Raw genomic sequence first — 61,767 nt, 5'->3', positions numbered from 1 at the left:
ATGGGACGTTCTGTATCGAGGCTTCGGAGCGTGTGTCGAGTAATGGAGGGGGCGTTTCCGCGAAGCGCGTATCGAGGCTTGCTTCATTTATGGGAGGAGCTGAAAATGATGACGTCCGAAGCCTCGCTGCCCGGCTGTACCACGTGACTGGTTCATGAAGTGGTTCGAACTTTGCCGCGAGATATGACAGCGATATAAACCCCTCAGACTTCATTCAAAAATGTGGGTGTTTGATGGAGAGTTGCGGTTAGAGAGAGTTTGGAGACCGTTTGGAGGTTTATGAGAGTGAGGAGAGAAAGTCAGGAGAGAATGGAGCCAGCTAAGAAGAGGAGGATGTCCTCCCCTGTGAGGGAACATTTTGATCTTATTCCTCCCAACAAGGTATGTAAATTTCTACAGAAGATGTATTGTCATGATACTGATGGTGCAATACAATTTATGTTGAGCTGTCTTGACTTTTGTACAAGGTGAAGTGTTTGCTATGTGCCAGGGAGCTGGGCTATAACAACAACACCTCATCCATGCTTAGGCACTACAGAGCTTTGCATGAGAATAAGGGGAACACCGATTGTGGAGCAAGACCAGGTGAGCCATCAAATGCAATGATAATATAGCATGCAGTAATGTTACTAAATGATATAACAATATTATACAACTGTTATAAGTTACGTATGTGATATTTATATTTGTGCTTTATCTTTATTGTCTTTCCTCAGGAGAACAATCTCAAATAGATGAAGACCTGGTCAGCATGGTGATTGAGGACTCCCAGCCATTTAGCATTGTGGAGGACAAAGGATTCAAAAGATTTGTTAAATCATTAAATCCCAGCTATGTTCTCCCCACTAAAAAGGTCATAAAAGCAGTGAAAATTTAGTTTTTACAGAATAAAATGTGAACAGGCAGGACTGAGGCTCAAAGCCTCAGTGTGTAGCTGTCCATACCTCAACGTTACAAAAGCACAACCACTGTCCACACCCCAACCACACCTCACCTCACAGTAAATGATCATTTCCATTTCAAGCATTTCCAAATAATCATTTCCCATACTGCCCCTATAAATATACACAGTATACTGCCATCACTACAATATACATGTTTTACACACTCCTTTTGTTGTTGACATTTACAGGCTGTGTGCAAAATGCCACACTCTTCAAATTCATGCCAGCTATTATTTTTACGTCCAGTAGGTGTCCTGCTAGAGCAAATGAAGCTTCATGAAGCTTCGCGTTGGGGTGAACCAATTGGATGAAAAGCTTCAGTGCTTCATGGGGCTTCATCTGCCCATCACTAATTTGCAGCACTTGAAAAGTAAAAAAAAAAAGTTGTATGTAAATAGAGACATAATTGAATGCGTCATAGCAGAAGCTCGTGAATGTATTAATCTTTGTATGTTGCATTTATTAGTGCAGTGCAGCAGAGAATTCCAATAGTTACACCTGTGCTTGACGATCCTCTTCTATTTGAATATTTAAGGAATGACTGACTGCAGTGCGGTTTTAACACATTTCAAAACGGTTTTGCATGTTTGCGAATTGACAAAAAAGCTCCACGAAATGTTATTACCAAGGCTTTTATTTTGATTTAAAAGGCCAACCGGAAGTTCCGACGATACTTGAAGCTAGAAGCTAAAGCTAGAAAGGTTGTCATCAAATCCAGACGCTTATTTGCCGTAACTCATTAGTTGACATTAATTTGACACTGTGTGAACACATGAACATGAACCCAAGGGAGACGTAGAAATATTTCCAGGTCGTCTCCATAAACTTCTGTCGAGCGACTACTTTTTTACCTGGGGGAAAAATCTATACAGAGGTTGGTCAAAATGTCTATTGTCTGTTGTTAAGTGTTAGCTAGCTGAGTTAGCGTCGTTTGCAGAGCTTAGGGGGAGTCTGCGCAAATCTATCACTTTTAACGTCGGAGCATGAGACGGTGGGACCTGTTATTAGTTGCTGAATATCGGTTGTAGCTTAAGGGGGCTGATAGCTACCTGCTAAGATGAGCATAGCTGGTAAACGTTAGTGGCTAGCTGTTTAATAACAGTAGATGGAGGCAGAGATGGTGGCTGACCAAAGCGCTGGTCACCGCCGCGTCACGACTCACAGGCATCATTCAGCCTGAGGTCAAACTGTCTGTACTACTGTGTGCGTCTGCTCCGGCTGAGATGGCTATTCATTGCCACGACTTATATACACCAACAGGTCAGTCAGTCAGGCTGCTGCTTAACTTAAGTCAACATTAATGTGACACTTCATGGATGAGACAGATTAGCCCCTCCGAGCTAATGCTACTGAGCTAGCCGAGACACTCAGTTGACACAGATCTATGAGTACAGCTTCCCCTACTGCAGACCACTTCAGAGCTTGCTGAATTATTTTATTTATTTATTTTTACACAGAATTCACAGTAATATAGGTCACTGAAGAGGCAGCTCAGATTTAAAGGCCCAGCCTGGTTCACCTCCTCTACAGAGCAGCATCTAAGCTGCCCAAGTGTCCTTGAGCAGGACGATGGAGGCAGTTTGCTCACTGTGACAAGAATGCCTTTATTACTCAGATCCATCTGTCGATGGATCTAAGCTTAAGCAGACTGCAACTAAATGAAGAGAACATCAGTCACTATGTGAGCCCCAGTGGGTTATTTGTGGCATTAAATGAATCAACCTAATGAGGTAATCACAGCTGGGTTAAATAAAAATCTGTGGCTCATTATGAAATGTAATAACATCAGAAACAACACTGTAATCATTTGAGATGCCCCACTTGTGAATTTATGTACCCATACTAGTTTTTAATACCAGTGTTTTTTTTCTTTAGCTGTTATTCCGTCTTTTGTGCCAGAGAAATTAATAAATCTTCATTTAAAAAAAACAAACAAACATCTTTCTGCTCTTCATCACACTGTCTTTGAACATTTAGCCACCACAAAATTGATGACACAACAGATAAACATCGGCTACTGCCAACAGTAAATCTCATCATCTGCCAATTGCAGTCAGCAAGAACACTGGCCAAGGCCGATGTCTGCCTGATATATTAATGCATTTGTAATACACATCTATTTTATTGCTGCCAGTATGTCATGCTTAATTCTGATAAACATTTAATCCTAATAAGAAGTACCTTGAATATGGTTTCTTCAAAGAAATATGTTTTCTGTGTGGTCTGTGCTTGTAACATTTGTAATCGTTATCACCCAAGTAAACAACTTATATACACACAATAATTTTTTTCCTTTTCTTCACAATGTGCTGATCCAAATCAGGAAATGAGAGAAAATTATATTTATGATAAATAAAACTACTCAGGAAGCCAAATCAGGGAATTATGTTTATATGTCCCTTTGTAGTGTAATGCTAAAATACTTGTTATGTTTTTGCTCTCATTATTTCAAATACACGTTTTAGACCTATAATATAGGGGCCAAAAGGAAAGAGTCTAAAACAAGTCTGATGCTTTTAGCCAACTGCAGACAGTAGTTTGGTGTGAACTATTACTTTGGTGTTTGTTTACTGACAGTTATTCACCTTTATCAGGCTGTATATTTGAGAGATGGGCTCTGAAAACCCAGAAGACTTTGGTTCAGTTGTGATCCTTACTGAAGATGATCAGCAAGAGATTGGAGGGCTGATCAACTCTGATGGTGAAGAAGTGGATTTCTCAGATCTGAGTGAGTAAAAAAAACAGCAAAAATTAACCACCGACAAGAAAAATAGAAACTAGTGATGTTTTAAATACTGTGTGAGTCGTAGGAGTTTTGATTCTTGTGGTTTGTGGTGATTTCCTGTGTGAGGCATGTACCTTCCTTTATTATTCAATGTAATTCAACACAGTAGCAGTATAACTGTGTGCTGAAAATTGGAAGTTCTCACATTAGGCGCATTTGTTAATCTAATTAACTGGACAGAGAGTGTCATCTGTGCATGTCCTCTCCTCATTAATGGCCTATCAGAAAAGGCATTTTTGGCTTTCTTTCTCTCAGATTTAGTTAGTTTCAAAGAAAGTACAGTTTTACACCTGCAGTGTTTATTCTGTTTAAAATCAGACTGTGGTTTGTTGCAGTTTGTTTGTGCAGATGTGAACATGGTGATCGCACGCTGGTGTGGATGAAAACAGCTGGACCGAGACCCTTGGTCTCAGTTCAATTCCAAACAAACTGTAAAGCGTTTCATTTATAGCATGAATGCAATCTGACCCAGCTACCAGATATATGTTGCAAGTTAGAGCTAAACACTTCCCTTTAGCCATGTATGCATTGCATTCTGGGATGCGGGCGGGTACCATAGTACATCAGTACGGCCTATTAAGTAGCTGTGATATGAGCATAAATTCTCCATGTTCTCCACTCATCCAGAACACAGCACCTTCTTCCTGTATTTACTTTCAGGAAATAAGTGGACTGGATATTGTCACGTGGTTTGTAGTGATACATTTGGTTCCTCTGTGTGAAAAGAAACCAAATCACAGGAAAAAGCTACAAGTTTACAAACTCATAAACTGATTTACACCAGAGTAAACAAACTATAGATGGATAAATGCTCTAATATACTTCTCAAGAAGAATTATTTCCAAAGGTCCTGCAGCTGCTCCGATCTGCCACTAGTTTGTCTTTTTGTTTTTTTGAAGAAGCATAGCCTGCTTCTGAAATTGTTAAATAAATTGGTAAGAGAAAAACTAAAATAAATGAATATAGCCACTTTTGGATTTTGGCAAAAACAGTAGTGATAATGTTTGATCTAAGATGGGGAAGAATCCATCACTTTTGACCATCTTCACAAAGTGTGTCTGAGTTTATTAGATAATTACTTTTTTTTTGGCAATCAGCTCAGTTGGTTCAGAATTTTAATGTTGGTCATGAATCATGTGACTGTGTATTTGGTGACGATCAGAGAGAACTATGCGATCCATGATTAGTTTGACTAGTGAGCAATCCTCTTGCTCTCATTTTGATTGCTCAGTGGCTGCTAATCAGCCGGCCCCGGCGCTTCCTGTCTCGTGTGTCCATGTCTGCAGGCTGGTTACGTTGCTGTTGATATCCTAAAGCTGTCTCTCCAGAGAGTCTCTTCCTCCACGGTAAGACAGATGCCAGCTTCACTGACAGAACTTATTGTACGGTCCAAATGAGGACCATCTTCAGCAGCCACATTCGAAGGACGTGGAGCTGGAATCTGTGTGCAGGATGAAAGCTCATTGGAGAGGCTACTGACTCTATTGTTTAATTTTTTAGTTATTTGGTAACTGTTTCAAAATTAAATATTGGCAGTTCCCTCGCCCAGTCAGCTTTATAGACAACATCTGGTAACCTGATTTCTGAAGTGCTTCTAAGCATGGTGTTAGTTGTTCACACAGATTCTTGGTTGCTGATCTGTTCTTTGTGTTTCCACAGGAGTGAGTGCCATCCCCGGTGCCATACCTGCAGATGCTCCCTCAAAGACATTTGGTCCAAGTGAGAATGAAAAACCGCCTTCTCTTCACACCTGCTCAGTATGTGGGAAAGACTTTCCTTATGCCTCTAAGCTTCAGCGTCACCTACGTACTCATTCGGGAGAGAGGCCTTTCCCGTGCTCCATGTGTGAGAAGAGATTTCCAGAAAAGGGGCTTCTCATGATCCATGAAAGGGTTCACACTGGGGAAAAGCCATTCCCTTGCACTTTCTGTGAGAAAAGATTTGCCAGTCAGGGGGAGCTCCGGCTACACCGGCGGACACACACTGGTGAGAGGCCTTACCATTGCTCCATCTGTCTAAAGAGCTTTTCTCGTCACTGGCACTTGAAAACGCACTTGGAGGCAATGCACTCTGAGGTTGTTGCAGGCTTTACGAGGAAGAAATTTCCCTGTTCAGACTGTGAGAAAAGCTGTAACTCAGCTGCTGAATTGAGGGATCATCAGAGGACTCACACTGGAGAAAGACCCTTCCAGTGCTCTTTCTGTGACAAACGCTTCGCCTTGTCAGGTACGCTTGTAAGACACGAGCGCCTCCATACTGGCATCACGCCTTACCACTGCTCTGACTGCGGAAAGACATTTGCACAGCAGTGGACCCTGACCACACACATGCGGACTCACACGGGAGAGAAACCTTACAGCTGCACGCAGTGCGATAAGTCTTTTGTTGCTCCTGGAGAGCTTCGGAGGCACACCAGGATTCACACTGGGGAAAAGCCATACACCTGCGCAGACTGTGGGAGGCACTTCTCATTGGCAGGAACTCTCAGAAACCATAAACGGTCATGCACACAGAGCAAGAAGGAGTCAGATACAGAGGTTGTATCAGACTTAGTTCGGGCTGCAGCTGAAGAATCTTCCCAGCGAGATCAGGCCAGCAGCATCAGCTCTGAGGTAGTGGCAGTACACAGATATTCAAAAGTAGTATCTCTGTGTTTTATTTACTTCCATTTCTTCTTCTGAAATTGTGTTTTTAGGTGTCTGTCAGTCAGACTGTGCCTTGTGCAACTGAGCCCACTTCCTCAGAGGGTTTTAAAAAAGCAGCTCAGTGTGAAAATACCCCAGAAGGACCCATCGGCCAGCCGGACGACACTGCTCCCACCCCACATATGAATGTAATCGTGAAAGAGGAGGAAGAAGAGGAACCATTGTGCGGTAAGTAAACATGACATTCCAGAGTGTCTTTTTACGCATTAAGAGGAGTGTAAACATGTTTGATCAGCAGTGCTGTTTTTGTGTTGTTGTTGTTTTTTCCCAGTGGAAGAAACTCCAGAGCAGGTGTCTGTTGGTGAGGACTGTACCATACCAGAAGAAACTGAAAAGCAGCGTCAGGAAAGCACCACAGAAATTAGTATTACAGTAAAGGAGGAAGAACAGCAACCTCTCAATAGTAAGAATACACAACAGCAAATCCTACTGCTGATGAGTAGTCACTAACTGGGATGTGGGTAACTAGGTTATCTAATATCCCTCTTCCACTAGTATCTACTTGACTGGGCTCGACTCGGTTTTTAAGGTTTCCCATTAGGAGGTAGTACCTGGTAATCAAATCCGTCATTTTTGAAACCTGGCAACAAGGGAAATGGCCACACAAAAAACAATACAGTGGTACCTGAATCTGAGAAAAAGCCACACACTGAGCAGCATCATTTTGTCATACTCCTTTGGTGTGGCCTTTGGCGGACCTTTGCTGGACCTTCGCTGGTGTTGCTATAATGACTCAGAGTATACTAGGTGGTTCTCGATTGTAGTGGAAAACAACCAAAACTGAATCAAGTCGAAGTTGAGCCACGTAGGCACAAGTGGAAAAGGTCTATGTGTTTTATAAAGTGGCTGGGCAAGAATGTGTTCTTTATCCCAGCTTTAGAGCAGCATTAAGTAACACTACATAGCAGTCGTTTAAAGAGGGGGGGGGGGGGGGGGGGTAATTATAGGTTATTGTTGCACATAATTCTTCTGGGCTTTGACTTTCAATGGTGAAAGCTGTTGGGTGACAGCCTTCACTTTTAAAGCAACAACAACATCTTAAACCAGTAATTTTACTTTACAATGTAACAGGAAACTTGTTAGGTGTAATTTAGCTAAATATGATGCTTTTCCATTTTAGAAATAACGAATGGCAGACACTGCATCAAACTTATATTCCAACATACAATATCTAGTAGCTTTAACTTTTTGTTTGTTCTTTTTGGTGGTTTCAAATGGCTTGTTTTAGCTCTTCATATTTACATTTCCACAGTGTCTGGAAAAGATCCCGAGCGTGTTGCAAACAGTGAAAAAGAATGCCCTCCATCACCGCCAGTGCGGGGAGAGTCAAATAACAACATACCAAAGAGCTCTTACTGCTGTGGCCTCTGCGGAAGAGACTGCCACAAGATGTCTGCGCTTCAGATCCACATGCGAATTCACTCTGGAGAGAAACCGTACCGCTGCACCTTGTGTGGGAAACAGTTCACCCAGAAAGGGCAACTCAAAGGTCACTATAAAGTTCACACAGGAGAGAAACCGTTTTCCTGTCCGGACTGTGGGAAGAGCTTCGCCCACTCGGGGGCCATGAACAGACATCGGCTCACGCACACAGGAGAGAGGCCCTACCACTGCTCTGTGTGCGACAGGAGCTTCAACCAGTCCGGCCGCTTGAGGGAACACGAGAAAATCCACTTAGGTGAGAAGTTTGACTGTCCTGAGTGTGAGAAGAGTTTCACACGAGCTTCAAGCCTAAAGAATCACTTCAGGCTCCACACAGGAGAGAGGCCGTACGGCTGTGACATCTGTGGGAGAGGCTTCAGCCGCTCACAAAGCCTGAGGCTCCACAGACGAAAACACGAGCAGATTCAGACCGAGGAGGAGTCTGCGTTCAATATGAGGAATGATGACTTATCACACAGCGATGATAACTCTCCAATTAATATGTGCATAACAGACAAGAAAGATGGATGATGTATTTAAAAGACATGTACCTCTAGTATTATTAAGACTTCAGACAGTAAAACAGGAACAAGGTGATGTGGAAATAAGGGACTACCTCTGTGATTAGAACTTTATTCATACTTTTGTGTGGTTTTTCACACTAGGGATGTGCAGCACTAGTCGGGCAGGCGACTACATGTTGCTTTCCTCACTAGTCATCGCAAGAAATGTTAGCGCTATAAGCAAAATATTCATATTTCTTAATGTATAATGCCAGTAAACTGTTCTAAGGTGTAGGTGTTATGTAGGAGTGTAGCCCCAGCAGCACGCCTCTCTTTCTTTCTGTGACAAGAACCTGAAAGCAAGCAATGTGGAAAAACAAGCAGACGACAGACGCACTAACCAGTGCGGTATGGAAATATTTTGATCTTTTAAAAAAGTGAACAGCTGCGTGTAGGCCATGGCAGAAACTGCTACTGGAGCGGTGCATGAACACAGTCTGCACAGACGTGTGGACGTTTACCTGCACGGACAGAAACATTAGCCACACTTGGTAAACTAACCTTGTACACTAACGTTGTGTGGGCAGTGCTAGACACAGCTCAGCACACATTTCAGCTGCATTATAATATGGATGAACATTTAAAGAATGTGATTAGCTGTTTTAAATGGGTCTCAAGTACACAAGCAGTATATGTGCGTCTACTAGACTGAAATTTTACTGTCACAAGTTTTTTTCTCAGATTGGTTGACTGGTCCGATTTTCTTTTCATTAGTTTTTTTCCCGAATTTACATGAAAATAATACTAACTTTAAAAAATTTAACTCCCTGAAGAGTGTAGACAGGCTTCTAAATAGATACACACCAAGTAATGTTCAGTAACACCAACCAAACATATTTCTACTAATTTATGTAACATCTTGGAAAGTGTTTAAAATTCTATATATTGGAGGTCACTTTTACCTAACTCTGTCACTGATTACCTGTCCTGGAGCCACTGGAATAGTCCACTCACACTTATTATTATGAGTGACTGATTTAAAAGTCTGTGATTACACTTGTTTTTCATGCAGTATTTGTTATCAGGCTAATAGTGTATGTGGAAATTTGGTTGAAATTTTTTGTACTAAGCGTTATAGTGGCCCATTAAGCAGTTTAAGAATCAGGTGAATCTGAACCTTCTTTCAGACATTTAGCCAGAAATGAAACTAAATGTCATGAAATAATCAACAATGAAGCCAGTCTTCTGTAAGTGGCGAATGCTTATTAAGTCTTGTTTTCGATTGTTACTTATTAGCCAGATAACAATTCGGGTTCACCTGATTTTGTCGTCTTTTAAAGGCCGAGTAACCGACATGATTAAAGGTACCATCCTCTAATTCTGTGATGCTAAAGGCAATAATTTGAAGCCATGTAGGTGGTTAATTATGCCATGTGCTGCCTCTGTCTAAATGTATGGGACATGTCATGTTGAACAATAAAAGTTCTAAATACTACTTTGTTTGGGATTTCAGGGCCTGAATATGCTAGGGCAGGTTTAATATTGTAGTTTTTGCAAAGACCAGAACGATGCAGTTTATGGCAAACTTAAAAGAACCTTGCAGTGACAACATGTGGAATAAAGTAACATAATTACCAGCTACAGTGAACAAATAATATAATGCATATGATTCGGAAAAGCAACGTTCTACAGTGAGTGAGTATGTTTATTCTGGAATATATTTTGATCATTTAATTTGAGCCCCATTAAGCTACTTAAGCAGGACTGTATTTTTTACTTTATTTATTATTTTTATACTTTGCAAAGCAATTATCCAACACAATATTCTGTTTACACTATTGTGCATCACAAGTTTCACAAATGAAAATCTGTAAATCATATTTCTCCACCTGAGACTAAAAATGTTTCAAATTGGGACAGCCATTTTTCTACTTTTTTTTTCTTCTTCTTCTTAACTGATTTTCCTTTTTTTTCTTTAAATTTTTTTGTTTGTTTGTCTGTCTGATTCCTTGAAATTGGGAACATAATTTGAAATTTTGGGATACCAAGCTGAAATTTTGCAGTAATAACTTGAAATTTTTACTCATGTTTTTTTCAGTCATGATAGATGTTGGTCATCTAATCGCCTTCACATATTGCCACCACTTTCACAGAAGTCCCAGCTGCTCCTAAAGGCAGCACCGCTGAGAGCAAGCGTTCTTCTGACCAGTGTTGGGAAACAAAAAATTACTAACATATGGTCGGTAATTTTTATTTTACCGACCATATATATATCTCAACACGAGATATTTGTTTGTGGAGCATAAAGGCTGTATGCTCAAAGTTTGTTGGAGGGGACTGCGTCAAACGGAAGTTGTTGGAATTACGAGGTATTTTGAAAGCGCCGTAGAGATAAATAAACGCACACCGCGCCGAGCAGGCTGTGGTGGCAGAGGTTATTAACACTACGAAAAATTTAGCTTCGTAACGCGTAATTTAAAGCTAACTTTGGGCTGTATATTGCACCTCTGCGCCTGCAGAGAATAAAGCATATCCGGTTGGACGTCGCTAAAGGTGACACTCCTGTCTGTAAACGTTTGCTAAACTTAAGACTGCTGCTAAAGTAAGCTAACGCTAACGTACGTAACCTTAATGAAAAACAATAGCGTACCACTGTAGCAGGCTAGGGTGAACAGCTGTTTTATCTATTGCTTAACACCTGTAAATAAATCTCGAATGAACTTAGAGGCCGTACGTCTCCTAGGTGAACTTTGACATTCACGTGTATATCTACGCAGTAGCTAGCTAAAGTTAGCCACAAGTTGTTCAGGACCTCTCATTCGTGTGACTGGGAATAACACCGCAGCTTGGATTACGATATTAAAATATAAATTTCATTAAGTTCATTTCTTTGTTTATATAAGCTAATATAACTGCAGTTAACGCGTTTTTTCCGCATGTGTGACCTTTACTTGAAGGCTAAACTTGCTGCAGTTCAAAATGCAGCATGCCCAGTATATTAGTCACGGAACAGCTGGTGTATGGTGGTATTAGGCACATTAATTGTGACATTTATTACAGTTGAGTAAATGCCTAAATCTTAACCCTAATGCTTAATAAACATTAGACATCGCAGACACTGTAGTTTGTTTGTATATTTTTTCCATTGTGCTCATTGCATTGAAATGGGAGAAACTAAGTTTCACTTCACTGTTTGTCATGCACGTCTTCCAGCAGCTTCACACAAAGGAAATGAATCGTGGCTGCATGTCTCGACTGACTTTGCTCTCCTCTGTCTCTCACTGTCATAGACTCTTATTGCCACAATGGTTTCCTACAAGAAGTTGAATCCTGAAGATGTCCAGTTTTCCAGCGCAGTTTTGTCAGAAGAGCCTGTTCAAGGCGAGGCTTCAGTGAGTTAGCTTGTGTTTATGAATCTGTTTGTCATTTTATAATCTGTAGAGGCTTACAATTTTACGTTTTAGTATATTATCTCTTTCATTAGGATGACTCACAAGAATTAGGATCTTTATGAGGAAAGTCTGTATTTTACTGTATCCAGTGCTGAAACTGGATTTTTACTTCATTCCTGTGTTTCAAGGCGCTGGAGCCAGAGGACGCCTCATTGCTTCAACGTGGACCTTCATGCTCCGTCACCACGGGCCTCCTGGTGATCGGCTGCCTCCTGCTGGTGCTCTGTGGAGCATGGCTACTGGGTGCTGTGTTATGGCTGCACACTCCCAACCAACAGGAGCATAAACCGCCACTGCCGGGCCCAGGACAAACACCGGGCCCCAAAGTGCAAACATCAGCGAACGATACTGCTGCCTCTTTCCGCACTGAGACATGCAGTCTGATACCAGAGGCGTGGAGGTTTGATTGCTACCCTGAAAGAGGGGTGGTTGTGACCCGAGAGCTGTGCGAGGCAAGGAACTGCTGCTTTATCCCTGCGTCCACCGCTTTCTCCTCTGCCAGTCGCCCGTCAGGGAAAAATGGAATCCCTTGGTGTTTCTATCCTTCAGAGTTCCCTTCGTACTCGCTCGTGTCACTAAATGACACGCTGCTGGGACAGAAAGCTACGCTCGTGAAGGAGGTGAAGACGTATTACCCTGGAGACATCCTCACCATAGAAGTGGAGATGCGTTATGAGACGGACAAGCGGCTGCGTGTCAGGGTGAGTAGAGGTTTCACATTTAGTCATGGAAAACATAGAAGGGCAAAATTTTGGAAACTTACAAGTTGATGAATACATTTTGCTCATGTTCATGTATTAAAGAGCCTTTAAAACTTATAATTCATGCTGCGTTTTTGCACTGATCTTCTGTTTCTGTGTTCATTTTCTTAATTGGAGGAAGCGACAGACCAATAAAAGAATTAGTATTTGGTTTAAATAAAAGGGTATTATATAAAGGCTGTAATTTGGAAATTGGCACGGGCTAAACTGCCTTATAGTCTTAAATAAACATGATTGTTGGACAGCGATAGTTAAGAAACTTTATATGAAATGACTGAGTCACACTGTAAGAAACCTAAATGTGGAAAAAAGATGGGCAGATGGACTTCCAGTGCACACATCTGTTGATTCTTGCTTTGCATATAAAACAAACATGTTGACCTTTGCACTGTGATAATTTTATTGATTAATATTCATGACAATAAAGATAAGAGAAACTACACCTGTCTATTACAGATGTAAGAAAAATTTGCTCTCCTTTGCATTGCATTTTTCATTTCATCAGGTTCAAATCTAATCCTGTAAATTTGCTTGATTAATTAAGTTGTTTTTTTTTTTAAATTCTGATAAAATGTTTGTAACAATTACTGTCAGTTAACCACAAATTTTTCTCCATCAAGATCACCGACCCTTCAAGCTCACGCTTTGAAGTTCCCATCTCCGTCCCCACTGTCACCAACAAGACAGAAAGCCCAGATTATATCATCGAGCTCTCAAAGCAACCATTTGGTCTTGTGGTGAAGAGGCGCTCAACAGGAGCAGTACTGTAAGTCTGAGCTGAATGGGACATTCTGAAATGTGAGGAATAAAATATCTGATTCAGAGGGATTTTTTTCCACTTGCGGCTCTGTGTTGTAGGTCTCATTTGGCTTACGTTGAAGAAAAGGGCTATAGTTAGATTTCCTCATTCATATACATATTGGATACTCTTAACTGTATATATGTATTCAGTTATGAAATAACAGTCTCATTAATGCTTGTCCAAATGTTTCCTGTTAGTCTGAACACCACTGTGGCGCCTCTCTTCTACGCGGATCAGTTCCTCCAGTTCTCCACTTCCCTACCTACGCAGTTCATTTATGGCCTGGGCGAGCATCGCTCCACCTTCCTGCACGATGTCCACTGGAACACGCTCACCATGTGGGCTAGAGATGTGCCTCCAACGGTAACCATCAGTCACAGACACAGCTGCTGTGTGATCCCTCAGATGTTCACGTTAATATAGTTTTTGTCAGTAAAATGATCAGTTAGTTATTCTGTCTGATCATCTTTGATACTTGGCTGCCATGCTCTCACGTTTGCAGTCAGTTCACAAAGCTGTTGCAGGCTGTCTTTGGAGGATGACAGGAGGCTGAATTAATTTTGTTAACTGGCTGGATAAAACTGCAGATTACATGAAATGTATTGTAATATCTTTGCATTCTTCTTCCGTACTGTAGGAGCAGACAAACCTGTATGGGGCTCATCCATTTTACCTGGCAATGGAAGATGGAGGGAACGCACACGGCTTCTTCCTGCTGAACAGCAATGCAATGGGTAAGTCTGTTAGTCACCCTAATACCTTCTGGTTTCACAATGTGCAATAGGTCACATACACAAACACTCAGGAACAGCAGAATAAAATGCTTAAGCTTACAAGTCAAGTTCACATGACAGCAGCTGACTAAGTTAAGCAATTTCATAAAAGCAGAAGTTACAAATGGACTTTCCAGTGTGTGACAATAAACTTCATATCATACTCAGATGTCATATTGATTATTCAGAGCTTTGCCAACACAAACTGTAAAACGATTTGCAATGTACTGAAGTTTTAATAAGATTTGTTTCATTTTGCCATTGAACTAAGTTATGTTGAAAATCACCTTTAGATTATTATACAGACCTCTGTTCTTTTCTGCGTTTGTTTTCTGTGTTGTTCTTTCACAAACTGAAGATGTAGTTTGGAAATGAGAATGATCAGCCTAATATCTTACTCTATTTTCTTCTAAAGTGCACGTTTCTTTTGATGAAAAATGTCTCATCAGTTTCTTATCTGTTTTGTCAGACGTGGCCCTCCAGCCTACCCCGGCCCTTACCTGGCGTACTATTGGTGGGATCCTTGACTTTTACATTTTCCTTGGTCCTGATCCTGGTTCAGTGGTTCAGCAATATGTGGATGTTGTAGGTCAGTAGTAGCACTGTGATGAGATGCACATATATGTAGGCATGTGTACTGCACCCTGATCCATGTTTTCATGGGAGAAAACCTCAAAAATCAGACAACCACCCTTTGAGCAAACACTTGGCAAAAGTGGGAAGGAAAAACTCCCTTTTAAGTGCTCTACTGGGGTGATGCAGTACTATAGTACTATGTCAAGATAAGATGGAGCCTGATTATTCAAGACCTTGTATAGACTTATCACCTCGTGTGATAAGTAGGATTTTAAATTTGAGTTAGGATTTAACAGGGAGCCAATGAAGAGGAGCCAGTATAGGAGAAATATTCTCTCTTTCTGGTCCCTGTCAGGACTCTTGCTGCAGCATTTTTTGGAACAACTGAAGGCTTTTCAGGGAGCTTTTAGAACAGTCATATGAATGACAGTAGTCCAGCCTAGAAGTAATAAATGCATGAACTAATTTCAGCATCACCCTGAGACAGGATAATTTTAGAGATGTTGCACAAATGGAAGAAAGCAGTCCAACATATTTGTTTAATATGTGCATTGAAGGACATGTCTTGGTCAAAAATGACTCCAAGGTTCCTCACAGTGTTACTGGAGGCCAAAGTAATGCCATCTAGACTAAGAATCTGGTAAGACAGATGATTACTCTGGAAATATCTCACATTATAAGCAGGAAATCGGAGGTCATCCAGGTTTTTATGTCCTCATGACATTACTGTAGTTTAATCAATTGCCGTGTGTTATCTAACTTCATGGATAGATGAAGCTGGTTATGATCTGTATAGCAATGAAAATGTATTCTAGGCCTGAGAGAAGCATGTGAAATGTAAACAAACTGGTCCCAGCATAGAACCCTGTGGAACTCCATTATATAAATAACTCCAGCCTTTTGCCTCTGTCACCTTGAGTTTGTCCTGTTTTTGTTTTGAGAATCGCCGCTTTCTTTTCATCCATCTTTGTTGACACAGGATACCCAGCGATGCCAGTCTACTGGGCCTTAGGGTACCATCTCTGCCGATGGGGCTACGACACGAGTAATTCTACGTGGGAGGTTGTCAAGAGCATGAGGAATTATGGGATACCTCAGGTAATTTCTTTTGTAGTACGTGTCAGTGTTTTTAGTTTTTGTTCTTTTGTAATTAACCCTAAACATATGCATTTCTCTTAAGTAGCTTTAGGATGAGTGAATTCATTTTATTATTAATAATAATGAGTCTGTTTAATCGCAGGATGTCCAATGGAATGACATTGACTACATGGACAAATTTATGGACTTTACATATGAATCAAAAAAGTTTGACACACTACCTGAACTGGTCAGGGACCTACATGCTCATAACCAACGCTACGTCATGATCCTGGTATGCAAACACACGTGTACTTGGTCTCATGTGTTTTGTGTCTGCTTTGGCATGTGAGTGTTTAAGTGAGTCGTTTATTAATCCTTCAGGACCCGGGTATCAGCAGCACACAACCCGAGGGCTCATACTGGCCCTTCGATGAAGGTGTAAAGAGAGGAGTTTTTATTAAAGATGCTGAAGGGAAAACGCTTATTGGGAAGGTGAGACATGAAGCCACACAACCACATTAACTGAGCCATGTTCTGTGACGCAGGATTAATGAGTTAGGGAAACATGTTGAGCCTAGAGCCTGTATATGATGGTGCTGGGCTTTCTTGTTCCAGAGTAGATTTAAGTATTTGTGAGCCCCACTTTTTCATTGATTCTTTTGCTGATGAAATAATCAAAGTGCACAGTAGATACTTAGCAGAGATGTTCGTTGTTGTGCGTCTTGTTTCACAGGAATTTTAAGCATAAATATGCCTGGGCCTAATCTGCTGCTAAGTCAGTATTGCTGCTATTAAGATGTTTTTATTGGTATTTATCACAGAGAATATTCATTCCTTCATTATGGAGGCCATGTCAGACCTGAATACACTTATCTAATGTTAATATTGAGAGTGCACCCAGGGGTAAAATAAATACTTTCACTGATGAATTTACAGGATTAACAGTTTTCTGCAACATTCCCCTCTTCTCTACTTTGATGTACCTGTGTTGTGTTTTGCTGTAATAAGTCTTTACATCCTTTATCTCTCCTGCTGTTTCTCTTGACTGATTGGGCAGAACTTAATTGGTTCATTTTGTGCAGAAGATGCAAATAATGCATCAGAAGCCTGCTTTTATTTTAGCATGCGCAGAGACCCCGGGCTTTCTTTGAAAGCTGCTAACTATCATTGTGATACCTGCTGTCTCAAATCAAATCCCCAATCAAAGAAAGCAGAGTTACACTGAACCAGCTTCTTACTCCACCAGTTCTTCGATCACTTAAACCCATGTAGACGTCACTGATTCAGAGGTTTTAATAGAAGTGTTCAGTGTCCTGACACAGAATGTGAGAATCCATAAACGTTCTGTCTTGAGCATGGAAAGCGACCTACTCCTGACCAGGTTATGTTAAACATAAGTTACCATGGCGATTTAGCAAGACAAAAAGAGAGCCCCGTTCATGTACCAGAAAACTCTGACTTTAGGCTCATCACAGCTCACTCACTCATTAATCTGGGCGGTACTACAGTAGCTACAGTATAGCTGAAAGCTTTTGAAAGTTCTCCAGCTTCATTAGCTCTACGTAATTCAGCTGGACTGGTTCTTAAGTGCAGCCTGGCGAGCCCAATAATAAATGAACATGGTTTTGAATGTTAAGCATGAATTTAAACTAAAATTCTTTCTTCCCGTTTCCAGGTGTGGCCTGGTCTCACGGCATATCCAGATTTCTCTGATGAAGTGACACATGAATGGTGGTATGACAACCTACAGATGTTCCACGATAAGGTGGCGTTTGATGGATTATGGATTGTAAGTATGAGAACAGTGCAGGCTGTTAAATAAGTAATCACTGACTCCTGCCTAGATGTCTCCTTATGATTATTTAAAGATCTGACAACACTTCACTTGGTTTTAGGACATGAATGAGCCATCAAACTTCCTGGATGGATCGACCAGTGGCTGCCCAACAAACAATCTTGAAAACCCTCCTTACACTCCAGGTAGGAGATTGGATCTACAACAGAGATCACACTACAAACATACAATACATTTGGGTTTCATGGGGTCTTCTGCTTTCAGGTGTACTGGGAGGTTTGCTGAGAGCCAAAACCTTGTGTGCCACCGCGCAGCAGAAGCAGTCCATACATTACAACATGCACAGTCTGTATGGACTGATGGAAGCTAAAGCCTCTGCAAGGTTTGATGCTCTCAATACTCGGATGTACACACGCAACGGAAATAAAACATTACAATACTTCTTCATTACACACTTTGTCTTGTTGTTTTCACTTCCTCTCTGTCCCCGTGTTCAGCGCTCTGAAGCGAATTGTGGCAAAGAGACCTTTCGTGATCTCTCGCTCCACCTTCCCCAGTCAGGGCATGTACTCTGGTCACTGGCTTGGAGACAACAGGAGTCAGTGGAAAGACCTTTACACTTCTATAGCAGGTCAGAAGTTCAGCAGATACAGATCATACACACTGATGCATAAATCAGAATCAGAATCAGAATACTTTATTGATCCCTGGGGGAAATTATTTTTTGTTACAGTGCTCCATTTTAAACCAACATTAAGACAAGACAGACAATACGCTAACTAAGAATAGTACAATATATACATATATATACATACATACATACATACATAAGTCACTTATAAATAAATATTTGGAAAAGAAACATGTGTAGTTGTAGCAGCAAACAGTGTGTTAAGTGGATGCGTTGTACAGGGAGATGGCCACAGGCAGGAATGATTTCCTGTGTCGTTCAGTGGTGCTTTTCGGTAATCTCAGTCTCTCACTGAACGAGCTCCTGTGACTGACCAACATGTCATGGAGTGGGTGGGAGGTGTTATCCAACATTGTCTTTATCTTGGACAGCATCCGCCTCTCCGACACCACCTTGAGGGAGTCCAGCTCCATCCCCACAACATTGCTGGCCTTACGGATCAGTTTATTAAGTCTGTTGGCATCTGCGACCCTCAGCCTGCTCCCCCAGCATGCAACAGCATAGAGGATCGCACTGGCCACAACAGACTCATAGAAAATCCTCAGCATTTTCTGGCAGATGTTGAAGGACCTCAGTCGCCTCAAAAAATAGAGACGACTCTGGCCCTTCCTGTAAAGTGCTGTGGTGTTTTTAGCCCAGTCCAGTTTATTGTCAATGTGTACTCCAAGGTATTTATAGTCCTCCACAATGTCAACACTGACAACGACACTGTGGCTGATCTGTTGTCGTAAAACTGCTTATTTGAATTCTTGGATAATCTCTTCTATTATTTATCATTTTGGATTTGAGGATGTTTCGTGTGAAATTGTCCGTCTCATCGTTGGATATTTAACTCCCATTTCCTTCTGTGCAGGTATGCTGACCTTTAACCTTTTGGGCATCCCGCTGGTGGGAGCAGATGTCTGCGGCTTCAGCGAGGAGACGCAGGAGGAATTGTGCGTCCGCTGGACTCAGCTGGGAGCTTTCTATCCGTTCACACGAAACCACAACGCCATCAGCATGAAGGTAAGAGTGTCCTCTTCAGTTTATCACTTACAGGTTTAGCTGTGCTTCTGAAAATTGTACTTATTTGTTTATTTATAGTTTCGTGATGACACCTGAAACTTTTACATCAGTGTTTGTTTTGTAGCTTGAGACGTCATTTGGAGAATCTAAACATGTAACTGCATGTCTACTAATGGATTCATTTTTCTATTTTGCATCTCCTACTGTGTGTGGGGCTTATTTTTGTGGTTTTACAGCCTCAAGACCCGACAGCTTTCAGCCCGCTTGCTCGCACAGCCACGAAGGAGGCTCTGCTGCTGCGCTACTCTCTCTTCCCTGTTCTCTACACTCTCTTCCATCACGCGCATGTGCACGGACACACAGTGGCTCGACCAATAATGTTCGAGTGAGTAGGAATCCTAAAAGCACAGATTTTCATGTATTCCGTGTGTTTCCGGGGTGCATAACTTTACGTACTCAAAAGGTTTCCCAAAGACGTGAAAGCCTACGGCATCGACAAGCAGTTCATGTGGGGGAAGAGTTTGTTGGTGACACCAGTGTTGGATCCTGGAGTGGACTACGTGGATGGTTACTTCCCTGAGGGACTGTGGTACGACTATTACACGGTGAGACTCTGTGAGCGATAGTGTGAGGACAGAGCGTATGGTGACTTGATCAGAGTGCTTATATCATGTGTGTTCCTTTACTTCCCAGGGCAACTGTGTGACCAGTAAGGGCGAAGAGCTTCAACTCAGTGCGCCTCTAGATAAGATCAACCTGCATTTGCGTGAGGGCTCCATTATACCAACACAGGTAAAAGGTTTTTCAGCTAAAACGGTCCTGTTACAATGCTGGATGCTCAAATTAACCATGGGCAGACTTTTAAATAGTACAGTCAGAATATGTGGCTGTAATCCCTGTAAACCTAAGGGCATCTTACACTGCAGTTTGTTTACTCGAACCAAAATCTGTCATAAAAAAAAAAAACGTGAGAATGTTCAGTCTGCTGATTGGCCAAGTGCGTCTGAGGCGGGAGCAACAACAGTAAACAAAGGAAGTGTTCTGTGTTCTGGATGAGTAGAGAACATGGAGAATTTATGCTCATTTTACAGCTACTTGATTGGCCGTACTGACCTTCACATATGTATGGTACTCTCCCAGATCCCAGAATGCAAAGCATGACAGAGTGGGTACAGGAGCTGCTGTAGCCTAAACTTGCAGCGTGCACCTGCTAGTTCGTTCGGATAGAAGTTGGATCCTGTTCACACCATAAACAATCCACTCTGCAGTAGCACTCAGCAGTAAAAGTGGCAAAGTGTAAGAGAACAAGGTGAAAGCTTTGCCTTTAACTCCAATATTATTATTTTTGCAATGAAATTTAGAACAAGTTTACCAAAGTTTGAAGGAAATTTAGGCTAAAATGGGACTTTTCACGCTGAAGCACTCAACTTTGCTTCACATTACCTTGGCCGAGGTGAGAATGCAAATGTCTGACTCAGACTGAACATCAAACAGTCTTTAACCTGCCAGCCGGTCAGTAAACCTTGTGTAGCAAGCAGCACAGACCATACTGCACTGTGTAAGGGGGAGGCAGCCCTACCTCGTCAGCTTTCTCGTCGAAACCCCACAGAGCGTTTCCAGAAGTGTCAGCGTGTCTGAAACAGACAATCTCCCGTTGTGTGCTAGATATGAAGGGAAAGCACATGCATATCTACACTTGTCGCCGATATCTATCAGTGCATATCTGGCAGGGGTGTCCAACTCCAGGCCTCGAGGGCCGGTGTCCTGCAGGTTTTAGATGTGTCCTTGATCCAACACAGCTGATTTAAATGGCTAAATTAGCTCCTCAACATGTCCTGAAGTTCTCCAGAGGCCTGGTAACGAACTAATCATTTGATTCAGGTGTGTTGACTCAGGGTGAGATCTAAAACCTGCAGGAAACCGGCTCTCGAGGCCTGGAGTTGGACAGCCCTGATACATGGTTTATTGGATTTTATTATTTGAACCTTTTGAAACCTCTGCATCTCAAACATAAAAATATAACATTTAATCCAAACACATTCAGATGTAATTCACACAAATTACGCCAAAAAATTTTGTTAAATTTTTTTTGTGCTATAAACGATGATATCTGTGGCTCCATATGCTACCTCCTTGTGTTGGACTTTTGCCTTTTAAAATAACAAACAAACTCTAAGTCTGTGCTGAAAACTGAAGAATGCTGAAAACCGTGTGTGTGTGTGTGTGTGTCTGAATTTGTGATTCTACTGGTCAGACGTGTGTGTGTGTCTTCCACTTGATTCACATTCATGTTTTCTCTCTTTGCATGTTTGAACAGGCGCCCAACCTGACCCTGTGGGTAAGCACCGGTCAGCCTCTCCACCTCGTCTCAGCTCTCTCTCAAGATGGTTCAGCCAGTGGAGATCTGTTCTGGGATGATGGAGAGACCATCGACACCTACGAGACCAACCAGTACGCCTACATCATCTTCAGCATTGCTCAGGTGCTCACCTTCATCTATTTTGTAGAGTACAGTAATCTACCCTGCGTGTTTGCTCCAGCCTACTTTATCTGACTTCACACATCATGCCGCTGCTCGTGTAGATGAACTGTGTCTGGACCTGTCTAATTTAGCTGTTTTCAGAGAATCTCACCCGTGTTGTTGAAAAATGGTTTGAGCTTTTTTTATTACCTTATTTTGTAGAACACAATGACATCCCAGGTGCTCTCTAACCACATCGAGGCGTCATACATCACTGTGGAGTCGGCCTCCTTCTATGGTGTGAAGGAGAAGCCGAGCAGAGTGTTGGTGAACTCCCAAGATGCACCGTTTACCTACAGAAACAACCAGGTGAGGTTCTGAGTTATGTGGGGTCTTTTTTGTTTTTAGGTTTGGAAAAAGAAAACGGTGACACATCATAAAAAAAACTTAAAAAGACTGACAGGGCAAACAGAGAAGTGCACATGGTGAATCAAGCCTGCAGAGCATCACAATTATGTCAACAGAGAGAAGAAGCGAGTCTGAAATCAGTTTCTCATGACAGCGACCTTTCTCAGTTTAACAGACTCCACAGCTGGAGACAACCACATCAGCAGCACAACAGAGAACTCAAGTATCTACTGGGTTTTCCCACCTTTGCAAAAGAGACACCCCCCCCCCCCCCCCCCCCCCCCAAAAAAACAAAAAAAACAAAAACCTGGTACCTTTGGTTTTTACCGAAAGATGCTTCCTTGTTAAAGCTGCTAGGTTTCATAAATCAGCCTTGTTTCAGTTTCTAACACAGGATGAAACTGTACCCAGTATTTCCATCTTTTTCCTCTTCCTTTATTTTCAATTAAAAATATTTTTAAATTAATTTGATTGTTACTTTACACGTTTGTCACACAGTGTGTACTGTGAAAGCTGTCATTTTTTTTTTGCATTTGGGCATTAAATAATTAATTTGATCAGTTATTTCGAGAAATGCAAAACTTTATGATATTAGTCCAGCACAGAAAAACTGGCAGCAACATGTATTTAAGGTATGAAATGTAAATGTGGTTATCTTAGTTTTATATTATAGAATTTTCTGATGGCATTGTTATAGATGGACAAAAAGCAGTGATTTAAAAAAAAAAAAAAGATCAATAATATTATTGAATAAGTCTTGAATAAAATATCAAATTAGTAGATTTTAGATTTAAAACCCTGTATTACTTGTGCTCATGAAGCCATGTGTTATTGCCATGGTGTTCTGTAGCTTTAATGCAGACAGCAGATAGTGTTGGCTTTGGTTTCACATGAAGATATTCTCCAAACAGTAATGATGCTTTCCTTCCTCTCTGCAGGTGTTAACAGTCGCTGATCTGGGTCTCAGCCTGAGTCAGAACTTCACCATCAGCTGGATGTAAGCAGCTGTGAAGCCACAAGCTTGCACAGCGCACCATCTCCAAGAATAAGAACAGCCATTTCTTTCAAATTATTTTGGCTCTTGACTCAAAGACACTCGATGCGAAATAGGGATGTCGGGTAATTTACTTCATTGATGGTCGTCGCCCTTTAAAGAGCAGTATTTCACTTAACTCTTCAAACCTTTCCTTGGGATATGCCTGTATAGCTCTGCAGCAAGCGTAGAAATGAAATCACTGGGGCTCAACATTTTCACCATTCAGATGTCCTTGTCAGTGTTTCCACATCTGCATTGGGTGTCTTGCTCGTAGGCTTCGTAAGGGAGGGATTCACTTAAAAAAGATCACAGCTGCTGACGTCAATGCAAACGCGCTTGAATACAAAGGTTGCGTGAATGTTAAGAGTTTATACCCGATGATTAGGAATAAAGAGCCAAAGCAAAGTGTCCGTCAGTTAGGAGTGAAATTTAAGGTACTCAGGAGCGAGGGGGTCATATTGTAGTGTTAATATCATCCTAATGCAGGCTTTGCACAATTAGTCAAAATCGCCTTCCTGTGCTCGGCATGCTTTGAAAAGCTTGTCATCACTGACCAATAGCAGTTTAGACGCAGCTTTAATGTCTTTGGAAGACCACTCTCTTTGTGTGTATCTGATTTATATTATAGTTTGGTCTGGGTAGTCTATACTAAGTTAATGTAATCAACACTGCATTTTTAATTTTACTTTTGTTCCCTTTTTTAAGTCCTCGTGAGCAGAAAAATGACGTGCAATAAATGAGTGAGATAAAATTAGCTTCCTTAAAATGTGACAGCATAGTTCATCATGTAGTTTGTTCCATGTGCTTGAAAGTTGTTTACAGTCTGTTTTGCACTAATTAGTACTGCAATATAGGACAGGTGGGTGTGCCTTATGATTCCTTTTCTTCTTTTTCTTTGTTTTTAAGCATCTCTGCTTTATAACGTCAGCCCCTTTTCAACGCTGAAGACCATATTACTGTTAAACACAAGAAGGACTTTGCTGATTACAAGTGTTGTACAATCATTTTACTGTGACTCGTCACTCTGACAGAGCAGAATACAAATGAAAGCTAAAACTTGTTTTCCTTGTTTTTAGATCAGCACTGTTCATTTCTGCCTAAATTTGAAATTGATTTAGTACATTTGCCGTGAATTAGTATTTCTCACGGATTCTTGTAGACAACACTGGAAAAGAATATGCTGACAACGACATGAATGCGTGTTCGTGTGATGTACTCATACTTCAAGTGTCACCGACAGTTTGCAGTATTTTATTTTGAAGGTATTATAAATTTTATGTGCTCAAATTGAATTTCAGTTTGACTTTTATTTGAGTGTAACATCAGACAATAAAACATTTCAAAATAAAGAGACTTCCTGTTTTATTTGTTTGTGTTTTAACTTGATGTACAGTTTTGAGGCCTTCTCTTATAAAGTAGTGAACAGATGTTTTTTGTATTGCTTCTTGAAGTGCTGAAGTAAACTCGCCAGCAGAGGGCACGGTCTCCCAATGACCAGGACAGGACTAAGCAAAGTACATCCTATGTTCAGTAGGTTGTAGAATCACATTCAACAGCAAGAACTTGAAGTAATCAGTTTCTCTGTAACTTTATCAGTCTCGCGTCATGTTGGAGGAATGCTGTCCCACTCGTTGCAGTGTTACTTCATTTCTTTGAGATATGTGGACATTGGTTTATGCACAACTCTCACAGCATTGGAGTCAGCTGAGGTATTTGGCTGAATCATTGAAACACCTTCATCCTTCTGTTTCTCACCTGTCCTGTTGCAGATTTGCTGCTGTCATCAGGATCATTATCCTGTTGCATGACCTAATTTTGGCCAAGCTTCGATTGTCAGATAGACGACCTCACATTTGACTCTAAAGTCCTTTGGTATACAGAGGAGTTCAAGGTCAACTCAATGACTGTTAGCTGCCCAGGTCCTGTGTCTGCAGAAGAAGCCCAAATCATCACCCCTCCACCACCATGCATCACACTTGTTCTAAAGTTTTGTTTTTCAGCAACTCTGTTGCTGTACACTAAAGCCAAAAATCTCTACTTTGGTCTTGCATGTCCAAAGAAATTTGCTCCAGAGGTTTTTCTGTTTGTTCAGACACAATTTGGCAAACCTAAGCTGTGCTGCCATCTTCTGACTTCTAAATAAGTCACACTTGTTCAAACCTTTTCCTGATTTAACTATCATGAAGTTTAACATTTAGCATGTTAACTGAGGCCTGTAGATTCTGATATAACAGAGTAGCTCTTGGGTGTTTTGCAGCTTCACTGAAGGTTGCACAATTGTGCATCTGCCAGAGAATCTGCTTTTATAAAGGTACTCACACTTGCTGATGATCACCTTATCAAGTGCATTTGATCAGCACCACCTGGCTGCTACTTACCACCTTAATTATTATGGAAGCAGTAAAGGTGTGCTTATAAGGGACTACAGAGTCCTGTGGAGTCCTTTTCTTCCACATGACTGTAACTGTGTAATTGCCACTCTGGCAACAGAGGATGTTTCTGACACACTTTGTAACATGAGAAGAAAATAATACATTCTCACCCCTCAAAACCTCACCGGGAGTAGCACTTTATCACTAGCAAATGTTCAGTAAGAGTCATTGCACATTGAAATATTTCTTATCAGGAAATGACAATTGTTCTTAACTGAAACTGTGAGCTGTACGGTTAATGTTTACCTTATACTTATTCATAGTTTGAGTGTAGCTATAAACAAGGTTGAGATCTGTGTATGTGTGTTTGTTCAAATTATAAGGCCACTCTCCTGTTCCTCCTCTTATTTTCTCATCCTGCTGCTCTGCTTTTTCCATCTCTTTCTCTGTAATGCTGTTTCCCTTTAAAACCCTCATTGCATCTACAGACTAGACTAGACTCTCCACTCTATGAAAGTCAGAAGTTATTTAGATAACAGTCTCAGGATGTCCGTCATTAAGATACCGGGGTCATCTGAGGACTCTTATAAATCATTTTGACTCTTAAGAGTTGCATGTTCTAGTACGTGTTTCTCACCATAACAAACTAACTGGAAAACATCATGGAAAAGGAGCCCTGACGCTACGCCAGACCTTTGACCGGATCTCTGAGTCATGACAGTAAACTATTGCTTCGTTGTACCAACAAAAGCTCCAGAAAGTGAAAGTAACAATTGCATGCTGAAATTGTCCTCCATTGCTGATAAACTAGGCTTGCAATAGATGTGTTTTTATTGGCTGTGTGGAAATGTTCACAGGCTAACTGTTTCCAGATGGGACTTTGAGGAGAGCACATATATCATTCAGCAAAAGGGGGAGGAGAGAGAGCTCAGAGAAAGAGCAGCAGGGGTCTGTCAAAAGCATTCAGCTCTACTGACGAGGGCATTTCCTGTCTGGATTTGGGAGGATTAGGCATTCATGCGTAGGGGGGTGTTTGTATGCTTTGCATGTGGAGAGTGGGACCAACACACAAGACTTTTTGTGGGATTCTTGTCCGTGTTTGATGTGTGCAACTTTGCTTGTAGGGCAAACAGTGATTTAGTGTCAGTTGTCTGAGGAAGAAACTTGGAGCTGCTAGATTGTGTTCCAGTCGGGCTTTTCTGAATTTCTGCTTTGTCACATTAAAGTTTTGCTGTATGCTACATAAAGCAGAAACTGAATTTAAAATAAACTAGCAGTGTTACTGAGAAGGCCTTGTTGCGTATAAAAAAAAAAGGAAGAAAAATCTGGAAAGTCATAAAAAGAAGTTAAATGCAGCTTCATTGTTCACTTCGAACGTTCCTTTGCAGCTTGCAGGAGATATTTTTAACAGTAAGAGTTGCTGACATGGGACAGAGACAACACCAAGCTCTTTTTTTTTTTACTGCACTTGCATTTGTTTCCAAGACACTTGACCCGTTGCCTACTGGTGGTGGTCAGAGGGTGGCTGTGGCTGCAATGTAGCTTGCCATCACCAGTGTGTGAATGGGTGGATGACTGAATGTGTAAAGCGCTTTGGGGTCCTTAGGGACTAGTAAAGCGCTATACAAATACAGGCCATTTACCATTTTTACCATATTTCTGTTCACTCTACAATGCTGGCTATTATGTGAAGTCTTGTTTTTTGACCTGACTCTAAAGATTGTACAGGTTTCTGTGCAGTTTGTTTTCAGCAATGAAAAATCAGAAAAAAGAGGAAAGAAAGTCACACATGGACGAGCCTCTGTGCTGTTTAGTATGTCAAAAATGTTGCATGTTAATGCTTCACTCACCTGACTTTCCTGAAAAGGAAAGTAGATTAAATTAGTAGATTTTGACTGATGGTAGACGTGTATTGAGCTAAATCTGACCTGGTGGTGCTATGAAGGCACCGTGTTTCACACACAGACACATTAAAGTTGGATGTGTAGTATGGTAGGTCTGAAAAGTGAAGCCTTAAACTTGCATTCTTTTGGTTTGCCAGCATATGGTTGCAAAAATTCTTTGGGTTGTACTGAGGTTTTGCAAAAACATGGCATTTTGTGGTGGTATGGATCAAGCCAGTACAGCCTCAGACACACCGGCCTAGAGACTGGTCTGCAACCACTGCTTGTGAGGGAAAATGAGTATTCCCTGACTGTTTGCTGGAGGTTGATAGCAGTCACTAGAGAAATGACTGATAAACTTCCAGTTACACAGGTCTACAGACCAGTAATGGATCACCCCCTGACAACTACCTGTTGATAAGAAAAATGTGTTTGCTAAATAGTCAGCATAAATTTCCCTATTTTTGCTGTCGGTTGAAGTGTGTATGGAAGTGACGAACACTACAACTACTCCATGAGTTGTAGTGTAAAATACTACGCACAACAGAAATGGGCACCTTTTGGCTTTACAGTAAAATTTGAACTTTTTGAAAGATCCCTGCTGTAGCCCTGAGGTGCAGCGTTTACTTTGAAGGCTACCATTCTACATTTCTGTCTTGCTCCGAAACTTTTCAAGATTTACTTCTGCTCAGCTAGTAGTTAACAAGCCTTTGTAGACAAACATGGAAACTGCATTCAGCCGTGTCAGTCAGCTTGCAGCCAAAGCTATCGCAGTGAGGTTTTTGGTGCAGCACCTCCTTCACAACTGGTTTCACACAGCCAGAGCCAGCAACTTGCCAACCTTTCCAGTCTTGGAAAATACGCTTTTCCCAAGGAACCAGTGGTTTGGTATCATGTCCAACATGGCTAACAACTCTTGTAGTCTTCAGGAGAAGTTTAAGGAAAAAGGGAATTGGCTTTCTTGCTCTTTGTCCATGGTAAACACTTTCCATGGGCTCAGTCACTAGTTTGCTTGTGGATGCATTCATGGTATCGCGTGAGAATCCCTCTGATGCACTGCAAGATATTTCAATCAAAACCAGGAATGTGAATCTTGTGCTGGCAGCAGATAAAAGTTTATTCTCCAAAATATCACCTGGCATCAGAAACGTATGTGAAAGTTAGGGCTGCTCCAAGTATTCTGCAGGTTGTTGTTGTTACTCAGGGGCTGTCAGTTTATTTTGGTAAGACTTTGAAATCTGGTCTTGCTCAAAGGTGTGTTGAAAACTGCTCGGTGACAGTTAGCCCAACATCAAGCCAAGTGTTTACTTCATTATCAGATTTTGTCTCCTTACTTTTGCTTTCTGTTTGCCCTCTGCTATGTGATTCATGCTCACATTGTATCACATCATCTGCTCTCTGCACAAGCCAACTTTAGCCTGAAAGTCCAGTAAATTCCACCTATCAAGCTGAAAGATTTCCTTGATGGTCTGAAGCTTGGATTCATTATTCGTGATCTGAATGGCATCCATTTAACTGTTCCCGTGAAAAACTCGTATGCTGCAGGCAAGCAGCATCTAACTGTGAAATTCAGGAGAAAAAAAAACCTATTTGACCTCAAACAGAGAGAGGAAAAAGATGATTCAACACACATGGAGTACATACAGCTGACTTCCCAGAAAATCCTCTTCATGGGAAATAGTAAGCCAAACTAGGGGTGGCTGTAGCTCAGGAGGTAGAGCAGGTCATGTGCTGATCGGAAGGTTGGTGGTTTGATCCCCGGCTCCCCCAGTCTGCATACCAAATATCCTCAGGCAAGATGCTGACTTCCCAAGTTGCTCTCTGATGCATCCAGCACTGAAAACCATAGAAAACAGTGCTTACGTGAATGTGGCATGTTGTATAAAGTGCTTTGAGTGCTCCAGGAGAGTGGAAAGACGCTATATAAGAATCAGTCCATTTACCAATTAACCAAAGCAGTAGTCAAGAAAATGAAAGTTTGGTTCAACACAAATTGTAAGTGTAAGAATATAACCCTTTTTTAAATGTTAAGTTATGCCAATGAATGTCTGAGACATGTTCAGAGGTGCATTATGCTTTACAACTAAAAACCACAGTTTCACTATCCTTTTCTGGTTGGAGGGTGAAAGCTAGACATGTCATCTCCAAGAGATGTGCTTCTACATCACTGCTAGAGGGTGGAAAAAACCCCACATTCACAGCTTAGAGTCATCAAAGTAAGGCGTTAATCATTACCTTTTTTTTTTTACCTCTATTTTTGGTTTCCACCAGTTGTTCAAGACAAAAACCAGCTCGTAAAAGCTCCTCTGCCACTGAAAATAATGCTCATATAAAAACCGTGACCTGAATCATGAACGAAACACAATGAACCAAATCAGAGAGAGCTCGGAGGAACTACCGCGTTCAGCAATAACTATGTTTGAGAGTTAAGGTTCAAATGTGAATGTATACAGCAACGCCTATGAGAATCTGAACACCAGCGACTGGAAAATGAGACAGAGGTGAGATTTTTTTTAATCTTGTGCACACAAGTTAGGAGCTCTGCATCTGTAGATTGAACAAACTCAGATTTTAAGGGTTTGTTAAAATGCTCCAAATACAGACAAAACCAAGGTTATTTTACTCTGCTTGAAAATCTCAGTGACAGTTTAATATGTGGTGTCTAACCATGCTTACTCTGGATGTCATTACTTTGTGCCCCTGTAACATTGCAGGGAACCTGGCAGTGATTTGGAGTAAACATGCTCATTAAAGAAGTGTGTAGGTGTGCCTTCTTTCATCTTCAACATTGCTAAAATTAGAAACATCCTGTGTCAGAGTGATGCTGAAAATCTAGTTCATGCATTTGTTACTTCTAGGCCGGACTGTTGTAATGATTTATTATCCGGATGTTCCAAAAACTCCTTGGATTCATGAGACAGACACCCTGTCTATTATTAAAATTAGTCTTGAAAGTTCTATTTTGGCATGTAGAGCTGGATCAGCTGATCCTGAGCCATCCCTTAGTTATGCTGCTGGTGCGCTTCCCTTGATGGACTCAGCATTTCTTGGCCACACCCACATTTTCCACACATCACGTGGCTACATGCCATTACTGCATGCCATACACTTTATTTTAGACTCTGCTTTTGTTTCTTTGTTCTCTTCTCTGCCCCCTCCCGGAGCCTGGTTCTGCTGGAGGTTTCTTCCTGTTAAAAGGGAGTTTTTCCTTCCCACTCTCAACTATTGTGAACTGATGCAATGAAAAAAAGAATTGAAATGCAGATCAAATTTGGGTAAAACAGAACAGAGACAGTGGGAAACTGTTCTTTTAAAACTCTCTCTCTCACACACAATATAGGAAATCATGTCAGCAGAAAAAAGATAATCATATTTGCCTTGGATGCATAAGCCAGAGAAGACACAAAGGAGCTCCTGACCTCAGGAAGTCACAGACTTACTCTGAGTGCTGGGCACCAGCCAAGATACACGAGAGGATTGTAGCAGGAAGGGCATTCAGTGTAAAATCTATGCCAAATCCAAACATGTGGATCCATCCATCCACAGTGGTGACCCTTTAGACAGCAGTGGAAAGTACCTTTATTACCAGCAGATACAGGTTATACTGTTTTTGTTTTTAACAGAAACTTGTATCTTATGATCAGGTATTGCTGCCTCTATCATTTCTTCTCTGCATCTAATTTAACTGAATTCTTTTAAGAAGCCTGGCAGAAAGGTGGGTGAAAATGGATCCTTGCACGTTTGAATGAGTAAACCCGGCCCTCTGTTCTTTTGTCTTACCCTGCTGGATTTTGCAGGTGTCAGGTAACTCAGTGAAGAGACTACACCCCTCTCCTTCAACACACCCAGCAGACAGAACAAGACCGGGCAAGCTGACTTACACAAGAATAAGCCACACCTAGCTTTCACTCTTTATCCCCTTATAACTAAAATAGCTCATTACAGACATTAGGTACATACTGGGGCATGTGTTCCTGTTGTTAGGTGGGATGTGGGTACTTATAGATTTTTGTTTGTTAAGCTCAGGGTGGAAATCCTTCAAATAGCTGCAAGTCCCCAGTAATGTTTCTGGGTATCTGTGGGAGTCTAATGACCTGAGGTCACATTTATATTACATACTTAACACACGCAAAATTACACATGATGGTTTTCTCTTTGTGGTTTCTACGTCTTCTCTGGAACAGCACTTAGGGAAGTAAGTAGAGGGCTACTTTTCTCTTTGTATAAATTTGGATTTATGACTTGGCTTTATAGCAGACAGGCAAACACAGACAGATGCAATAGATGTGGGTGAATTAAACTAAATGTTGATATCGGATCGATACTTTACGGTCAGTATGTAGCCTACTGAATTGTAATAAAATATTGTTTTTAAACTCACAAAATATACCTCAAATATGCACTATGAAAAATGTCTGAATATAATAACCTTTTATTGTTGACTGTCACATCTGTTTTATTCATAGCCTACAACACATTTAAAATACAGAACCCGACCAAGTGCTTTAAAATTTACATTCCAGCTCTCCAAAAAAACAAATTTCAAAATATATGAAAAGCTGAAAGGTGTGTTTTGTTGTGTTAACTAATTATTGTGGAAAATAAAAATGCCAGTGGTCATTAAAATCTGTTCAAAATTTGCAAATTGATGATTCATCTCATGTTTGTAGGTTACAATTATCGGTATTGGTATCGGTACACTGGCCCTGTATTTGCTTGGTATCGGATCCCAGAATCTGCGGTGTCACTTGGCAGATGAACACAAAGAGTTAAAGGACAAACTCCACCCACACCATCGCGTCATCGTCGACCTCTCGCAGGTGTCACGTCCAGGTTCTTTCCACTTAACTCAGAGTCAGTGAGGTGATTCACACAAACGCAAAAAGACTTGCCTTCCCAGCTTCCCGGATAAGGCGTCAGTCTGGGCTTCTGTGGAAAGTTTCTAAAGTTTTACTTGTTGGACGCTGAGGAGCGAAGAAAGGAGGGAGCTCTGTGAGCGCTTCCAGAGGCACTGCTGCGCTCTTCACACGGATCAGTCCGGCTCCGAGCTCTGGGATGGCGGCCGTGAAGGCTCTGCAGCAGTGGTGCCGGATCCAGTGTGAGGGCTACCGGGATGTCTCCATCACCAACATGACCACGTCCTTCAGGGACGGACTGGCTTTCTGCGCCCTCATCCACAAACACAGACCCGATCTCATGTGAGTACACCTGGAACAGGACCGGAGAACGAAAGCAGGAAATAAGTGAAACTTATTGGCTGCACTCCTGACTTGTCTGTTGACAACACAAAACTATTTTCATGGAAGATTGAAGTCAGTGATTTTGCTTCCGAGTTTAATGGCAGAGTTTCGCTTTTTCTCCTTCTCTTTGTGTTATTTTGTCAGACACAAATCTGAACATTTGCTGATCTGTAGGAAGCAGGAGACGAAGCTGAGCTGTGACCCAAAGAGCGTTGCAGAGACGGTCACTTATGGTTTTCTGGGGGGTGATTTCAAGATAGCACTATTACATATCTGCACTCGATTTCAATGCTCAGCATGTCTGCGTAATGGAATTGGGCATTTTACAAATCCCTGTGACTGCTGCTGGCCACATGTGTCGTGTCCAACTTTGTGATGATCTGTCCTCGGAAACGGTCCCATTTTAAACTATGTGCCCTTGATAAGTTCAATTCGAGTCGCAACAGAAACTAAGTTTTGTAATGTCATCATCACAATTGGACAATGAGCTACATTATTATGTCTACGTTTAGAGTTAGTTGTACTTTTCCAGTACCTACTATAAAAATCTGAGGACTTGCACTCTTCACTGCATAAGATTTGCAAGATTGATGCCCAAGCCTCTAAGCAGTATTTTCTCATCATCTTTAACTGACTCCTGGCCAGTCACTCTCGCAGAGATGCCTGCTTTTGTTTCAGCAAGGCCATTTGACAGAAAAGACACAGCTGCTGTAATCGCCTCATTCCAGTATTTATGGCGAGCCAAAGCAGAGCGAAGGCGCTTGCCATGTTTACATGAGCCGCAGCAGTAAACAGTGGCTGAAGGCTCAGTTTCAGCGTGCTCAGTCGTGACCGTGTGATTAATGCAGGATGAACCTCATGTTAGTTTCAGATCTTCAGCGTGGGATCAATGAGGCAGGTGTCACGCTGCTGTTGTGATGTATGCAGAAGTGAGTCAGCAATGCATGACTGCATAACACATGTTAGTCTGCGCTGCTTCAAAACTGAAGACTGCAGGAGGGAAGTTGATTTATGTGTTTTGTAACTTCTGGGTTTTTCCTGCTCTGTTGCAGCAAATTTGATTCGCTGAAGAAGGACGATGTCTATGAGAACAACAAGCTGGTAAGACACGTTTCCATTCTGGATGCTCACACTTATCTTTTTTTTTTTTTTTTTTTTTTACAAACTGATTTCCTGAATCCAACAAAGGCTCCCTTAACCCTCCCCCTTTTTTAAATTTTGTTCTTGAATATGACAATGCCAGCTTAAGACTGAAGCATGTCAGCAGCTATTTGATGGATTGAAATGAACTTTTAATATGAACATTCCTGTTTTGGAAATAATGAATCCCTCAGCCATGGCTACTTTGTAACTGACCACACAAGCTTGCATTGTCCTCAGTTTCTCAATCAGACCCAGCCCTCATTCGTCACATCTAGTTTTATAAAAACCCAAGATGGTGAAGGTCAGAATATCCCCACCAACTGGTGACTGCATGCACTGTTTATACAGAGTCTATGGTTCTGCATTGCCATCCTGTAGACTCTTAGTATTGTTAGCAAAAAATTATAGAGTTTATTGATTTATTTAAATAATTAAAGTAAAGCTGATGGACAAAAATCACCACCTTAGTTATCATTTATGATGCGAGTTAATAAATCAGTCTGTTTTTTGAAAACCAGTTTGCTCTGAATGTAACCTGTTCCAGTCCCAGCCCAGAAAACTATAAATACGTCCTCAGTTACAGGAGCAGGACGCAGAAGGGCTATTTTCCAACCACTGTCAAGTCACTAAATAAATCATGACTTGTTCCTTTATTTACTTTTGTTTTTATTCCATTGCCAGACAGATGCTCTTATTTTTGCCTTTGCACATATCTAAAATATGGTGATGCCATGTGACAATAAATCTGAATCTAAGTCTCAATCATAGACTGTATATAAAAGATGACATCATCCAAGGCAGCCATGTCATCATTTAAAAAAATAAATCCTTAGCTGTATCCACAAACTGTAAATAAAAGATGGACACAGCCACTTTGGCTAATGAGTTTAAGCTAGTTTTTGTTGAAGCTGTTTTCGTGGTGTGTGGTGCTGTTTGCTCACCTGATGTTAACTTGTACATCCCATTTATGAGTGAATTCAGTCAACGTAACTATTGATTTCTTTTTTACCTGCGTGTTAGTTTTCCAAATACTTTCAGTGACATCTGCTGATCCTTATCAGTGGATGGGGTTTTTGGCAAATATCAGGTGGTGATGATGGTGAAAACAAACAGAATGCCAGCGGTGGCTGGTGATTAGTCCTCTTGTTTGTTGTGAAACAAAATAAAAGTAACTCTGCCATCTGTGTCATTAGAAAGCACAGGTATATTTGTTATTTAGAAAGGATAGCATGACTCTCTCTTTTGTGAGAATGTCCTGGCCAAGACAGACAGCAGAAAACCAAAACAAAACCAGTCTCTGTGGGATGAAGAGTAAAATATAAAAACAGACACAATTTATAACCTCAAACATCAGTGGAAATTGTCTCGGGCCAAAACACAGGGCCCAGCGCCATCAGACTTAGTTGATTTTCATCCTTCCTCCCTCCAGGAGGAGGAAGCTGCAAATATGAGCGTTCTTTGTCCAAATTCAGTGTGAACATTCAGGAAAGACTGAATGAATAACACTTGGAAATGTAGACAATAACATCCCACGCTCCTTTCTTTTTTGATGAATGTAGGTCAGTAAGAATGAGTGAAGCAAAGCGAGAATAGCTTTTATAATCACACTGATAAGCTAGACCATCTGACCTGAGTATACAACCTCGAATCGTGGGGGAAAGCTTTAAGGTTTGTAATCGGTCTCAGTGTTTTATGACCCAGCATACATGCAGTATACAGCATACGTGATGCGTGCATATAAATAACATCCAGCACTGGTGTAAAAGTTGAAGCAGCCAGTGTCTGTCTGGGCTCAAAAGACAGATCAGGCTGGACTCTGAAGTAAAAATACAGTTTCATTTTCAGTTCTTTCACCAGTTGTTGAACTGTGATGACTCTCCTCTATAAAAGGAGTCATGAGTTAACTCCACTTCATAGCCCTGGACTTTAACTCTTTTGCCCTGTGACGCCTGCTAGGGAAAACCCTTGTCTCTCTTTTCTGTCATATTTCAGGCCATGTCCAGAACAAAGGTTTGGATCAGAAGTTAGTGAGGATGATCGGCTTACTAGGACTACCCTTGTAAAACCCTGGTACCTATGCAATGGTCTTCAAACCACAGCTTTATTGACGGTGTCAAAGCTCGACATTAAGGGTGCGGGGGGGATAGTTAATGATACATGAAAAGTTCAGTGTTGCTTATCTGACATTGAAGAACATCATCATATTTATATAACCAGCGAGGAAGCAGGTAATCTTCGTGGGGTAAATGAACCATGACCATAGGAGCCACACCTGTGCCCCTGATAGTGTTTGAGATTTACAGCTGAGTGTGCAGCTCCTCTACACAGATGAAGCTCAATACTCCAAGAAAACAGACTTTAAGTTAGTCAGCTTGAGTTTAAGACACAACTTCGGTTTACATCAGCACCGTGGGATCTTGGGTAATTGTGGAAATAACGTTCAGCATGGGCGAGCAGAGAAGTGGTGGCAAAAAGCAGACTGCTTCAATGCGGGCACTTTGCATTCTTCACTTACTTTTTCTTCACAGATTCTTCATTGTTAGACTGAACTCGGGGAGTGCCAAGAGCTCGACATGTCAAAACGCCTGCTCTTTGGGCCAGCAGAGAATAAAGCTAAAGTGCGGGAACTGTTTGACGCTGCTCTGGGTTTCAGCTCAAAGCTGAAACAACATGTTGGGCAATCGAATAAGAAAACACTGTAAGAGATTAACAGGGCACAGCAAAGTAAACAGCATCTGAGTGGCTCTCTTCATTATCTGATTACCGATTAGACAACGACGCTGGTGCTCGTTGGCCTGCCACTGCTTGTTTCTTCCGTGGAATTGCTGGATGTTAGTGTAGTGTGCAAATTCTTGATTTATTTCTCACTAGTGACTCACATAAAGGGTAGAGGGAATAGAATTCAACAAAATCCGGGTTGGTGATTTGTATTTGACGTAGATAGGAACAGTAGAACAATGAAAATGGTTTGTTCACACTATGCAAACATCTCTTCCTCTTTCAAATTAAACTTGTGTTGTCTGCAAACCTCAGAGAATGCATGCATTTTTGAAACAAATGCCCACCTTTATCATCTTTTGCTTTTCTTTGGGACATCTAAAGAACACAATCATGTTTGGTGTCCTTAAAGATCTAGAAAGTCTTTCATAGACATCACACAACGTAAGCTTTTATGATTTATAAGTGCATTGCATTCGTCTAGATTTAAAACCCAAAGTCTTGTTTCTTTTCTCACTGGATAAAACTGGTTTTATCTGCAGGCGTTCAGTGTTGCAGAAGAACAACTGGGAATTCCAGCGCTGCTGGATGCAGAAGACATGGTGGCACTTAAGATTCCTGACCGCCTCAGCATCCTGACTTATGTCTCCCAATACTACAACTACTTCCACGGACGCTCCCCGAGTGAGTATTAAATAAAGTCTTACTGTATCCCTCTCTGTCCATCTGCACACATCTCATCTGTTCATCTGTCTTTGCATACAGTCGGTGGAATGGCGGGTATAAAGCGTCCAGCCGACGGCCCCAGCGATGAGCCGTCAGGGAAGAAGAACCAGGCTGTGACGTCTAAGGTGTTTCCCTCTTCTAAGCCTGCCAGAGAGAACAGCCCTCCCCCATCCTCCAACATCACAAAGCCACTTCCTTCCCCAAATCAAAACAAAACTTCAACACAGGTAAAATTGAATAGTTACTATTACATTTCTAAATTGGGGCGGAAGTCTAAAAGTAATTCATTTACGAAATACTGACCAAGGTTGTGTACGTTCATCCACGTCAACGATGACCAAATAACTACAGACAGGTCACTTGGTCTGTGTCAGCAGATGATTACCATGACGTCAATGTAGTTACTTAAAAAAAAAAAAAAAAGGCCCACATTGCGTGACATCAGTTAGTTGTAACGGCTGAAGTCCCCTCTTGTCCACACTCTTTTCTCTCTTTCTTTCTTCTAGGAGGTTGTGGTTGGAAAATCTCAGGCAGGCACCCTGAGTAGCACATGTGCATCCTGTCATAAGCACGTTCACCTGGTGCAGCGACATCTAGTGGATGGGAAGCTTTATCACAGGAACTGTGCAAAGTAAGATGATAGGAATGCTAATGTTGGTGCCATTTAGGTCCATTATGTTTATTCCAAGTCTGCCATTAGAACAGGGAAAGACTGATTTGTGTAAGAATGCTAGAGAATTATTATACTTATTTTAGTTTTTCTTATTAATTATTGTATTTGTAATGCCTCTATATAACTCAGTTTTTATTTTTTAATCGCTTGTATTAAGAAAAACGGTTAAAACAACTAAAAAATATTCTAGTTTTCCTTTCTCATACAGTTTAACTAGTTTAATAATTGAAAAACACATTTAAATATTTCAGAAGTCTCTTAATCAGATAAATCCATGGATTTTGTTAGCTATTGACTGCTAGCTCTGCCGCTACCTAGTTAAACTTAGCTAGTTTCTTCTTAGCAAAGACTATTTTACTTTTCTCATTAAATAAAAAGCTTAAATTGTTTTATTGTTTGTTCATTTTTTGATATATTGTTTTTTGTTTGTTTTTTTACATAGGACCTTAATTTGTCCTGCTTTTTCTATCATGAGGAAAAGAAAAATGAGTAGCTTTAGCAAACTAGCCAGAACACTGTTATTGCTAAATGTAGATTTTTTTTTTTTTTTTGTAAATTGCAAATGTTACACATTTCTATGAATTCAGAATGTTCATTTATTAACATAAAATGTTGAATAGAGTCAAATTGAGCTTAATTTACGTTTTGAACCAATACAGTCTTCCTGTAGCTTGGGTTTGCAGGTTAGCATCATTATAAACGAGGTGTATTGAGGCTAAAATGGCACCAACCACAGGTTTATGTTCCTAGTTTGTGACTATGTTCCCTGTTGTAACCTGTGTGTGTGTTGTACTTTCTCTCTCACAGGTTGCTGTCATCTGCAAACACAAGCACACCTCTTCAAGATTTGACCCCAAACTCCTATGTTTCCAAATTCACTCCTCTTAAAGACTCGAGTAAACACAGTACACCTGCTCCTACTTACACATCCTCCAGTCTGAGTCCTTCACAGGTGTCGGAGAAACCCACCACTCCCAAGTCCACTTCTGCGTCCCCAGCCCCCTGGGCTACATCATCTAACTCTTCGGCCAGACCCACAGCTTCACGTGACACTACTACCACTGTGACCCCATCTATCAACACCAGGCCGGCTGAAACTCCTCGACCCTCGGCAACCGCTGCCAAGACACTCCAGTCCAAGCTCAAGTTCTTCCAGGAAGATAACACGGCAAAGGTGGAGGAGAAAAAGACTTCAACCTTCAATGTGGACATAAACAAAGGCCAGAGTATTGGTGGTAAGGCACAACAGGCCACGGCAGGGAAAGCTGTTACTGTGGTCATAAATGTGGGTGGTACTGGAAAAAAAGAGGTAAATGAAAGTTTGGACAAAGGTGGGAATACAGCTAAAACAACTGGCACTGGCTGGAAGGTGAAACAGGAAGACGAGAGTAATAAGTCAAAAGCATCAGCAGCAGCCTTCATCTCCAAAAAACTGTCTGAGGAAAACAACAATAACAACAAAAAGCAATCGTGGGCGACTACAGTACTAAATAAAACTGAGAAGTAAGTAATCTAACTTGAGACTCACAGAAACATGTGATTACACTTTGTATCCTGCTCTACCCTGACCTCTACTGGTGAAGAGAGGCATTTAAGTTGCATTCTTCACCTCTATTTAGATCTCAACCTAAAGTCGAGACACCAAAGAAGGAGAAAGAGGGAGTTGGAGGGAAGGTGAAGCTGAAAGTGAACCCATCGATCCTGTCTGACCTGCAGTTTGAAGACACCACGAACTCTTCTGAGAGCCCGGGCAGTCAGAGCGGGCTCAAGGCCAAGACTGCAGACAGGGCACCCTCGAAGACGGGCAGTACATTACCCAACACATCAGGTTAAACTTACACACTTTACAAGCAGAGAGTTGATACACAAGGTCTCACACACACTTTTGACACACATTTGACCTCTGACCTTTACATTTCACATCTGCCTTTCTTCCAAGTTGACCCTGAAATGTGTTCTGTCTTTAAAGAAAGTATTGTTGAGAGAATGAGAACAAGCTGCCTAGTTAGAAATCTACTATAGTATAATTTTATATACAATAATCTCAAGTTATTTACAAATCAATACATATTATCCATCACCTACTCCTACATTATGTTTGTGTATAAAATATGATTTCCTTATATATAAATGCTGCCCAGAGAGTGAGCTGCCTTGGTTTGTACTCCCACAGTGCTTCTTATTAATAATTTTATTAATACTGTGTCTCTAATCTGCTGCTTATATGCTTATTTGGGAGCTACTTTGGGTGTAATATCATCCTTGGCTTTTGTGCATTTGCTGTCATTGTTGTAAAAATGCCATTTAACAAATAGCATTTACAACCAAACAACAGAACTAGGAACTGACATTGACTAGTGGATGTCTAATGAGGGAACTGAACTGGTTTCAATTGTTTTTTTTTTTGTTTTTTTTTTTTTGTTGTTGTGTTTTTTTCCCCGCAGCAGTGAAGGAGACTGAGACTCCTGCAGACTGGAGGTCGAAGCTCAAGCCCGTCTCCAAAGAAACCAAGTAAGACTTGTTTGATTGATTTAATTGATTCTTACTTCTTATGCTTCTCGTTGAGTCCTTTTCCTTATTGACTCGTGCTCCTGATAACAGCAGGGAGTGTATGTACGTAGGTGGCCTCTCAGCATATCGACATCGTGAGGCATTAACTGTATGAGCCCCCCCCCCCCCCCCCTCCTCCTGATGTCCTGTCCATCCATCCATCGTGTGATCCAGTCTTTCATCCGTCTCACCAAACATTCCTCCCACAGGAAGCCTGTACCTGCTGCTCCTCCAAATGTCTCGGCCATCATTTGTAGTCAGAGCTTTCAGTCTCTCCTCTTCCGCCACATGCATGCGAGCCCCAAATGGTGTCGGGACTGAGTCGAGTCCTCCGTGGTGCAACATATGCTCAGTGCTTGGAGTTCCTTTTCCACGAATGACCTTTCCTCTCGCTCTCATGAATCAAAACTGTAGCAAGACGGGGAAAGAGTCTAGTCGTAGGTTAATCGAATCCTCTCCATTTGTCCCTCTTCCCGCCCACAGGCCTGCTGGCCCTTCCACTAAACCAGGGTCTAATGAGGCTCCGAAGACCTCAGAGATTTCTGCGAGGCCTTCCTCTCAGTTTCCCAGCCTGAGTATTTCTGTCACTCCACCGAGATCAAAGGGTAAGAGCGTGGTCATAACCAAACATTTACAGGAAGAAGCCTTCCTAACAGTTTACTGTGAGTCGTGCCTTTCTAATTTTTATCCGTTCTTAGCTTTGTTGGTTGATTTATTCTCTGCTTTTTATCTCCACCTTTTTTTTTTAGGATTACAGGAGGGTCTGAAAGGGCAAACAAAGAATGGCACCAAGTCAGAGACAAAGAAGGTAGTGGGTCTCTGAAAATAAGTTTGCCGTAGCTTTTTTTTTTTTTTTTTTTTTTTTTTTTTAAATGAGCATGTCATTCATGCACTTTTCTCTGCATCTGTTTGCGTCTGTAGATGAAGCCAGACTACATTCCCAAAGAGGACATCACGAAGGAGCTTGAGGAGATTGAACAGAATTTAAACGAGCTGGAAAAGAGGGGAGTCGATCTGGAGGTGAAGCTGCGCAAATGCGAAGAAGGTGGGATGCACGCGCCAGCTGTGTGTTTTGTGAAGGCTTTTCAGTCAGGACGTGCTGTGAATGTAAGAGAAATCTTAATGTATGTGTCTGGGATTAACTGTGTGCTCTGTGTTCCTCGTCAGAGGGTGACGATGACACTCTCACGGACGAGCTCATGGTTGAGTGGTTTGGTCTGATCAGGAACAAACAGTTGGCCATGCGTCGGGAGTCTGAACTGGTCTACATGTGAGTAGACACACACACACACACACACACACACACACACACACACACACTCTCACTCAGGAAGGGGGCATGCCACTATTTAGCGATTAGTGAAACAGACTTGTGGCCAGAAGGTTGACAGTGTGAATTCCCAGTGTCCTCCCTCCTCCGAGTCACTGCAGGGTGTCCAGCTAACCTGCCTCACCCCTTCCACCCCCACCAACCCCCGACTGTCTGCAGTGTCCACACAAGTGTGAAGCACGACGCTGCTGAACACAACAGCGACAATTCCACTGAAAATACTAATTTGATAAATAAATGGTAAAGACGGATATAACACTGACTTGTAGCTATAAAGCATTTCCAGACATTTTATTAGGTACACCTTGTCCGTAATGGGTTGGACCACTTAATCCACTGTACTGAATTAAGATCCTGTGACTGCGGAGGCCGTTTGAGTATAGTGAACTCGTCATGTTCAAGAAACAAGTTTTAGGTGGTTTGAATTCTGTGACATGGTGTGTTATCCTGCTGACACTGGTTATAAAGGGATTGACATGGTCAGTAACAATCAGTAAGATGGGCTGTGGTGTCTACACAGTGCTCAATTGGTACTACTTCCACCATCAGCCTGAACTGTTGAGACAAGGAAGGATGGATATGAGGTGCCGTAAGGGACATTATTACTGAAACGCTCTCACACACACAACTGAAACGCTCTCACACACACAACTGAAACGCTCTCACACACACAACTGAAACGCTCTCACACACACTACTGAAACTTTAGCTCTCACACACACAACTGAAACTTTAGCTCTCACACACACAACTGAAACTTTAGCTCTCACACACACAACTGAAACTTTAGCTCTCACACACACAACTGAAATTTTAGCTCTCACACACACCACTGAAATTTTAGCTCTCACACACACCACTGAAACGCTCTCACACACACCACTGAAACGCTCTCACACACACAACTGAAACTTTAGCTCTCACACACACAACTGAAATTTTAGCTCTCACACACACAACTGAAATTTTAGCTCTCACACACACCACTGAAACGCTCTCACACACACCACTGAAACGCTCTCACACACACCACTGAAACGCTCTCACACACACTACTGAAATTTTAGCTCTCACGCACACTACTGAAACGCTCTCACGCACACTACTGAAACGCTCTCACACACACCACTGAAACCAGAGGCATTTCTGCTGAACAGGAAGTTGTTTCCTGACAAGGAAACTGATGGAAAAAGTGGTATATTTCAAAACACTACAAGGATTTCTACTCAGCAACCTGCTAGTACAGCAGTCCCCAACCTTTTTTGCGCCACGTAAACAATATAAAAAATAAAAAACGATAAATACCATGAAAACCATAAATAGAAATGTGTTCGAATTTTTGTGGAGGAATTAAAACCCATTACATAGAAAGATCTCAGCTTGTGAAGGGATACAACAAAGGTGGTATCAAAACTCCAGAATTGGAATTTATGGTTGGCACCCTTAGAATTAAATGGTTAAAATCTTGTCTGTCACAGCCAGACTCTACTTAGCTCCACATCCCATGATTCTTGTTTAATAAAATAGTATACAGGATTAGAATTTATTCGAAATGTGATTTTGCGGCAAATAAAATCCCCATAAAGATATCAAACTTTATAAAACAGACGTTGCATTTTTGGGAAAATGAGATTTACCCACAACTTCTCCCCATAATTCAACCTTATGGAATAATAGGGTAATAACACTTAATCAAAAATCAATTTTCAAGAGTGACTGGTTTGAACAAAAATATTATATTCATAACAGATTTGTTGGATGATAACGGTGTCATTCTAAGTTACACAGACTTTTCAGAAAAATATTGTCTAAACTGTTCTCAAAGAGAATATAACAAATTTTGTGAACTGGTCCCACTGCCTCTGCTTCATTTGATTAAAATTTTTATGATATACAATAATTTCTCATCAGTGCTCCCAAATTTATTGCTAGGGCAATGTCAGCTGTTTGATAAAAATGCAATAAGAAATTTGTTAGTAGTTTCTTCAAAGACAAAATATTTCATAGTTACAACAGAATGGTTACATGGCATGGTTCTAATTTAGTTATTTCATATACACTGGATAAAGCATACTAAAAATTTATGAAATAGCCTATTCTACCTAAAGTTAAAGAAACACACTTTAAACAAAACTAATACTGTGGCAGAATTTCTAAAAAAAGAGATTTGGCTTTGAGGTGGATCAGTGTTCTTTTTGTACTGATGAAAATGAAACCCTAGAACATCTTTTTTTTCCCTATGCCCTATCACACAATGTATTTGGTGCAACTTAAAAAATTGGATTTCCCTAAATATTAATGATGTGCCACTGTTTGAATTACATCATAATTTTTTTTATATGGATTGGATAGCATTGGATGTCTCAGACATTATTAACATCATCATACTTGTTGAGTATTGCAGCATCGACAGCGATCAACTCGAAGGAAAATGACGACGGAGGCAAAAATGTCCTTAATATTTTTGGGAACTTTATTCCTGATCAACATGCGGCAAAACTTTTCTCATGGGTGCCATTTTCGTTGTGGTATACTTTTTTTTTTTTTTTTTTCTTAGGGGCGTGATGACGCAGCATCCGTGCTCTTACAATGAAACAGTGCCTCCTTGTGGTGGCAACTAAAATACTGTCTCTGTTAAACCACAGTAACCATAATGCAGTTAAACACTGTACAACATGAGTACACACAATGAATATCTTAACAATACTTTTGAGTAAATATCATATCCATTGTGCTAAATGGAGGAACGCTAAGCCTTCTCTCCCTGGTTTTATTGATGATTTTAAGATATTTTTCTTTGCTAAAAAAAAGACAAAAAAGCACATATGCCAAAAAAATAACCAGGATAATGCACGTCTCCCGCTATTCTAAATTTTGACTTATGCTGAGGCTAATATATTGTTAAGTAATGCAGCTGTCTCACTAAGGTCCAGAATCGATTTGTTCCACGATTCGATTCAATTCAATTCGATTTGATTATGGGGAATTTTGACAGTCAGAAATATTATAATTCAGATCAGTACATTTACATATTTTTGTATTTAAAAAAAGGAAGCTGACACACGCAAGACTTTATCAAAGGTGTGAGCATCACAGCAGATGCCTTTGTGTCAAAGTAGCTGAAGATAAAGCACATAAAAACATGAAGGTGGTTTTCCTGGCCTGGGATTTTATAAAAAATATTCTGCAGTACATCAAAAACGAAAGAAAACCATTAACATATGAACGTTACCTCTGACGTTACAGCGGTTTTATTAGAGACACGGCTAACGTTTTGCATTTTGCATAATTTTAAAAAGTTTAAATTTATTCAGTATTGAACGGCAGAAATTAGGTTTTCTTTTCGGAAGTATGTAAAATGAAAAAAAAAAAAAAACAGCGGCCGACTGCGCTGTAAACAACAGTAGACTTGTGCCTAACAAGCAAGCGAATAATACAGAAAACAGATTTTTAGACGGGAAACTGTTCTTGAAGTACAGAGAGAGAGAAAGAGAGAGAGAGGGCTGTGCATGACGTGCGATTTTATCGTGGTGGAAGCAAAACAGTGAGGGAATTCATGACGATGTTTATGTGAAGCGCAGTTTGGATCTTCTTTTGCTGCTGGTTCAGTCAATATTGTTTGGAGAGAGATAAAACTAACAGCTTTAGAATTGGCGCAAAAACGGCGTGAAAACAAAGCGCGGACCTGCCGACAGATCAGAGTCAGCGAGCTGTCGGCTTTCAGCCCCGACCGTGTCCGTGCTGTCGGGTGAGAAAGGCGACATCTCACTGATTCTGATCCGCGGGTCCGCGCTGTGTGTTTACGTCTTTGTGCAGAAGCCGTGCCTGCTCTCATTTACTGTCTTAGCTGTTTGGTGGTTGTTGAAATTTTGTGAGGTTTCACCAGAGATTCTGGCATTTCGGGTAAAATAAATTTATATTAAAAAATCGATTCAGGATTTTAATGAATCGATTTCACGTTATCCAAGCCAGAATCGATTTTAATCAATAAATCGATTATAAAAACCCACCCCTAACTAACAGGTTGCTGAGTAGACATCTGTGTAGTGGTTTGTTTGAAATCTAACACTTTTTCCTTCAGTTTCCTTGTCAAGAATTAACTTCCTGTTTAACTGAAATGCCTTCCTGTTCAACTGAAATGCCTTCCTGTTTAACTGAAACGCCTTCCTGTTCAACTGAAATGCCTTGGTTTTTCAGTAGTGTGTGTGAGAGCGTTTCAGTAGTGTGTGTGAGAGCGTTTCAGTAGTGTGTGTGAGAGCGTTTCAGTTGTGTGTGTGTGTGAGAGCGTTTCAGTAGTGTGTGTGTGTGAGAGCGTTTCAGTAGTGTGTGTGTGAGAGCGTTTCAGTAGTGTGTGTGTGTGTGTGTGTGTGAGAGCGTTTCAGTTGTGTGTGTGTGTGTGTGTGTGTGAGAGCGTTTCAGTTGTGTGTGTGTGTGTGTGTGTGTGTGTGAGAGCGTTTCAGTAGTGTGTGTGTGTGAGAGCGTTTCAGTAGTGTGTGTGTGTGAGAGCGTTTCAGTAGTGTGTGTGTGAGAGCGTTTCAGTAGTGTGTGTGTGTGAGAGCGTTTCAGTAGTGTGTGTGTGTGAGAGCGTTTCAGTTGTGTGTGTGTGTGAGAGCGTTTCAGTTGTGTGTGTGTGTGTGAGAGCGTTTCAGTTGTGTGTGTGTGTGTGAGAGCGTTTCAGTTGTGTGTGTGTGTGTGAGAGCGTTTCAGTTGTGTGTGTGTGTGTGTGTGAGAGCGTTTCAGTTGTGTGTGTGTGTGTGTGTGAGAGCGTTTCAGTTGTGTGTGTGTGTGAGAGCTAAAATTTCAGTTGTGTGTGTGTGTGAGAGCTAAAATTTCAGTTGTGTGTGTGTGTGAGAGCTAAAATTTCAGTAGTGTGTGTGTGTGAGAGCGTTTCAGTAATAATGTCCCTTACGGCACCTCATAGATGGATCCATGCTTTCATGTCGTGTACCCCAAATTCTGACCCTACTCAGGGCTCGCAAAATCACTAGCCCGACGTCCCGGAGCTAGCAATATCTCCGGTCGGGTGACCAAAATCTATCTCAGCCCTGCCCGTTGGGTTATTATATAGCCCGACGGGCGGGGCTGAGATAGATTTTGGTCGCCCGACCGGAGATATTGCTAGCTCCGGGTCGTCGGGCTAGCGATTTTGCGAGCCCTGCTACTGTCTGTCTCAGCAGAAAGTGAGACTCAAGCCAGGCGACATCTTCTATTGTCCAGTTTTGGTGAGCCTGAGTGAACCGTAGCCTCAGTTTTCTGATCTTAGGTCACATGATCGGCACCCAGTATGGTCTTCTGTAGCCCATCAGTGTCAAGGTTCTCTGTGTTGTGCATTCAACGATCATCATACCTCGGTATGTAACAAGTGGTTATTTGTTGCCTTCCTAATGGCACGAAGCAGTCTGGCCCTTCTCCTCTGACCTCTTCTCCCAGAGAACTGCCGCTCACTGGATATGTTCTCCTTCTCTCTCATTCTCGTGAACTTGAACTTCAGCAGGTAGTTTTTTCCATACCTAACTCCATTCAGTTGCTATCACGTGATTGACTATTTGCATTAGCGACCAGATGAACAGGTGTACCTAATGAATATGTACATAGTACAGTATACCCTTGTCAGCCACTTCATTGGGTACACCTATATTTTTAACAGAGTGGAAACTTATTCTTAAAGCTTTTGTGTCAATATGTCAACAGCTAAGGAAACAAGAACTGAGAATCTCAGGGGGAGGTGGAGGCCAAAACAGAGCTGTTGGGAGTCTGAATGTCAGATTTACATTTGTCAGGTGGCGCGAGAAGACTTACACACCTGCTGGATGCGTAAACATGCATCTGTTGCCAAATGATGTTTGAAAAATTCTGACTAAGATACAGAATTATCCCAAGAACTACCAAATATGGAGAGGATGACACAGTGTTTTTCTAAAAACGTTGAAAGTTTCAGATGTGTCGACAATAACACGCGAGGTCTCTGTGAATGTGTTTAAGGTGGACCATCTTAACCTGCTCTCTAAAGGATATACTCTTTAATAAAGCCGTGAATTAGGTGTCATCTCTATTTTCAAACATGTGCAGTGGAAGAACCCAGGAGCTGGAGGAAGAGCAGCCCACTGTTGAGCAAGAGCTCAGGAGGCTGATGGAAAAACCAGGTGAGGTTTAGGGATGAAACTGAGCAGAGTGCACAACAGGGGGAAAAGGAAAACCGACCGCTGATCTGAGCATGAAATGTGTGTGTGTGTGTGTGTGTGCAGAACATCTGAAAACATCCTGGGACAGGAAGAAAGAACAGGAGCTGATGAAGAAACTGGTGGCGATTGTCAACGATAGAAACGCTATCGTGGATGGTCTGGATGAGGACAGACTCAGGTGTGTGCAGAGTGAGTGTGTGTGTGTGTGTGTGTGTGTGTGTGTGTGTGTGTGTAAAAAGTTTGGATTTGATAATGTTTAACTCCAAACAGAGTTAACTGCTTAAAACTCAAAGATATTAAAAGCATCGCACGAGATGACTGACTATACTTCTTATCCTGTGTCACTTCTGTGACTGTAATCTATCAGCAAATCAACCATGTAGCAAATGCATTACAAATATAACAGTTTTAGTTGTGTATTGAGGAAAATGTCTTGTATTTATTATTTACTTTGTCTTAAATGTAGCAAATCGGCTTAAGCTTGTTCATCAGTACTTTTGAAACAGCTTAACTAGAGAAAAAAAACAACTTGAACGTCGGCCCTCTGGGACACTTTTTGGCTTATTTTGACATTTTGTGGACTAAGTACGACGTAATGAAACTGATTATTTAAATTGCTCTAAGTGTAGCGTTCAGTTGCTGACTAACCTGTCTGTCTTCTGTGTGTTTCTGCTTCATCTTCTCAGGGAGGAAGAGGAGGACGAGCAGCTAAACAAGATGATGCTGGATTTCAGTGAGTGCCCGCACCACCTCCACAGCCCCCCCACCCTGTTCATTAGTTATCATAACCTCAGTGTCACTGCAACTTAGTTGGCTTATAAATTATCCAATTGAGGATTTCCATCATGGACACCTCTAATTGAAGTAGATAGAATTCTGTGTGTGTGGGGACTCGTGGTGCATTTTTCTTTTTTTTTTTTTTTTTTTTTTTAAGGGTGCGCCTGGGCAATGTTTTCATCTCGTTTGATCTACTGACTGCTAATGGAAAATGCATCAAACAAAATGCTCCCCCCTCTCTTTTTGTCAGCAGCGTCCCTATTAGACAAATGGATAATGCAGCTGCTTAATTTGACCCTCTGATAGAACAGCGTTGGATCCGGCTTCATTTGCAATTCATGACCGGCAAAGCAAGGCTGAAAATTGAGGAGATTTATTGAACTTCAGTGAAAGGTCATTACATTGCAGCGAGCGAACGCCGACCGTGGGCTAAAGACTAGCCATTTCAGTTTTAATGTATTCATAAAGTTAATGCCAAAGTTTCACAATTCGTTCTCACTCAGAGTGCAGTTGTGTGTCCGTTTACACACACGTGCCGTGTCCCATGCGGTGGAGATGTGGAAAATCACCTGCTTTCCACTGGATGGCAGGCGTCAGGACATCCGTAGTGGTGACTAAGTCAGACTTTTGTGTCTGCAAGATGGCTGCAAATGTGGGGCTTTCTGAATCACGGTGCAATATTAAAGACCCTTAAATGGGCTCATGAAAGGAGCTGTTTAATTATGTATACAAAATAAAGCCCACTTAATAATACAGTGACATTTTAACATTTTTATCTGTCCCCCAATACTTAGTCACTCACAAACAGCTCCTACATGCTGTTTCATCCTTTAAAATCATTTTAGCCAAACTACATTGGACTTTCTAAATAAATGCTCAGAAGGATTAAAGTTGCTTTTCGGGGATATTAAACGATTTCCTTTTTTCAAAAACACATTTACAATTCGCCATCTTGTGGGTGGCTCAGTCGCCTGAATCATGACTACTACTGTGTGAACAGGATGTCTGTCGATGCTGATGATGCTCAGACTCTAAATCTCTTCAAGAATCAGGTCATAGTGCAGCTCTGTGCCTTTAGCCTATCGGGATATTTTACTTATATTAATTATTGGCAACAACCCTCTTAGTTTACCCGCCATTTTGAACAAGTTGTTTTAACTCTTCTTCCTATTGAGGCAACTTTCTGCTGATTGACTGTCCCTTGCAAACAGAAGGTCTGGACAGAAAGTGGGTGGGGCTCCTGCACCTACATTGAGAGCAAATAAAGCCAGTGACACTGAAACATGAACACAGTTTGTCTCACAGGATTGTTTGAAAACATGAAAATTCACCATCATGACAGTGTGTTCTTAATGCAATGTAATAACTGTTTTGTTTTGTTTTTTTTTCTTTATAAAGTAAGAATTTGAATGATGTCTCTCTCTCGCTCTCGCTTTGATCACACAGACATTAAGAAGGAAAAGGAAAAACCAAAGAAGGAAAAGTCAAAGTCTCCGATGTCCAAACTGTTCGGCTGGGGAAACAAGAAGGAAGCGTGATACTCTGCAAAGCCCTGCTGTTGTTGCTGTTTTCTTTCAGTCTTCCTTTGATGTTTGCGCTGCTTAACGTCAGTGTGCTCAGCCTGTGATTTACGGGATAACACGGATGCTGCGTGCGTTTGAGTGTACAGCATGTGCGAGCATGTGCAATCTGTCGTTCTCGGCACTTGTTGAAAGATGCCCTTCCCTCTGTCAGCTGTGTCACTCAAGATCTGACGCTTCTCCTGCCTTACTCCACTGTACACACACACACACACACACACACACACACACACACACACACACACACACACACACACACACACACACACACACACACTTACAGCATCGAGGGGTTAATGACTCACTAGTCGTGATGTGATTGGGTTCAATGTTCCAGTTGTTAGTTTTAATCCCCTTCTAGTCTTAATCTGTCTCCTTAATGCTGAGACACACACACACACACACACACACACACTTGCTGTCTGCTTACATCTCGCTGTTTGTGCATCTCATTGAAATGTTGCTTGTATACAATAACACTGATACAAGTGGGAGTCAAAGTCCTTCAAACCCATCGTGAAACAAGCCACATCAGCAACGTCGGGGTCGCTGTCTGAGTCTGTTTACTGCATTTGGACAGTGACCACTGTGCTTCTTTAGCTATGTCTTAATGATATCTAATGGCGTTTTCTAGATGAGTGGTTCCCAAAGGGAGGTCATGGGAGTAGGATGTCTGAGTCAGAAAAGACACAGTCACTACAGATAAATATGAAAGCTGTAACGAGGGCTGCTTTTATGGCTCAGTAGAGGGAAAGGATGCGTGTGGTTTGCGTCATGTGACCTGAACGTCTCATAAATACTCAGTCGTTTGCCCGTTTTTATTTGTTTTTGTTTTTATTGAGCGCATGAAATGCATGAAGTGGTCCACATTGGACCTTGATTTGTACATGTTTTAATAGTTCTGAGCCAAACTGACTGTGTACTGTCTGAGTGCCATAAATTGATGTAATTCTGAAGCAACTTTTTAATTGTTTTGTGTGTTATGACCAGATGTTGTGTGTATGTTTATGCTCTCATCCCCTTGGTGGCTGTCTGACTATTAAAAGGAGAAACTTGCCTGGGTTTTAAATTAATTGCTGTTTTAAATATTCTTACTTTAATAAAAAGATGGTAAAAATGAACGGGCCGTGTTGATGTAGTTGGTGAATGCGGTGCACAGTGAAACTCAAGTATTAGTAATAAGCATGCCTGGGTCACCACTATGGCTCACCTGGTTTAGCTGGAAACCCATCCTATACTGAAGGCTGGACCCCTCGCTGTAGGGGCCTGGGTTTGAGTCCACCTCAGACCATTTCCTGCGTGTTGTTCTGCCTCACTTTCATGTCTCCTCTCTGCAGGATCCTATTGAATTGGGGGGGGGTAATTTATTTAACCAAATAATTTGACTTTATTTTTATTTTTTATAATGTACTGAATCATTTTCATTACCAAAACTAAACAAAGCAAAGTGAAGTGCAGTGTCTCTGTAAAACCACCAGGAGGCAGCATGGGCCTTGTCATGTCACCCTCGCTCTCAGTATGACATCCGTTTCATATCAGTACAGGCACCGATTAAACAGGTTTAAAAGCACATCACAAACACGAGGTTGCAGGTTTATCATTTGTAATAATAATAACAAAAGGCTGTCAGTTTTCTTTAGTTATCTTCATTTTTCTATTTATTTTTAAGAATTCTTAGAAAATTGCAAAGCCAAACAAGTTAATGGAACCAGTTTCACGTCAACGGGTCAGATATTTCTCGCCTCTTTCTAAATTAACTTTTACTGCTTGAACACAACAGAAGCTGCTTAATTTCTGTTGTTCAAATCATACACTTAAAAAGAAAGAAATGCAGATTTCCTGACCATGCATTCTAAGCTGCTGCGGGGTTTATTTTACTCTTTTATATCGCAACAAATAAGACACATATTTCTTGCAGAGGACAAACAAAATGTCCTTTTCATTACCAAGCGGAAGCTAGCGTGACTGCAACTCTTTGTGTAGCTGTAGCTATCTAAGGGTTTTGGGGCCTCAGTTTAACCTCCTAGGACCCGAACTCTTCCACAGCATGCATTTTTAATTTCTCTTTGATATTTGGGCATATTGGGGCCCGATGAATGTAAAAACAAAGAATTACCAGATTATTGTTTTCTTTTACCTTATTTTTGTTTTTAAGAAAAATAAGAGCCACATATGAGGATATTCGTTTAAATTTTTGATAGAACAGTAGCAGTATAATGTCCTCGTAAGTGGATATCAGGCTCTTGTAGAGTAAAATTGAATATTTTGGTCTAAATAACCCAAAATGTGATGTCCACATATGTGGACGCCAGGTCCTAGGAGGTTAAATAATAAAAGAAATAGCCATAACTGCCTCCACATCAGCTACAGTATTCAGAATGTGCAGAATCCTCACAAACTTACAGCTTTCCAAAGAGGCCATTGTAGATCCAAAGTACACTGGTGAACACAATGCACAGCATTTGATTTATTTTCCATTTTTCAGATTTTAAGACACACACACACAAATCTTCTGGTCTCAAACTCGTTTTGTATACAAAACAAAGCTCTGAAACACAAGAACAATTTCTCTGCCACAGTTAAAATATCCATTTAAAGGAGTGAAGAGGAGAAGGAAAAAAATACAATAACAGCAGAAAAGAGCAGGGAAATTGACTTCGAGCTTTCTTGTTTTTTTTTTTTGGCTTTTTTAAAAGTCTGTTAGTGTGAAAATACAAAACTGTGTAATCTTCCTCTCTCTAAAAGCAGCATCTGTTCCTGTTGTTATGTGTGAAAATGTTTGTTGATTCCTCCCTCAAACCGTGATAAAATGTTCCATCACTACGCCGCTGTGTGTCTGAATCAATCATGTCTCTGCTTAACTTTGGAACATGTTTATCTTTCGTGATGTGTGGAGGGGAGGGGGGAAAATTTGCCTTTAAGTCGACTCGGCGAGGTTACAGCTGTAACACGGGAGACTTTGAGGTGGCTCATTTACATAACACAGTGGGCCCTCGCGTACTTATTCACGCAGACTTTTTACACAGTTTAGTGAATTTTGGCGAGGCTTGACTCTGCTCTGACATAATGTGACTGAACCATTCACGGCCCCTATCTCTTTAATCCATGTTAAAGTCACATAAAGTCGACGTTAGCGTACATTCAGCCTGTTGGTACTGTTGTGTCACACTCTTTTGTACATTTTTCCTCACTTTTTTGTTAAGATTAAAGAGAAGCTGTGTTTATAATTTGACACACTGTGGACATGCTACTATTTCTCTTAAGTGCTCTGTGACTTAACTCGCTATTGCTCGTGGTGAAGATGTGATTCTGCTTTCAGCTCGACTCAACTTGTCAACATTTTCTTCTACCATGTGTGCATTGTCTTATTTAAAACCCAAGAAGCCTCAGTTTTGGGAGTTGAACTCTCTTAAGTATTATTTGACGCAGCCCTAAAGGACAACTTTCAGCACTGAAAATCCAAACAAATTTAGAAGGAGCTAAAGCTACAAAAGGGAGCCAGTCTCCATTGACTCCAGTGTGAAATTGCTCACCTTTATAGCGTTAAAAAGCATATCTACAACTTGGTACAAAATCGTCTTGGCCTGTGTTAACATATTGCTGACACCTAATCGCTAAACATGCAACGTGAAATTTTCCACCATTTTGAATATGTGAAGGCCCAATTACAAAAACCTGGAGACTTGTCTGCGACCATCGACCAACAACCGGATGCTAGAGGAAAATGTGTATTCCTTGACCATTAAGTGAAAATTTTGTTACGATTACTTTGGTTGCAAGCAGGTTGCTGTGGTCACAGCAATTAGCCCTGAGCATGCCATCTACTCCTTGAGTGGCATTGTGTGAAAAGTGGAACGAAAACTGGAAAAAGATTTTTTTGCCTTCAAAGTAAATGTTGCACCTTTTGCTGTGGCAGTGAGGCACAACTTTTACTTTAAAGTTGAATGTTCTCCATTTCTAGTATGTTGCAGTGTTTTTTTTAAAAGTTTTAATACCACTTTGTGGTTAATTAACAAATGTTTGCAGATACTTGCTAATTAAGTATCAATGTCTTCCATGCAAACTACATGTGACCACATCAATCTGATACTGCAATCATGAGGAATTTTTTTGGTTCAAGAAGACTCATTGCAACTGATTTTACGTAAAGACAGCTAGCTTGCTAACAAGCTAGTTAGCATTAGCTAACAAATTGACACTTAACATTCTTCTGCATAAATTAACTTCTGGCTCCTAAAATGCAACATGGTGGGGGCCAAAACATTACCACTGAAGCTTTGATGTATGGAGTTTAAAACCAGTGGATAACGTCCTGGTTACTATGTCTCTTTTATTGATTACTGTCTATCATAGCACAGCTAAGATGTATCTTCATGATAACCTAACCAATTGTGAGTTAAAACACAATACGCCATTATTTTTTTTTCTTTGATAAACTCTAACACATGATCTATGTATATACAATATATATAAAAATATATGATTTCTTTTGCTCTCCAAAAACCAATATGGCGTAGGCCCCCACAGCTGTATTGTTCAGATCTTACTCTGCTAACGAATCTGCCTTTCTTTCAGCGGGTGTGAATCGATCTGCCCTACAATTGCTTTTGTGAGATCTTAAGATGTGTAATTTCCTCTGTGTATTTATTTTGGTGAACTTCACAAGATTTTTTTTTTTAAAAAGCGGGAGGTCATAAAGCAGACCACACGAGGAACTTAGGGGTGCTCGACCTCACCCTGCTTGCAGTGAAAAAAAAATGCTGTAGATATTTAGATGCTTGGATACGTTTCTTTGTTTTCACACACAGCAGCGCAATATGTTCCGCTCTGGCAAAACGGTGAGAATAAGGTGTAAAAGTGACGACAGATTTAAGAGCGAGACAGATTCTAGCATGTAGGAAGAAGCTGATGTGAATGGAATCTGTAGCAAAATGATTTTTTAGAACTGGTGTGAGGCGTATAAATATAAAGCAGAGCCAAGCGGTTGTGAGTGAACCGTTGCTTCTGATTTGTTTTTGTCATTTCCTTTGTTTTTGTCTGATTCGCCGTCTTCATGTTTCGACAAAGAGCTTATTCTTAGTATAATTGTGTCTTTGTGACAACACTGCTGGAAAAGTGATCATAACCTAGGGACCCCCCCCCCCCCCCCCCCCCCCCCCCCCCAAGAACCTCTGGATGTCGCCCGTGGAAACCCTTTGCATGTGGTCTCCAACACAAACAGGCGCACATGTACAGTAAAAACTTGCACACAAACTTGGTGGTGATGGTGACAGGAGGGAAAATCATTTCGGGGTTTGGGTTTAGGTCTCCCTCTTTGTGTTTCTCCAAGTGTCTGTGAAAAACCAGCAGGGTAATGATCAGTGTGTGAGTGTTGTGTGTACACATCAGCTCTTCCACGGATGGATACTTATGTTTCTGTGAATGAGTAATGCGAAAGACAGAGAGGATATGTGCTCAATGAATCACAAACACCATCTATCAGGGTAAATATTTCCACTCACATTTTCAAGCTCTTTGAAAGCTCAAATATTGGTCTGATAACTTGTGTCTCTTAAATTTGAAAGGAGACGTTTTCTTTTCCTTAATTAATTTTTGGCTTTTGACTTAATGTGGCAGCCACAAATTGTCAAACCATTTTATTAATGGAGCACACAGTCTTGCATGAACACAATCCGACTCTATATAGATACACCACATTACATTCGTTTAGTTATCGCTTAATTACGCAATTCCAAAAGCTTCGGACCCACATAGCTTTTTAACATGGGACACATGAGATCATAGAGAATCATGAAGACATGTTTTAACATGCTGCACCTCTCATCAGCATCTGGTTAAAGGTTAGGCCTGAGAATGGCACATGGCAATGTGGGATTCACACATCTTTCAGTGGTCAAATAACTGCGGCAGCATGTCCTGTCAACCTCTATCAAACCTTGGTAAAAAACAAACAAAAAATAAACTTGTGGTGAGATACCAGTAAAGATCTTTAGATGATTATGCTGTTGATGACAACCGTTTGTCCTGCAACAACACTGGCTGGAAGTCCTTTGATTTTCTTAGCGATTGTTACTTGAATTGATTTCAGTTAGCAAAGATTTTAAAAGTTTTAAAAGGCCCAACTTTGACTTTGAAGGCAAATGGTCTCAGTTTCCTATTAACATTGTACCTTTTACAGTTTTGCAACTAATTGGTGAGTAGTTGCTGACTGATTGCAGACAAGTTGGCAACTATGAGCAACAGCGCCAAAATGCTAGTGAACAAAACAAATGGAAAGAGGTTTTAAGTGCAGAACCATATACCTATTCACAACCTGTTTCACCTAGCAACAGCAACCTCCCACAACTACTTGCCAAGTGGTTGCAGAACACATATTTTTCCCTAGCAACCAGTAGTTACCATGGTGAAACCACTGCTGGCTATGACCTATCCCTAGGCGTGTGCTACAGGGGTTTAAGTCCTATAAATTATACCACATTCATGTCATGTATATTGTGAGGTTTACTGAAGAAGAGCAGTACTTGAAAAACTCACCAACCATCACATACGACTGTTACAGTATTGAAATTAGACTTTTTGGGGTAATTTTCACACCTATAGTTAATTTACCCTGGTCCAAATCAGTTGAGGAGTCTTTAAACTTGCAGCTTTTTCCTATGGTTTGGTTTGTTTGTCTCACAGCAAAAAACTGAATTCTAAGCGAACCAAAATGTGTCACTACAAACCACATGAGAATGTTCAGTCTCCTATTTGGCCAGATGTGTCTGGGGCGAGAGCAACAAAAGTAAATACAGGAAAGAGGTGCTGCGTTCTGCACGAGTGGAAAACATGGAGATTTTTCATTCATTTCATGGCTAGGCTAATAAACTTTGCACATCTGTGGTACCTTCAACATCCTAGAATACAAAGTATACCTGGCTACAGGAAGTTTGTTTTAGCTCACAGTTGCAAGATACATCTGGCAGTTGGTGCAGATCAAGGTCGGATCACGTACACCATAAAATTTATTTAGAACCACACCTAGACCGCCTCCGTCAAAGCAGTCCAGATTGTGGTTGCTTTGGTCCATTCCAGGCTGTGATTACTGTGTTCACACCTGCACAAACAAACCACAACGAGGGAAAACTAACCAGAGTTCAATTTAAATGAACTAAATGGTGCAGGTATAAAAATACCCTTAGTGCAATGAAAAGTGATTGCATACTAGGACATATTCCTTAAAGAAACGTGTATCATTCCAAAAGGGAGAAGCAACAAGACAAGAAGATTGTAGCTGCCACTGAGGATGAGAGATCATGATTTTCTTAGCTGTCACATAATGAATGTGACATTAAAAGAACAGTGTCATGATTGTGTGAAGGATCATGACTAGCTGAGGCACGTATGTGTAACAGCAGTTGAGTGAGTTTAATTGATCTGGACCAAGTGAAAGAAAGATACCATGCTGGTGGTCTGCAGCTAGCAGAACAGAGGATAGTCCAGATGAAACAGCATGACTTCAGCTCTCTCAGGGTGCGTTTTCTACTAGAAAAGCTGCAGTTCTGGAACAGGATTTGTTTGGGAACCCTTGCGTGAGGGTGCTGCCTCACCAACCTCACCACATTTCCACCAACTTGGAGTTTTCTTCTTTCTTTTTTCCACAGGGAATATGGGTCAGGAAAAAACACAAGAGCTTCAATTTTTTTTTAAAGAGAGCACACATTAGATTCAGACTAAAGAACCACCATAAAATACACAAATAAAATAAAAAATGACACCAAGGGAAATTTAGACATGTGAGCAGGAGGTTTTATGCAATAAAGAAGTGATTTCCAAGGGAGTGTTAGGAGATTTTTGGGAGACTGAAATTAGATTTCACTTGTGAAATATCCGAAAATCGCATTTGAGTATATTGTGTCAATATGTCGCTTATGACATGTCCAAAAATCCATGTGTATTTATGAATTTCCCCCCTTTTACTGTAGTGCTCATGTATGATAGATATATCAAATGCGCTGTTTGAAAAACATGGCATGATTAAAATAATTACAGAGGTCCAAAAAACAAACCAAAGGACCCAGCGTGGCCCAAAAGACCACTTAATATGATTCTTTACCTTCTAAATATAGGCAGTTCGGTTAAGTAAACTGGCAATGTATGCCAAGTGTGGTGTATGTGTGAGTGCAGAGTTATTGTTAATTGAGCTGAACTGAGATCAGCAGCAGTGAAGGCTTAATGCTGAAAATGAGAGAAGCACTCGAGTGGCTATCGGTATCATAAAGGAACAAAAGTGAAGGAGGAGAGGGAGGGAGGAAGGATGAAAGGAGATGATTTGCGGCGTTAATCCAAATTGAATTACGCTGATAACATCTCTTTCTTCTGCCTTTATTTTGTGTATTATTTCCCCCATTTCATTTCAAACACCCACTTTACACCTTTTTGTTGCACTTAAGAGTTCCTCGAGACAATATGAGACACAGTTTGTCTTTAGTTAGAATGACAACATCTGCCCGGCCGCTCGCAACAAATTTCCTTAAAATCACACAGCTAGTAATGAACAAACAGCAATCAGTAGGTATTTATTAGTCCCTCTTTCCACTCATTTTCTCTCACCCACTCTCTGTTAATAGTGTAAATTAGCATATAAATGAGAGATAGCACGTGATAGAAACCGCCCTCCTTCAATCGGTCCATTGGGACTTATGATTATCTCTTTCTCCTCGTTTTTTTCATCTCTCTTTATTACTCTTTTCTTCCCCTCTGTCTGCCTTTTTTGTCCCCCACGACTACATTCACTGAGATTCATTTTAGTCTTTTCTTCTGTTCCTATTCAAAGGACGCCTTTTGCTTTTATTAACCCGTGCAGTTTAAAGTGAGTCACTCGTTCTGTTTGCGATTATTTGTTTACCTGGATGTGTGTTCTGCCTGCCACTGTGTGCGGTTAGTTTAAGTGCACCTAATTGCTCCTGACTAATTAGTAGATGAGTTGAGGCATTTGGGAGATAGAGAGCACACAAACACGCACGCAAATGTGTATGCACGCATACACAAACACATGCATTTATAGCACCTCTTCGTTCGTGTCCTAAGTGTTCATCTGTTGTTCCTTTCCTCCCTTGGCTTTGTGTCCCCAGACAGTTGAAGGCTGGCGATACGCAGCAGGAGGTGTTAATGATGTGAGGGCTCTGTGTTCTCTGCTGGGAGCGATCTGTTGTGTGTTAGCTGCTGTCTGTCACCACACGAATGGAAAAACATCTTCATAGTTCATATGTGTGTGTATGTGTGAGCGAGTGTCTGCTTTTCCACTTTTCAGTTGCTCTGCATATTAAAAATCATGAATCTCCCGCCTGCCCTCGCTGCCAAACAACACTTGAACAACTTCGTCTGCGCACGAGCAAGCGCACGCGCACGTGGTCGTTAATTTTTAGTTGTGGGGTCTTTGCCATGAGCCACAGTTCCCCTTTTTTTTGTAATTCAGATTTGTTGGTTGCATTTCCAGTTTTGCTGGATGCGTTTGCGCTGTGTTTGTTTTTGCTTTGCTGTGTGGCTGTATGAGGTCACGTTAGCCTCTGTGACAGAGGGAGTATGGCTAACACTGCTGTGGCTAATGTGTCTGTACCTATATGCAGCAATTTTGGACACTGAGAGATAACAGTGCTTTAAAAAAAGAAAAAAAGATAAAGTCAGCATTCGCAGGCTGGATGAGCTGAGTAAGTCACACACTCGTCAGACTGGAGACAGCAGTTTGCGATGTTATGATTGTTTTTTTTTACTCTCTTTTATATTGTTTTAAATTTAATTTTCACTTGCTGTCTATTGCAATAGTAACACTATAGAAAATAGTGGTTGGAGACCGCGGTACAACCAAAGCAATTATGACTGTGTGCAATGGTCATTGAGCTGACAGGGACCGGGCCTGTGAGCACTTGCAGTCAGTTGCTGTTTCAAAAGCAGCTTTGTTGCATCAAGAGTGAAATCAAACGGCAAGAAGATGGAGACAGTTTGGGGTTGAATAGGGTCAAGTTGGCAAATGCATGCAATCTGTTTGTGATAAAACAGTGCAGTAAACTGACAAAGATCCCAAATCTGTTGCAAATTTGTTGCTGTCTACATTCAATTCAATTTTACAAATGCAGAACCAAATCACAACAACATTTGCCTCAATACAGAAGATATACAGAGAAAACCCCAACAATCAGAAGAGACCCTGTCGGCAAACAGTTGGTGACAGTAGGAAGGAAAAACTCCCTTTTAAGAGGAAGAAACCTCCGAAGAGGGGTCAGAGTTCAGCCTGAACCTCAAGGAATCAAAATTCCTTCACAAATAGTGCCTCAGTTGCTTAGCTCAGGCAACTACTTTGTAGACCACTGAAAATACTATTTTAAATTAGTTTATATTACCAATAAAGAATGAAAACAAAATTAGAGGTTATCATTGGTCCACGATAACGCTGCCAAAAATATTTAGGTTACAATGTTTTGGTCTCGCCAACCTTGATTGAATATATGAGCCAAGCAAACCAAAATTAACTCAAATTATATCAAATGTTCAGCAGCTGGAGAAGTGAATTGTGTTTCCTATTCTTAGCTGACAGGAGCAGGACCTGGTGTGGCCATCTGCTGCTGTAGCCCATTTCCTTCAAGGTGTAATGTTGTGTGCATTCAGAGATGCTTTTTTGTATACCTTGGGTGCAGCAAGGTAATCTTGACCATGTCTAAGGGCACTGAATTGCTGCCATGTGATTGGCAGGTTAGAGGTGTACAGTGTTTAATGAAGAACACTTGAAGTATAACTCTGTCAGGTAATGTGTATAATAGTCCAGAGCTGTAGTGCATGTGTGCTTAAGAGCTGCTCCATGACTTAATACTTGCGATCTTGGAGACGCCGAGCGTCTACAGAGATACAAATGGGCTAATGTGTCCATCATCGGGACGATGAGTTTCTACTAATACTTTATGCTGTCTTGCCATTTTCCCTAGATAAATATTCAAAGTTGGAGATGGGTTATGAACACACACACATGCACACACAGGCAAGCAGAATAAATGGAGAGTAAACATTTGAATAGTCTTAATTATTGCCTCGTGAAAGCATTTTTCCAGTGACTGAACAATGAAGCCGCGCCAAGTGAAACACGCTTTGGTACTGTAGCTTTAAGAGAGAAAACCAAGCAAAATGATTTATCATGCTGAGGAACACTGGCGCTTCTGTTTAACCAAACGGAGACATTTTTCTTTTCTTTCTTTTTTTCCTCCGGTCTGCCGCTCACTGCTTTTCCTTTTTTATAAGTATTTTTTGTTTTAGCAACCTGGTGACGTTCAGTCCACACACACACACACACACACACACACACACACACACACACACACACACACACACACACACACACACACACACACACACACACATGCACAG

At 41.1% G+C, this 61,767-nt stretch overlaps 3 protein-coding genes across 9 annotated transcripts; all 3 read left to right on the top strand.

The window, feature by feature from the left end:
• Positions 1–1,616: 1,616 nt before the first annotated feature.
• On the top strand, positions 1,617–9,854 carry LOC111500337 (uncharacterized). 4 transcript variants are annotated; one of them, XM_076884695.1, is made up of 7 exons: positions 1,617–1,818; positions 2,402–2,674; positions 3,539–3,672; positions 5,389–6,341; positions 6,425–6,602; positions 6,706–6,837; positions 7,687–9,854. In XM_076884695.1, exons 3-7 carry the CDS (start codon positions 3,555–3,557, stop codon positions 8,385–8,387), a joined length of 2,082 nt encoding a protein of 693 aa, XP_076740810.1. In that variant the 5' UTR covers positions 1,617–1,818; positions 2,402–2,674; positions 3,539–3,554; the 3' UTR covers positions 8,388–9,854. The 4 variants fall into 4 exon arrangements, with proteins under 4 accessions (XP_076740810.1, XP_023009899.1, XP_023009901.1 ...); XM_023154131.2 differs by lacking the exon at positions 2,402–2,674; XM_023154133.3 differs by lacking the exons at positions 1,617–1,818; positions 2,402–2,674 and adding an exon at positions 1,914–2,204.
• Positions 9,855–10,741: 887 nt separating this feature from the next.
• On the top strand, positions 10,742–24,564 carry gaa2 (alpha glucosidase 2). Of its 3 annotated transcripts, none has more exons than XM_004569058.3 (21): positions 10,742–10,912; positions 11,650–11,751; positions 11,940–12,512; positions 13,193–13,338; positions 13,572–13,737; positions 14,012–14,108; positions 14,617–14,736; positions 15,703–15,821; positions 15,964–16,095; positions 16,185–16,295; positions 17,479–17,592; positions 17,699–17,783; positions 17,863–17,980; positions 18,096–18,229; positions 19,143–19,294; positions 19,531–19,679; positions 19,758–19,899; positions 19,988–20,086; positions 21,612–21,776; positions 21,978–22,124; positions 23,102–24,564. In XM_004569058.3, exons 2-21 carry the CDS (start codon positions 11,665–11,667, stop codon positions 23,162–23,164), a joined length of 2,919 nt encoding a protein of 972 aa, XP_004569115.1. In that variant the 5' UTR covers positions 10,742–10,912; positions 11,650–11,664; the 3' UTR covers positions 23,165–24,564. The 3 variants fall into 3 exon arrangements, with proteins under 3 accessions (XP_004569115.1, XP_004569116.1, XP_004569117.1); XM_004569059.3 differs by having other exon boundaries at positions 10,742–10,961; XM_004569060.3 differs by having other exon boundaries at positions 10,742–10,977.
• Positions 24,565–32,102: 7,538 nt separating this feature from the next.
• Positions 32,103–51,429, top strand: micall2b (mical-like 2b). 2 transcript variants are annotated; one of them, XM_014411290.4, is made up of 16 exons: positions 32,103–32,652; positions 33,747–33,795; positions 37,098–37,239; positions 37,321–37,508; positions 37,788–37,912; positions 38,762–39,457; positions 39,574–39,782; positions 40,402–40,465; positions 40,988–41,109; positions 41,254–41,312; positions 41,426–41,549; positions 41,672–41,774; positions 47,904–47,977; positions 48,080–48,194; positions 48,703–48,749; positions 50,240–51,429. In XM_014411290.4, exons 1-16 carry the CDS (start codon positions 32,510–32,512, stop codon positions 50,329–50,331), a joined length of 2,352 nt encoding a protein of 783 aa, XP_014266776.1. In that variant the 5' UTR covers positions 32,103–32,509; the 3' UTR covers positions 50,332–51,429. The 2 variants fall into 2 exon arrangements, with proteins under 2 accessions (XP_014266776.1, XP_004569119.1); XM_004569062.6 differs by having other exon boundaries at positions 32,105–32,652; positions 40,399–40,465.
• The last annotated feature ends 10,338 nt before the right edge of the window (positions 51,430–61,767 follow it).

Source organism: Maylandia zebra, linkage group LG6, assembly GCF_041146795.1.
Source record: "Maylandia zebra isolate NMK-2024a linkage group LG6, Mzebra_GT3a, whole genome shotgun sequence".
In the NCBI taxonomy this organism is placed as follows: domain Eukaryota; kingdom Metazoa; phylum Chordata; class Actinopteri; order Cichliformes; family Cichlidae; genus Maylandia; species Maylandia zebra.
The sequence above is the reverse complement of the archived record's forward strand: the minus strand, read 5'-3'. Positions and strand labels throughout refer to the sequence as shown.

What these genes read in the sequence shown, in the direction of transcription:
- gaa2 (XM_004569058.3), top strand. Translation starts at nt 11,665, where the DNA reads ATGGTTTCCTACAAGAAGTTGAATCCTGAAGATGTCCAGTTTTCCAGC. An exon ending in CTGTTCAAGGCGAGGCTTCA is followed by an intron (nt 11,752 to 11,939) that starts GTGAGTTAGCTT and finishes CTGTGTTTCAAG; the next exon opens with GCGCTGGAGCCAGAGGACGC. An exon ending in GCTCGACCAATAATGTTCGA is followed by an intron (nt 19,680 to 19,757) that starts GTGAGTAGGAAT and finishes CGTACTCAAAAG; the next exon opens with GTTTCCCAAAGACGTGAAAG.
- LOC111500337 (XM_023154131.2), top strand. Translation starts at nt 3,555, where the DNA reads ATGGGCTCTGAAAACCCAGAAGACTTTGGTTCAGTTGTGATCCTTACT. An exon ending in AGTGGATTTCTCAGATCTGA is followed by an intron (nt 3,673 to 5,388) that starts GTGAGTAAAAAA and finishes GTGTTTCCACAG; the next exon opens with GAGTGAGTGCCATCCCCGGT. An exon ending in AGAACAGCAACCTCTCAATA is followed by an intron (nt 6,838 to 7,686) that starts GTAAGAATACAC and finishes ACATTTCCACAG; the next exon opens with TGTCTGGAAAAGATCCCGAG.
- micall2b (XM_004569062.6), top strand. Translation starts at nt 32,510, where the DNA reads ATGGCGGCCGTGAAGGCTCTGCAGCAGTGGTGCCGGATCCAGTGTGAG. An exon ending in CCCGTCTCCAAAGAAACCAA is followed by an intron (nt 40,466 to 40,987) that starts GTAAGACTTGTT and finishes TCCCGCCCACAG; the next exon opens with GCCTGCTGGCCCTTCCACTA. An exon ending in CACTCCACCGAGATCAAAGG is followed by an intron (nt 41,110 to 41,253) that starts GTAAGAGCGTGG and finishes TTTTTTTTTTAG; the next exon opens with GATTACAGGAGGGTCTGAAA.